We start from the raw sequence: 70,731 nt of genomic DNA, 5'->3' as shown, positions 1-70,731 counted from the left end.
CTTTGTTCTTTCTCTAATGGGCAAGGCTGAGTGAGGTGGTCGTCCTGTCTGCTGATGGTTGGGTTTGTATTTTTGTTTTGTTTGTTGTTTAGATGAGGTGTCCTGCACAGGGTGCTGCTGGTGGTTGGGTGATGCTGGGTCTTGTATTCCAGTGCTTTCCTTTGTGTGAGTTCTCACTATTTGATAGCCCCTACGGTTAGTTCTCTGGTAGTCTAGGGTCTTGGAGTCAGTGCTCCCACTCCAAAGGCTCAGGGCTTGACTTCTGGTCAGGAACAAGGATTCCACAAGTGGTTTGTTATGGCATTAAGTGAGATTAAAACAAATATCCAAAAATGAGAAACCAAAGATGAATCCCAGACATTGGGAGTTACAAAATCAGGTAAATAATAATTAAAATAATGGAATATGCACATATACAGATACACCCATGAGCAATGTCAAAACAGTCCGACAAAACTAAAGTACAATAGACTGGCCCGGTGAACAAAGGAAATAAAAAATTATATTTACCAGTTAATCCAAAACTAACTAAAGCACAGACTGAAAAACAAAGCTAAAGCAAGGTGCCAAGTAGGGAATAAAGCAATGAAAACAAAACTAAGAAATATGTTGAGAGAAAAGGAAAGAAAGAAGTGAAAGAAAGAATAGATATGCAAAGTTAAATAGAGGTAGGTGAAGAAGATTTATATACATTAAAAATTAACTGCAAGGGGAAAAGAGCAGAAGGAAAGGCACACAAAGGAATGAGTGTAGAAATAATATAATACGTTTAAAAAATTAAAAGTTAAAATTATAAAAAAGAGAAAAGAGAAAAAAACAGAAAAATAAAGAAAACAGGAGAAGAAAACAAAAGGATAACTCTGCAGAACTGCAAAAAGCCTAGCGTAGATGCAGAGGCCTCTACCAATAAAAAGTGTGACTGAATATACACGCGTATGTATACATCCATAAGCAAAATCAGAACAGTCCACCAAAAACAAAGTACTATAGACTGACCCAGCACACAAAGGGAACCAAAAAGTGTATCTACCAGAACAACACTAAGAAAGCTACTGAATTATACTTCAACTTTATAAAAAAGTATTCCGAGTGAGTTTTAATGTCATGTGTTTACTTATATGAATAGGAATGTATCAAATTACATGTGCAAATAGAACTTACATAAATACTTTATAATAATACCAAGGTATAGACACTCTTAAAAGTCATTCACAGCTGCTCAAATCATTGAATACCTTAAAATAGTTCTTTAATATTTATTTTAGGTACTTAACATTGAATTTTTTTTCGTATCAGAACGTAATTTTTCGTTTTACTTCATGATAGATATTCATCTGGATATTATCAACTTTTTTTTTTCTGTTCAACACTTGGATATATTAACAGCTATAGTAGAATTACATAAGAATATATATTTTTGTATTTTATTTACAAATATAAAATTTTCCATTTTTTAATTTCTGGAGCCCAAATCACACTGAGGTTCAAACATAAGCAACATGCCCAAGACATCCAATGGTTGCTCATAAGTATGGAAAGGCCACCTCTCACAAGATGACTTTGAGATCAAGCAAAGGATGGAGAGAAAGTCCTCTAGTGAACCATCAAGTCGCCTTAGGTTGCACCACTGACCTTGTATACAATTTGTTTATATTCCATAAACTTAATCTCAATGCTCCTCTTATGTATGCTACACAAGAAATGCCAAAGAGAGAAATAAATACTAAGGAGTCCGATTTTGTTGTATCAGATTGGGTTTTGAAGTGTAATAATAAATCATTGTAATGACAAGCTTTGTTCATGTTTCAGAAAACTAATGTCTGCATGTGTGGAAGCATATCATCCCCAGTGAGAAAGCATGATTTAGGAATCACCATCCATGTGAATCTCTGTCTCTGTACATTTGCATTAAATTTCATATTTTCCAAATGACTTTCAAGTTACAATCCAAGTCTATTTTTTTAAATAAAAGGAAACCATCTTTGTAATTAATTCAGAATGCGGAAAAAATTGATTATTTCATGGGAAGATTTAACTTTTGGCTCTGCTCCTGAATTCTTCTGATTTTACAATGGATTTTATGTTGTCTTGTCCCCTTATGTTCCAAACTTCAAATAAGAGATATGTGACCATCTTTGGCAAATCAGCTCTGTAGTGACTGAACTCTGTCTTCTTCTCTGTGGTATCCTCTGTACCAGGCCCAGTGTAATCTCTCAACAGGTTGTTTTGTGGTTATTTACTTATTTATTCACTTCTGGATGCACTGGGTCTTCACTGCTTGCCTGGACTTTCGTCAGCTGTGGCAAGTGGGGATCGCTCTTCCTCTCAGTACCCGCTTTACTTGCTGTGTGGTCCTCCTCAGGCTCTAGCGTGCAGGCTTCAGGAGTTGCAGCGTGTGGACTCTAGAGCAGGGTCTCAGTAACAGGGGAGCACTGTCTTAGTTGTTCCGTGGCAGGTGGACACTTCCTGGACCAGGGATCGAATCTGTCTCTCCTGAAGAAAGATTCTTCTTCACTGCACCATCAGGGAAGTCCTCAACAAGTAATTGTAGCTAAAGCAGTTTCTCAGATTTCCTCCTACTACTGGAAGGCATTTACAAATGACCCAGCTATTTTGCTTCATCTGGGCCCTATTTCCTGGAACTATAATAGACAGCGTCTGGTATTTCCACTCTATTCCTGCTGGTACCAGTCATACTGAGTTTGTTGCTAAAACCAGTAGGAGTCTCCTTCCTTGAAGGCACATGTGGTCTGGGGATTCAAGTAGCAAGTGCAACATGCTTTTCAGCCTTTGCCCAGCACTATGTTAAACTCAGGAGGATGCCTCACCCCTAATTGTCCTCAACTAGGTCATGATTCCAGAAAACATCTACTTCTACTGCATTGACTGGGCTAAAGCCTTTGACTGTGTAGATCACAACAAACTGTGAAAAACTCTTCAAGAGAAAGGAATACCAGGCCACCTTACCTGCCTCCTGAGAAATCTGTATGCAGGTCAAGAAGGAACAGTTAGCACCGGACATGGAACAAAAGACTGGTTCCAAACTGGGAAAAGAGTACATCAAGACTGTATACTGCTAGTCTGCTTATTTAACTTATATCCAGAGTACATCATGTGAAATGCCAGGCTGGATGAAGCACAAGCTGGAATCAAGATTGCTGGGAGAAATATCAATAACCTCAGACATGCAGATGACACCACTCTTACGGCAGAAAGCAAAGAGGAACTAAAGGAACACTTTCTCTAAAGATGAAAGTGAAAGAGGAGAGTAAAAAAGCTGGTTTAACACTTAAAACATTCAGAAAATGAAGATCATGGCATCTGGTCCCATCACTAGGGGAAAGAATGGAAAGAGAGACAGACTTTATTTTCTTGGGCTCCAAAATCACTGCAGATGGTGACTGCAGCCATGAAATTAAAAGACACTTGTTCCTTGGAAGAAAAGTTATGACAAACCTAGACAGCATATTCAAAAGCAGAGACATTACTTTCCCGACAAAGGTCCGTCTAGTTAAAGCCATGTTTTTTCCAGTAGTCATGTATGGATGTGAGTGTTGGACTATAAAGGAAGCTGAGCACCAAAGAATTGATGCTTTCGAACTGTGGTGTTGGAGAAGACTCTTGAGAGTCTCTTGGACAGCAAGGAGATCCAACCAGTCCATCCTAAAGAAAATTAGTCCTGAATATTCATTGAAAGGACTGATGCTGAGGCTAAAACTCCAATACTTTTACCACCTGATGTGAAGAACCGACTTATTAGAAAAGATCCTGATGCTGGGAATGATTGAAGGCAGGAGGAGAAGGGGATGACAGAGGATGATATGATTGGATGGCATCACTGACTCAATGGACATGAGTTTGAACAAGCTCTGGGAGTTGGTGAAGGGCAGGGAAGCCTGGCATGCTGAAGTGCATGGGGTCGCAAAGATTTGGATACGACTGCAGGACTGAATTCAACTGAGGTTATGACAGGAAAGAACATGCCCGGTGTGATATACAGAGCCATGTATCTGAACTCAAACTCTCCCTGAGGCTCATAGCTGAGAGCAACAAGGCAGTTTACCACAATACTCTTGGTGTATCTTTACCAACATGGCAATTAATAATACAGTGATCCAGATACTTCAGATAATCCTCACAAAGAATGATGAATGATCATTTTCATGCTCCATTTTATTCCACTGCATTGGCTGTTGAATTCCATTTCAATATGTTTTCCAGTATTTGACACGTAATAATTAAAGCCTTATGACAGGTTGAAAATCTAGAGTTTGGATATGAATCCCTGATTTCCTTTTTTTTAGTCTGCTAACCTGCTCATTTTTTTTTTTTTCTGGCTCAGGGTGACTATATTCTTACAAGCATGTAGACTTTAAAGCCCTTTATGTTCTGAATGGTTCAGACAGTTCAGTTCAGTTCAGTTGCTCAGTTGTGTTCGACTCTTTGCGACCCCATGAATTGCAGCATGCCAGGACTCCCTGTCCATCACCAACTCCCGGATTTCACCCAGACTCATGTCCATCGTGTTGGTGATGCCATCCAGCCATCTCATCCTCTGTCTCTCCTTCTCCTCCTGCCCCTAATCCCTCCCAGCATCAGAGTCTTTCCCAATAAGTCAGCTCTCCGCATCAGGTCACCAAAGTATTGGAGTTTCAGCTTCAACATCAGTCCCTCCAATGAACACCCAGAACTGATCTCCTTAAGGATGGACTGGTTGGATCTCTTGCAGTCCAAGACACTCTCAAGAGTCTTCGCCAACAGCACAGTTCAAAAGCGTCAATTTTTAGGCACTCAGCTTTCTTCACAGTCCAATTCTCACATCTATACATGATCACTGGAAAAACCATAGCCTTGACTAGACGGACCTTTGTTGGCAAAGTAATGTCTCTGCTTTTTAATATGCTATCTAGGTTGGTCATAACTTTCCTGCTAAGGAGTATGCATCTTTTAATTTCGTGGCTGCAGTCACCATCTGCAGTGATTTTGGAGCCGAAAAAATTAAGTCTGACACTGTTTCCACTGTTTCTCTATCTATTTCCCTTGAAGTGTTGCGACCAGATGCCATGATCTTCGTTTTCTGAATGTTGAGCTTTAAGCCAACTTTTTCACTCTCCTCTTTCACTTTCATCAAGAGGCTTTTTAGTTCCTCTTCACTCTGCCATAAGGGTGGTGTCATCTGCATATCTGAGGTTATTGATGTTTCTCCTGCAATCTTGATTCCAGCTTGTGCTTCCTCCAGCCCAGTGTTTCTCATGATATACTCTGCATATAAGTTAAACAAGCAGGGTGACAATATACAGCCTTGACGTACTCCTTTTCCTATTTGGAACCAGTCTGTTGTTCCATGTCCAGTTCTAACTGTTGCTTCCTGACCTGCATATAGGTTTATCAAGAGGCAGGTCAAGTGTTCCCATCTCTTTCAGAATTTTCCACAGTTCGTTGTGATCCACACAGACAAAGGCTTTGGCATAGTCAATAAAGTAGAAATAGATGTTTTTCTGCAACTCTCTTGCTTTTTCAATGATGCAGTGGATGTTGGCAGTTTGATCTCTGGTTCCTCTGCCTTTTCTGAAACCAGCTTGAATATCTGAAAGTTCACAGTTCACATATTGCTGAAGCCTGGCTTGGAGAATTTTGAGCATTACTTTACTAGCGTGTGAGATGAGTGCAATTGTGCAGTAGTTTGAGCATTCTTTGGCATTGCCTTTCTTTGGGATTGGAATGAAAACTGACCTTTTCCAGTCCTGTGGCAACTGCTGAGTTTTCCAAGTTTGCTGACATATTGAGTACAACACTTTCGCAGCATCATCTTTCAGCACTTGAAATAGCTCAACTGGAATTCCATCGCCTCCACTAGCTTTGTTTGTAGTGATGCTTTCCGAGGCCCACTTGACTTCACATTCCAGGATGTCTGGCTCTAGGTGAGTGATCACACCATCATGATTATCTTGGTTGTGAAGATCTTTTCTGAATGGTTAGCACCCCACAAAATTCATATCTTGAAGTCCTAAACCCCAAACTAATCATATCATGTGACAGACCTTTGGGGATATTCTTAGAGTGTGGGGATGGAGACCTCACAAAAGAAAATAGTGCCCTTATAAAAGAGGTGGATATAAACTACTCCCTCTCCTGCCCTGTGATCATACAAGGAGAACTCTGCAGTGTGAGACCTGAGAGGTGAGACCTGCAGGCTCTCACCACAACTGGACCATACTGACATCCGGTTCTCGGATATCCAGACTCAAGAACTAACTTGCAGCAATACATTTCTGATCTTTGCAAATACCCCGTCTATGCTCTTTTGTTGAAGAAGCTTGAATACTAAGATATAACATGCCATATTTTATCCTAAGAATACCTCCAGGAGTCTGTAAAAATACCTGAAAAGAGAAATCAACTTCCTCAACCCCGTTTCCTAGACATTTCTTCTAGGCTGTAACATTTCTTGAGTTCAATCAATATTCATGTAACATCAATTCACAAGGATGGTAATGTTAGGAGAAACAATAATACCAACATCTGTTAATAGATATGATGTGATAACACAATAGTTTAAATATTCTTCATGGTTCTACCAGGGAGGATATGATGAACTACTGTGTGAGAGAATTTTTAAAGATCATTTGCAGAAATATTTTCTTCAAGTTTGCATTTTCAATATTTGAAAAGTGTAGAGTGGAAGACCCACTGTCCACTTTTAGTTCAGTGATTCTCAAGTACTTGCAAGGAGCTGCCTGATCACTCTTTCCTTGTCTCCCTCAGGTAATAAGGAAACACTTTGTCTACACTTGTAGATGTTTTCCTCATTGGCCTATGCCTTTGGGAGTCAACCTGAATGCTTCTTTCAAATAGTCTATGATGCTGTGAACTCTGAGTGACAGCTCTGTCATCTTCCCCAAGCTGAAACTGTGATATAAGAGTTTGTCAGAGTGTGTGCAACAAGAACATTGGATTTCCCCTTGCACACCCACCCAGAGCTTCATTAGGAAAAATAGTCCAAAAATTAAAAAATGGTCTTGTGCACTGAACTTGTCTTCTCCTCTCTTAATCATCCAATAATTTTCCCAACTTCCTTGCCATGAGACTCCCATGAGATTAAGTTCAGGCCGTGTAATGTGAGAAGTGCTATTACCCCATCTAGTCCTGGTCCTTGGAAGCATCCCATGTGATCCAGCAGACTTTTCTCTTTGCCTTCAAGGAGAATAGACTCAAGTGCTACAGGCAAATTTGGAGTCACAGGTTGATGATGGAAAAAAATCTCAAAACAATGGCACCAATGTTCTCAACTCACTCTTTGGAGGAGAGCAAGCTAGAAGATTCACCTGATCAAGGCCTGCATTGTGTTCTTCGAAGAAGGAAAGAAAAGTGTCCAGTAGATCAAATTCCTTACACTTTGCTGTTTACACGTTAAAGAAGCTAAGCTTTAGGTTAACTGACAAATACCTTTAACAACATATTCTCTTAACTTTTCCATAAAAAAAAATAAATTTCATATGTTGAAAATAACAAATACCCATAAAACACATAAAAAATCTTTTAAATTATGTTATAAAATTATTTATTTAAGAAAAGAGATTGCGATTCTCTGTCTAAATATTTTTGTAAAATTGTGATTTTCATTTCAGACATTTTTCAGCTTGTAAGCAAACAGATGGTCACTTTGGAGGCTTAAGCAAACAACAGTCTGATTGAATGAAAAGTTGTCACAAGTGTAATTTTCATTGTATCTGTCGAATTATTTTGAGGATTCTTACATGAGGGAAAGGCACTTTTCAATTTGCACTCTGACAACCTCCCAGGCACAGGGGCTGTATTCCTTTCCCTTCAGGTAGAGATGGATTCCTTGGAAATACTTCCGGACAGCAATTCCCAAATGGGGACAATCCAGAGCCACTTCTTCCAGCTGTTCCAGGCTCTCATTCAGGCTGGAGTAGTTTGTTGAGGAGGGCGCTGTTCCAAGCAGCACAGCTGCTCTCCGTGGTGAAGAGGCTGAGATCTGCAGGAGCATCCGTTGTTGATAACAGGTGCCTTGAGTCATCTGGATTGGGGTGATATTCTCTCTTCTCCAAGGAAACTTGAAGTGGTGTCTGTGCTCTAGGCATGACTGAGAGGGGATCGTTTTCATCTGTTTCAAATGTATGAAGAATTTGTTGTCAAGAGAACAGACAGAGATGGAGCAGAGCACCACTCCTGCCACTAGCAAATAGATCTTGGCTATAGTTTCCGCGATTCACTGAAAGGCCAACAGGCGGCGCGCGGACACCGCTAATCAATGAGCGAAAGGTTTCTTCCCCTGGTCCTGGCACAGTGCTCCTCTCTGGGCGTTCACAACAGGGCGGATGATGTCTTCTTATCGGTTTTATTAGTGAGCTTTCGAGTTCTGAGACCGTTTCAGCGGGTGTGGCAGCCGTTTCAGCAGGAAAGGCATCGCTGCTCAGAGACTAAGTTGGTGCTCCTTGAGTAGTGCACTAAGAAATCTTCAATCTGAGCCCTAGCCAGAGACATTTTGTGTGGTAGCAAGCCTGGAACCTTGCGTTTTCTGCTTTCCCCTGAGTGTTGTGCTTTCTTTTCGCACAGAAACTTGAGCGAGGCCACTTCTACAAAGAAAAGGCGTTTTGGGAGGCGTTTGAAGCGGAGAATCAGAGCGAGTTGGGGGCCGATTTTACAGATTCGGGCTCCTTTCTGGCCCGATGAAAGGACAGCTCACGGAAAGGGGAACTTGGCGGCGGCCATGGGACGACTGGACGGTGTTGGGGACGCCCTGCGGGTGAGTCGGAGCGCGGCCACCACCCGAGGACAGGGGTGCTGTGCGCCCCTGGAGATGCTCTGGGACTCTCAGGGTGTCGTTCAAGGAACTGGCCTTGAAGTAGGGAAGTATTAAACAGCTGAACAGTTGAACAGTTCAGCTGTTCAATATTGAATACTGTTCAATATTAAACAGTATTGAACAGCTGAAAGTAAGAATATTCAAACTCACAGCGCTGTATTTTTATGCATTTAAATTTATATTTAATTATATATGTCTCATTAAATATTTAAATTTTTATTTTGAAATATTCTTTAGATATTAAATATATGATATTAAATATGTGAGTATTGAAATATTCATTTTATGAAAATATTTAAATGTTAGATAATATATTAAAATATGAGTATTAAAATAATTTAATATTTATTAGTATTTTATTAAATTCTTTTAAAGCTATGTTTTATTTATACTGAAACAAGAATTTAATATGATTTTACTTTACTTCCATTAAAATGGAAGCCAACTCATTAATATATTCAAGCTCACTTCTGTATTTGTTTGACAATTTCTTGTGACTCTGTGACAGTCTTAAGTAATTTTTATTTAAGCTGAGTTTCTGAAACACCACTGCCAGCACCCCACCTTGAGTGTAGTGTAGAAAAAAGGATTAGTGCAGATGTCCCTGGTCCAATGAGTAAGACTGTGCTTTCAGTGCAGGAGGTGTGAATTTGATGCCTGGTCTGGGAATTAAGATCCCACAAGCAGTGCTGTGCAGTCAAAAAGAAAGGAAGAAGATGGAAGAGAGAGAGGGAGAGAGGAACCAGAGGAAGAAGAGGCAGTGTCCTGTACAGAGCGTTGAGGGCATTTACCACGTCTGATCTTTTCATTTTCTTTGGGAAGAATTTTATAGGTGAAATGAAAATTGCCCAGATTTCATTGGCAATGTGAAGCCTTTCTTTGTAAAACACATATGGTCTTGAAAATAAAAGGGCATTTCCTGTCTTTCTTGAGAATTTTGATGTTTTGTTCAGCGCATGTATTTTGGTATTTTCATTTTTTAATATTGAGTTACAGTGTTATTTATCTTGATGGCTTAGACTTGGTGCCTTTTAACATTTCATACTCAAGAGAAGTCCTTTCTTACTTCACGCCAAATACTAACCCAAGAAATAGCTTTAGAAGTACTGTTGCCATCTTCTCTGGTGGCAGGGAAAGTGTAGGGATGTCCCATTTCTTGTCATCCTCTCCTCTGTCACATTTTATAACTGATTTCCTGGTCTCATAACCATTAAAAAAATCTCTGTCTTAAAATAATATCACCAGAGGTGGTCTGAGACTAACTGAGGATGATGTTAGGGACTGTTTACCTCATTTATACTCTTCACAGAGCAGCTATTATTTTATAAGACAATTTTTCAAGATGCTGGTCCCAAGCAAAAGGATTCAAGTGCTGTAAGATATCTTTTCATAATGTTCTAGGACTGCTGTAAGCACGGAATCTTGGGATCTGTTCCTTCACAATCCTTTGGGCAACCCCCTCTCACAGACTTTGGTTTTGGTGGGCCTCAAAACACAGCATTTTAGCCATTTTCCTTCTCTCCACATCTTTTTTTTAAAAAACTGTCATTTTGTTCTTTTAGAACAAAAATTTCCTTTACAAAAAATATCCTTTAAAAAATTTCCTAACCAGAAATCTGATTTCTTTTTCTCTCAGTGTGATTTTGAAGTATAACATAATCTGTAGCTTAAAAAGTAGCATCAGAGGTGGTCTAAAACTTACTGAGGTTGAGGAAAGGGACTGCTTATTATCTCATTTATTAGCAGAGCAAGTGTGTTTTATTAGACAACTTTCCTAGAATCTGTTTCTCTGCAAAGAACTTAAACTACTGGGTATTTCTCTCCATAATGTACCAGGCACTGATCAAAAGGGAGGAAACGTGGGTTCCTGGGCTCCTTCAGAGTCGTGCAGGCAGTCCCTCTCCTAGAATCTAGTCCCTCTCCTAGGGCCTCAACATGCAGACCCTTGACAGTGTTAACAGACTTGCAGGCAAAACTTCTCTTGGTTGGACTGAGGGTGGAGTAAAGAGGTTGCTATTGGTTATATGCAAAGTACATCATGAGAAACGCTGGGCTGGAAGAAGCACAAGCTGGAATCAAGATTGTGGGGAGAAAAATCAATAACCTCAGATATGCAGTTGACACCACCCTTATGGTAGAAAGTGAAGAAGAACTAAAGAGCCTCTTGATGAAAGTGAAAGAGGAGAGTGAAAAAGTTGGCTTAAAGCTCAACATTCAGAAAACGAAGATCATGGCATCCGTTCCCATCCCTTCATGGCAAATAGATGGGGAAACAGTGGAAACAGTGGCTGACTTTATTTTTCTGGGCTCCAAAATCACTGCAGATGGTGATTGCAGCCATGAAATTAAAAGACACTTGCTCCTTGAAGGAAAGTTATGACCAACCTAGACAGCATATTAAAAAGCAGAGACATTACTTTACCAACAAAGGTCTGTCTAGTCAAGGCTATGGTTTTTCCTGTGGTCATGTATGGATGTGAGAGTTGGACTATAAAGAAAGCTGAGTGCGGAAGAATTGATGCTTTTGAACTCTGGTGTTGGAGAAGACTCTTGAGAGTCCCTTGGAGTACCAGGAGCTCCAACCAGTCCATCCTAAAGGAGATCAGTCCTGGGTGTTCATTGAAGGGACTGACGTTGAAGCTGAAACTCTAACACTTTGGCCACCTGATGCGGAGAGCTGACTCATTGGAAAAGACCCTGATGCTGGGAAAGATTGAGGGCAGGAGGAGAAGGGGACAACAGAGGATGAGATGGTTGGATGGCATCACTGACACAATGGACATGGGTTTGTGTGGACTCTGGGAGTTGGTGATGGACAGGGAGGCCTGCCGTGCTGGAGTTCATGGCGTCACAAAGGGTCGGACATGACAGAGCGACTGAACTGAACTGAACTGAATTGGTTATATTGATATGAAAGACTGTTATCATTCACTAAGTTTCACATTCTCAGCCTAATTTGCAAACTTGTATTATTTGAAGTAAAGAATGTCCTCTATGGCTGCTACTAAAGTTGTCTTCATCTTTTAGAGGAGGAAGTAAAAGTCTGGAACGGCTATACTCAGGAGCCCCAGATTGTGTGAGAGTAGAACTTCCTGCTGCTCCCAGTCCCTCCTCTTCATCAACTGTGAGTACTGGCCCTCAGCTGCTCTGAGCACTTGTTGCCTCCTTCCTCCTCATCCTGACTCGGTGTCCTCTGCCCTGCTCCCAGGAGGGCAGTCACCATTCGTGCCTGACTGTTCTGGAATGCACATCATCAAGCATATTGTCACATGTGTGTGTGGTCAGCACACTTTGGTGACAGAATAAAGAAACTGTGAATTAACCCATGTTCAGTATTATGCCACTGTTATCTGTAGACCATCAGAAAATGAGAACTATGGGCCTGTAAATCATTGTGGAAGTATTCAAACCTTATGTATTAGACCTTAAAAAGGAAATGCAGAGTTGTGGCTAGATTTATTTTGCTGCAATTTAAACTGTCAGAATAGACTATGTAGTCACACCTCTGAGTTCTCTTTTAGACTAAAGAAGAGAGTTAGATTGAGCTTCGGGTTTTATTTTAAGCTGAGTTGACTCATATAGATGAATATCTGCTTTTGGATTGAGACTTTTCCATGAGTATATTTCATTTCCAGTGTAATAACACAAAAGAAGCTTCGAAGCTGTGACATTCTCTGATGCCCAGGATAGAAGGGAAAAGTTTCTCCATGAAAACAAAACTGATAAAAGTGTAGAAAGTAACAATTCTGACCTATTTAAAGACCTTATTTGGGGGAAGGTGTTGGGAACAGCTGGATACAGGCTGGCACAGCCCAATAACTGCAGCATCACCAAGCTCACCAGATGCCAGCCCCTTCCCTGATGACACGGAGGGTGATGTTCTCCAGCCCGGGAGAATCATGATCATCACCATTGCCATCCTCCTAGAGACCAGGAATCGCCAAACTCAGCACTTCAGCAAAACTGAGTCCCAGGGCTACAGCTCTACAAGGAGCTCAAGGCCGCCTTCCTGACACCTCTGTGGCTGGGATGGGCACCGCAGATCTCCCTGTAACAGACCAATGGCCCTGCCCGCCCAGTGGGCACCAACTCCAGGTAAAGCGCCTTGAGCTCTAGTGTGGGATCCACCAAGGAAAACCGAGGAGTCCCAGTCGGCAGGAGCCCCGGGCTCGGGCAAGGCGCTGCTGGGGCCCAGGGATCTCGTGGAACCTTGGGAGCAGTGAGGAAACTTCCTTTTCCTGCCCAACGGCCCAGGGGAGCTTGGCAGCCACTTTGCCTGGAGCCTATGGTTTCTGCCCCTGCCTCTGCTTCCATCCTCCCCTTCCTGGGAGATTTTAGCCAGAGCGCTTTACACCAGTGCCCCTTTATGCAACGATTGATGGTTGGAAATCAGAGTATGTTGTGGTGTGTTTTCAGATTCAGGGCTGTTTTGGGGAAAGGACTGATTCAGGGAAAGGGGAAAGGCACGTACAGTCTGGACTGGCATCTTCTAGATGTTGGGGCCCTTCTGTGGGAAGACGTGAGGACAAGAATGAGACAGGAGCCCCTGGGAAAGGGAAAATGATTTCATTTAATATAAATGGTTACTTTCTCCTTCAGTGTTCAACTAGTTGAAAAATATTTTTAAATGTATAAATAAGTCTGAAATTCACAGCACATTTAAATATTTTCCTTATGCCAAACAAGATCATCTGCAAATGTTTTCAAAATGACTTCTTTGTTCATCTCAGTTCAATTGAGCGAAAGCTGTAGTTGACAAACTTATGACCCAGTAACTACCATAAATAATTCATCTCAATTTTCAAAATCTTTCTTTCTTCTCGTCTCTTTTAGCCTAGGATCTTATGTTAAACTTTCAAATTTATACATAGCTTTGCATTGGAGAGTTTTATTCACTTTTTAAAACTGTCATTTCATACACATAAGCTGCTTTAAAATTCATAATCAAGATGGTTTTGTATTAAGCATAATGTAGGTTTCCACTTAATATACCATTAGCTACTTAATAGGCACCTTATATGCCAAATGTTCTGATTGCATGTTGACTTGATGCCCAGTAAATATCTCGGTGTGCTTGCTACAGCTATGAGATTCTTTCATTTGCTAGTAAAATTTAAAAATGTATAGATATTCTTTGTACAATACTAGAAAAGATTAACCTATTCTAACTTACAGAGGTAGAAGTTTTGCATTAAAAATTAGAGTTGAACAAACACAGATATGGCATAATCCTATTTAAGGTAGATATGAAATAATGGTGAAAACTTTGTATACACCTGTCACTGTAAGAACTCTCACAGCTATGTTTAATGTGTCCCGGATGCTTTATATAATCTACTCATATATGATAATTTTGTAAGTTGTTATATCATCATCATATAGAGTAAATAACATGAGATGCTATATTGAATGGAGTACAGTATTCTCATTATCCCTATTTTGTTTTTAATTGGAGAATAATTGCTTTACAATGTTGTGTTGGTTTCTGCTGTACAACAATGTAAACCAACTATAAGTACATATGTGCTGCTGCCAAGTCGCGTCAGTCGTGTCCGACGCTGTGCGACCCCACAGACGGTGGCCCACCAGGCTCCCCCGTCCCTGGGATTCTCCAGGCAGGAACACTGGAGTGGGTTGCATTTCCTTCTCCAATGCATGAAAGTGAAGTCGCTCAGTCGTGTCCAACTCTTAGCGAACCCATGGACTGCAGCCCACCAGGCTCCTCCATCCATGGGATTTTCCTCACTGGAGTGAGGTGCCATTGCCTTCTCCAAGTACATATGTATCCACTCCCATTTCCCTATTTTAAAGCTGAGAAAACTGTAGCATAGGACAGAAAAATCGACTGGACGAAATGATTCAGGAACTTGAGGGAAAACTAAAGAGATGCCCAGATAACAAATATACTGGTTACCTGAGAAGACAAGAGTAACCCACAAAAAATAAAGACAAAAAATGTAGCAAGATTGTCATTTTCAAACAGTTTAATTGGTAAAACTCTTTTAAGCTTATCATCATTATTATTATCATTATTACACTTACACTTTTATTGACAACCCTGAGGACCAGTAGTATGCTACCATTGTGCAGGATGCTGGGTGGGCATAAGAAATGGAGACTTGCTCCTGATCTGTGGAATCAATTCCTCCCCATTTAAGGAACTCTCAGTTAGAAGGTCCTGATGGAGGATGTGTGTAGGGGACAGGTGTTTAAAATGAAAAGAAAGACTTTGATCTTGGAAACTACAGACTATAAGAAATTCTTAAAATAATAAAAGTTGAAATATGGTGAATGAAATGTATAAATTGCTGGGATCTTTGTTTATCAATTTTATAAATGAACCCTAGCTTGTTACTGCAGGAACTTGGGTATACCTCAATAATAATATTTTCTGTACAGCATGTTGACATATTGATTATTAAACTCCTTCTTAGAAAATCTTACTGTTTGAAGATAAAGAACATACCTATTTCCAGTAATTAACCTCCTGTTCAAATCTCAGCCAAACATAGGTCCATGTTGCTGAATAAAAGATATGGTGGGTGTGCATGAGATGCTTCAACATATTTCAGATGGTCAAATATCAAAGTGTTGGCTTAGCTTCTGGTTCAAGATGGCAGAGTATGAGGACATGCACTCATCTCCTGCAAGAGCACTGAATTCTCAAGGAGCTGTTAAAAACCATCTACAGGAGGACTCTGGAGCCCACCCAGAAAAGATACCCCATGTCCAAAGACAAAAAAGGAATTATAATGAGATGATAGGAGGCCCTCAAGCACAATAAAAATAAATCCCATACCTGCCAGATGGGAAACCAACAAACTGGAAAACAATACAACCAAAAACGTTCTCTCACTGTTGTGAAGGATCTAAGACTCACGTCAGGCTTCCAGGTCTGCGAATCCAGCAAAGGGCCTAGGAATCCCCAGGAAATCTGACTCTAAAGCCAGCAATATATGATTACAAGTCTTCCACAGGACTGTGTGGAAGAGAGACTCCATTCTCAAAGGGGACAAACAAAATCTTGCGAGCACCAAGACCCAGGGGAACTGAGCGGCAGTGACCCCGCAGGAGACTGAACCAGACCTACCTGCTAAAGGTGGAGTCTCCTGTGGAGGTGAGTCAGCAGGGGCTTGCCATGGGGGCAAGGGCACTAGCTGCAGCAATCCTGGAAGGTGCCTCTTGGCATGAGTCCCCTGGGGGTTTCAGAAAATCACACTTCATTCATTAATAATGTTTCCCACTTCTTTAGTATGAGAAGGGTAACAATTGGTTTCTGAACTCTTTGTTGGGTTTTGCCTTTCAGTAGCAATGCAGAGAATGCAATGGCACCCCACACCAGTACTCTTGCCTGGAAAATCCCATGGACGGAAAAGTCTGTGGGCTACGTTCCATGGGGTCGACCCAGTGACTTCACTTTCACTTTTTACTTTCATGCATTGGAGAAGGAAATGGCAACTCACTCCAGTGTTCTTGCCTGGAGAGTCCCAGGGACAGAGGAGCCTAATGGGCTGCCATCTATGGGTTTGCACAGAGTTGGACACGACTGAAGAGACTTAGCAGCAGCAGCAATGCAGAGGCTTCTGGAGGTGACATTGCCAGCAAGTATGGACAAGGGACTTTATAGAAAAGAGACCTAGGATCCAACCCTTACAGCGGAGGACTGGAGGGCAGAAATACATTTCAGAGCGTCTGCTCTTTCCTTCCTGCCTCTGCATGTGTTTGATTTTCTGGATTGATATGAGATCTCTGTTCTTTCCCTATTATTCGTCTTTGTAGTACATCAAAGCATTTTCTGCTAATTCATCTTTCTCAAAGAGCTTTTTATGAACTCATAGGAGTGCTTTTGGAGATATGAAACCCAGAAATTGGAATTCTCTTCAGCATACAGCAAGGAAAGTTCTCACACTGAAAACACTATGAAACCACCAAAGTTGAAAGAAAATACCTTTGCCAAAGGGCCAGCACCTTTCCATGCTGCCCTCCAGTCTCTGTCTCAGGGCGGCTGTCCTGTCTCCCCCTTGAGGGCAGCCACTCCGTGATTCTCACTGTCCTGATGATTTCTGCCAGGAGTGCTTGATGCCTCTTGTGTGATATGGACTCATTGAATCCAAACCGTAAGCCTGTGAAAACTACTCTTATTGTCCTCAAATGAAAGATGAGGAAACTGACCTGTTGTGTTTGTGAGATTTTTCAGGGTCACACTGTTGGTAAATAGCAGAGCTGGGATTCAGAGGTTTTGGAATTTCTAGGACTCTCCTTTCACTTGGGCTTCCACTCTGACTATACCATGCAGCTAGAAGAAACCAGCACAGAACAGAGCTCCTGTGTGGAGGCAGTGAAGGTATTGTAGAAGGGAGTGAATTGCTCAGTTAGGCAGTGCTGAGGAGAAGGTGGGAGGCAGAGGAATAGGAGTCAGGAGCAGCCAGTCTACACCGTATGGCATCAGCTTTCCTGCAGGAGGTGACTGCTTCCCACAGATATGTCTATCAGCCATTCTTTAATGAGTGGGTATAAATTAGTTACGCCTATGACATCAAGACTAACCATTTTCTACAATTTCATAATCTCCTTTCTACCTGTTTTCTCTTTGGCACCCTCGACAGCTTGTAGGAACTTAATTCCCCACCAAGGCTCCCTGGAGGGAAAACTCAGAGTCCTAAAAACTGTACCACCAGAAAACTTGAAGAACTCCACCTTTTACGGACATTTGTTGGAAAGTGATAGAACTGTTCCACAGTATAAAGGGAACAAACACCATTTTGTGATAGGTATATATAGACAAAATAAGGATTTAGATTTTCAAAATAAAAAAAAACTCAAGAAGTTTACCTTGATAAGTATTTAATAAACAAAACAAATTACAATTTTAATGAAATAGGGGAATATATTTTCCAAATTTTAATACAATGTAAGCATATATATATTTTATATGAAAATATAAAATATTGAGATAAAGGAATACATTAAATAAATAAAATATAAATAAATAACATCAAAAAGTCATTGCTTATGGACTGATACCCCTTTTATATCTACTTGCTTACTAATACAGTATTACTATGTATTGGCTGAACTAATTCAATAAATCTGGTGGCTAAAGAAGAAACCAGAGTCTTCTGAAATGACAACACCAGAGTGTGCAAGGGTGATGTGGATTAGTCAGTGAGAATCAGTCAAGGTGAGTTCAGGTCTCCATCCATCATTCTTAACCTTTCTTGCAAGCTGGTTGATGAAGACAAGAATCTCATGATTTCTAGTCTGACGATTTCCCAGGCGCAGTCGCTGTATTCCTTCTCTTGCAGGTAGACATGGATGCCCTGGAAGTACCTCTTCATGGCCAGTGTGGGGCCCATCCTTCCCAGGACAGAGTCTTCCTCTCCCATCACCTGCCCCAGGCAGGCATCCAGTTCGTTCAGCTGCTGATGGAGTCCAGTGCGGAGCTGCTCCAGGAGGGTGGTGTCCCAGGCAGCAGAGGAGCGCTCTGTGTTGAAAAGGTTGAAGGTCTGCTGCAGCATCTCGTGGAGCACAGAGAAGGCCTGGGCCTCCTGGAGCTGGCTGCCCTCCACCATCTCCTGGGGGAAAGCGAAGTCTTTTCTGTCCTGCAGACAGAAGCGAGGGGAGAGTCTCCTCATTTGGCCCAGGAACCTGAGGTTCTCCCTGCCAACCAGCACGTGGTTCTGAGACAGGTCACAGCCCAGGGATCCTCCCGGGCCGTAGCTGACCAGCACCAGGGCCATCAGTAGAGAGAGCACGAAGGCCATGGGGAAGATGAGGCTGCTGCTGGGCTGGCTGAGACGGGGTCTGGTGGAACCTTGAGGTAGGTTCTCTGATGCCACTCTTTCTAAGCAAGGCCATTAAATAGGGAACACAGTAATTTTCATTTTCTAATCATTTCTATACACTTTTACTTCCTATTTTGGTTTTCAGTTATGTATTCTGAATATGGTCAAAGAAATTGTCATCAATTTAAACTATTAATTTTACCTTTTCCCAGTAACTTCAGACATGCTTATCCAAATGAATATTTATCATCAAATGAGAAGGTCTTCATCTTATGTTAGAATTGAAGTACATTTGTAATTACACACATATTGCTCCCTGTCTCTCATGCATAAATGTTCCTCTCCTCTTGTCCAGGAACACATTTGTAGCCCTCATCTTAGGCTCCATTTTCCCCTCTCAGTTTACCTAGGAAGCCAGGCTCCCTCAGCCCTATGGTTTCTGTATTTATTTAGGGGTTTACCAGATCACTGTGGCTTTTGATCTCTTTGAAACAAATGATGGGTTTTCCTTAGTGTTTGATTTAGAGAAGAGGCTGATTATTATCAGTCCATGAGTTTTTCTTCCTTCTAGAACACGTTCCTGCAGGTCCATGTGGCTCTGTTTTAGGGAACCACAAATCAGGGCCATTACAGACATCACCCTTTCTTTCCACCATTTTCTTGCTGGAGACCTGTCATCCTCCACAGACTGGGCCAATACCCCCACCAGAATCCTGGTTCTACTCAGGGAACATGGGTGAGGAGTCTCTAAATCCAGGATAATTGTATTTCCCCAGCAGCACCTCACTCAGAAGGGAGAGATCACATGGAGCCACCCCCTGTCCTCTGAGTGACAGAGTCCCTTTCTCACCTGCTGGACTCCCTCCCTGCGCACAGGCTCACCACATCCTGTGGCCTCAAAATCTCCTTCTGTGGAGGGCTTGTTTATTTGTTGGGAAAATAAATCTCTTCCTGAACCCATCTCTCCCCTGGAGTGTTTCTCTGAAGGAGCCAAGTTCTCGGTGTTGACTTCCTCTACTGACCCGTTTCCCCCGATGTCCAAAATATCATCAGTGCTCAGATGCTGAGGGCAAAAGTGTGTTTGTGTAAGCTGGTGAAGGAATTTCCAACCACAGTCATTTTGCTTTTCCCAGATAAATAATATCTACTATGCCAAGTATAGTTTCTATTATTCAACTCTTTTAATTAAAATGTTCAACACTTGTTCTGCTCAGAGTTTCTGAGCTGGAGGAAGGAGGTTCAGTGCTGGTGTTGTCTCTTGTGGAAGCTTATGTAACAGAATCTAGTGAGTTACAGTTGTTTGTTCAGGCAGTTGATTCCACCCGGCATCTCTGTTCCTCTCTCTCTGTCTCCTCTGAGAATTCAGGCATTGAGACCCAATATATTAGATCAGGAGAAATAGCCTTCTTTCCTTGAGTGTAATTTTTAATTTAAACTTTTTATATTCACTTAGTGACTTATTGGACAAGATTCATCTCACTGCTCCTTCTCTGGTTGTAATTCAGGATGAGGTGAGAACAAGAAAGGGAACTAAAGAAAGCCCGAGGAGCTGCATCACTTTCAAGAGGTTAGGTTTTTTTGTTTCTCTTTGCAATTTTACTAGAAAGTAAAATTCCACAGTTGTTTTGTGGGCAACTAGGAAACAAGCGTAAGTCTCAATGTCATGAATATGAAAGAAAGGAAGTGGCTTCCCTGACACAGTGATGTATTCTGGATTAGCAAACTTCAGTCCCGCATAGCTGGGGCCTAGGCTGTGGCAGAGGGGAAGGATCAGGTCAATATGAACAACAGAAAGGCTGAGACATGGCTGCCTCTAAGAGAAGCTCAACGAAGGCCAAGTCCTGAGTCCCTGGACTGCCCTCAGCTTTGTAAGACCAGCCACCTGATTTTTCTTTCCTTTAATCCATATGTGGTGTGTATAAGGGGAGAAGGAAGAAGTCACACACACTAGCTTATGGGAGACAGCAATCAGAACTCCCATTGCTAGAACACTAACCCTCTCTCACAGGGTCAAGGAGACCAGCCTTGCTGTGCATCTATGACAAATCCACCTGGGCAATGAGAAGTTGCTTTGAAAAAACTAGAATGAAAGGGAATGAAATGATTCCAAAAGATCCTGATCTTAATCTAGGTAACAATAATTATGATATTAAAAATGATAACAATTTTATTGATTGTAACCCTAATCTCCCTAATATCTCACCTTGTGTTATGATCACATTGATGGGTTGGGTTTCTTTGGGTTTTTTAAGAATTTTAAATGCATTTATTTTATGTATTTATTAGGCTGTGCCAGGTCTTAGTTGCGGCATGCTGGATCTACCGTATTCCTTGCGTCAGATAGGATCTTTACTTGTGGCATGGGAAGTCTTGGTTGTAGACTGTAGGCTCTAGTTCCCTGACCAGGAACAAGACATCAGAATTCTAGGAGAGTGAAAAACTTTTCTAGAATCTCTTCCTCAGCAAAGTACTTCAAGTGCTGTAGGATTTCTCTCCACTATGTACAAGGCCCTGCTCAAAAGGGAGGAAAGTTGGGCTCCTGGGCTCTTCACAGTCCTGCGGGCTTTCCCTCTCCTAGAATGAACACTTAGGGATTCAACATGCAGACCCTTGACTGTGTTAAGGAACTTGCAGTCAAAGCTGCTCTTGCTTGGACTGAGGGTGGAGTAAAGAGGTTACTATTGCTTATATTGATATGAAAGATTGCTATCGTTGCCTAAGTTCCACATTCTCAGGCTAATTTGCAAACTTTGTGTTATAAATAAAGGACTGTCCTCTGTGACTGCTACTAAAGTTGTCTGGATGTTTTAGAAGACGAAATGAACCTCCGGTGTGGGCTACACTCAGGAGCCCCAGATTGTGTGAGAGTAGAGCTTCCTGCTGCTCCCAGTCCCTCCTCTTCATCAGCTCTGAGTACCGGCCCTCAGCTGCTCTGCACACGTGCTGCCTCCTTCCTCCTCGTCCTGCCTCCAAAGTCTTGTCCCCTGCTCCCAGGAGAGCAGTCATCATCCCCTCCTGGAATCCACATCGACAAGCACATTGTCATATGTGTGTGTGTGGTCAGCACACTTTGGTGAGAGAATGAAGAGAACTCTATGAATTAACTCATGTTCGTTATTATGCCACTATTATCTCTAGACCACCAGAAAACAGGAGCTATAGCCCTGTAAATAACTGAAGAATTCAAACCTTATGTATTAGACACTTCAAAAGGAAATGCAGAGAGATATGGCAATTTAAAAATTGGTGCAATTTAAAAAATTTCACAATAGAGTATGGAATCACACCTCTAAATTTTCTTTTAGACTAAAAAAGAGAGATTGAGGCTCAGGTTTTTCTTTCAAACTGAGTTGACTCATATAGATGAATATTTCCTTTTGGATTGAGACATTTCCATGAGTGTATTTCATTTCCAGTGTAATAACACAAAGGAAGCATCGAAGCTGTGACATTCTCTGATGCCCAGAATAGAAGGGAAAAGTTTTTCAGTGGAGACAAAATTGAGAAAAGTGCAGAAAGTGACAATTCTGACCTATTTAAAGATCTTATTTGTGGGAAGGGGCTGGGAACAGCTTGATAAAGGCTGGCACAGCCCAACACCTGCAGCATCACCAAGCTCACCAGATGCCAACCCCTTCCCTGATGGCACGGAGGGTGATGTTCTCCAGCCCTGGAGAATGGTGATCATCACCACTGCTTCCTTCTGAGAGACCAGGAATCCCCCAAAATCAGCACTTCAGTGAAATTCAGTCCCACGGCTCCAGCTCAACAAGATGCTCAAATCTGCCTTTCCTGTGCCCCAGTGACCGGAGGCAATGGCAACCCACTCCAGTGTTCTTGCCTGGAGAATCTCAGGGACAGGGGAGCCTTGTGGGCTGCCGTCTATGGAGGCGCACAGAGTCCGACACGACTGAAGCGACTTAGCAGCAGCGACCGAGAGGGCACCACAGAACTCCCTGTAACAGAGCAACTGGACTTTCTCGCTCAGTAGACCTGTCTCCAGGTCCAGTGCCTCAAACTCCAGCTCCACATCCACTGGGAGAACCGGGGAGTCCGTTTAGGTAGGAGCCTGCATCTGAGCTAGGTGCTTCTGGGCCCCAGGGAGAGCCTGGGGCCTCGGAAGCAGTGAGGAAACTTCCTTTTTGGGCCAGATGGCCCAGGGGAGCTTTGCAGGGGTTTGGCTTAGAACTTGATTTCTGCACCTGCCCCTGAGTCCATCGTCCCCTTCCTGGGGGGGGATTTTAGCCAGAGCAGTTTACACGGGTGCCCATTTATGCCTTGACTGATGGCTGGAAATCTCAGCATGTTGTGGCACATTTTCAGATTCCAGGTTGTTTCTCGGGAAAAAAAAAAAAACTAATTCGGGGAAAGGGGAAAGGCATCTACATTCTGGACAGTAATCTAGATATTGGGACCATCCAGTGGGAAGACTTGAGGACAAGACTGAGACTTACAGGAGGCCCTGGGGAAAGGGAAATGATTTTACTTAATATAAATGGTTAATTTCTCCTGCAACGTTCAAGAGTTGAAAATATTTAAAATGTATAAAGAGGTCTAAAACTCACACCAAGTCTAAATATTCCTTATGCTAAAACAAAACTTTAAGTTCCTGGATTCAGTGGAAGCAAAATCATCTATAATGTTTTAAAAATTACTTCTTTGTTCATCTCAGTTCAATTGAGGGAAAGCCGTATTTGAGAAACTTATGACCCAGTAGCTACCGTAAATAATTCATCTCAATTTGCAATATCTTTTTTCTTCTCATTTCCTTTAACTAAGGATCTTATGTTAAGCTTCAAATCTATACATAATTTTGCATTGGAGAGTTTTATTAACTTTTTAAAAATGTCATTTCATACAGATAAGTGCTTTAAAATTCATAATCAAGATGTTTTTTATGTCAGCATAATGTAGGTTTACACTTAATATACCATTTCCTACCTAATAAGCATCTTATATGCCAAATGCACTGATTGCATATTGATTTGATGCCCACTAAATATCATGGTGTGCTTGGTACAGTCATGTGATTATTTTATTTGCTAGTAAAATTTCAATATGTGTAGATATGTTTTGTACAATACTAAGAGTCAGGCAAAACTGAGCAACTTCACTTTCACTTTTCACCTTCGTGCATTGGAGAAGGAAATGGCAACCCACTCCAGTGTTCTTGCCTGGAGAATCCCAGGGACAGAGGAGCCTAGTGGGCTGCCGTCTATGGGATTGCACAGAATTGGACACGACTGAAGCAACTTAGCAGCAGCAGCAGAAAAGATTAACTTATTCTAATTTGCAGAGGTAGAGCTTTTGCTTTAAAAATTAGAGTTGAGCAAGGCACAGATAAGGCATAATCATCTTTAGGGTAGACATGAAATAATGGCGAAAACTTTGTATACACCTTTATATACACTGTTGTCACAGTAACAACTCTCACATGTTTAATGTGGCCCTGATGCTTTATATAATCTACTCATTTAAGATAATTCTGTAAGTTGTTATATTAACATCATATAGAGTACATAACATGAGATGGTATATTGAATGGAGTATAATATTCTCATTATCCTTATTTTGTTTTTAATTGGAGAATAATTGCTTTACAATGTTGTGCTGGTTTCTGCTGTACAACAATGTAAACCAGCTATAAGACACATATATCCACTCCCATATCCTTATTTTAAAGCTGAGAAAACAGTAGCATAGAACAGAAAAATTGACTGGACTAAACTTGAGGGAAAACTAAAGAGATGCCCAGATAACAAAGATACTGGTCACCTGAGAAGACAAGAGTAACCCACAAAAAATAAAAACAAAAAAATGCAGCAAGATTGTCATTTTCAAACAGTTTAACTGGTAAAATTCTTTTAAGCTTATCATTATTATTATTATCATTATTACACTTACACTTTTATTGACAGCCCTGAGGACCAGTAGTATCCTACCATTGTGCACGATGCTGGGTGGGAATAGGAAATGGAGACTTGCTCCTGCTCTGGGGAGTCAATTCCTCCCCATTTAAGGGACTCTCAGTTAGAAGGTCCTGATGGAGGATGTGTGTGGGGAACGGGAGTTTAAAATGAAAAGAAAGACTTTGATCTTGAAAAGTACAGATTATAGGAAATTCTTAAAATAATAAAGGTTGAAATATGGTGAATGAAATGTGTAAATTGGTGGGATCTTTGTTGATCAATTTTTATAAATGAACCCTGGCTTGTTACTGCAGGAACTTGGATATACCTCAATAACAATATTTTCTGTGCAGCAGATTGACATACTGATTTTTAAAATCTTTCTTAGAAAATCATACTATTTGAAGACAGACAACATACCTATTTCCAGTAATTAACACCCTGTTCAAATCTCAGCCACACGTACATCCATGGTGGTGAATAAATATATGGTGGGTGTGAATGAGATAGTTTAGCGTATTTCAACTGGTCAAATATCAAAGTTTTGGCTTAGCTTCTGGTTCAAGATGGCAGAGTAGAAGGACATACACTTCTCTCCTCACGCAAGAGCAATGAAATCGCAACTAGCTGTTGAACAACCATCCAGAGGAGGATTCTGGACCTGCCGAAAAAGGATGCCCCACGTCCAAACACAAAGAAGAAACTACAACGAGATCCAGGATGCACTCAAGCACAATAAAAATAAATCCCATACCTGCCAGATGGGAAACCAACAAACCGGAAAACAATAATACCAGAAAAGTTCTCCCACTGGTGTGAAGGTTCTGAGCCTCATGCCATGCTTGCAAGCCTGCAAAGGCACTGGGAATCCCCAGGCAATCTGACTCTGAAGGCCAATGGGATTTGATTATAGGACTTCCACAGGACTGTGGGAGAGACTCTTCTTGCAGGGGACAAACATAATCTTGCATGCAACAAGACCCAGGGGAAGGGAGCAGTGACCCCACAGGAGACTGAACCAGACCCACCTCCTAAGGTTGGAGTCTCCTATGGAAGTGTGGGTCAGCAATGGCTTGCCCTGGGGACAAGGGTACTAGCAGCAGCAATCCTGGAAGGTGGCCCTTGGTGTGAGTCTCCTTGGAGGTTGCCAAAAATCAAGCACTTCATTCATTAATCATGTTTCTCACTTCTTTAGTATGAGAAGAGGTAAAACTGGCTTCTGAACCATTTGTTGGGTTTTGTTCTTTCAGTAGCAAAACAGAGGCTCCAGGAGGTGACATTGCCAGCAAGTATGGACAAAGGATTTTATGGAAAGGAGAACTAGGATCCAACCTGGGACAGCCCAGAACTGGAGATCAGAACCACACACTTCACAGCCCCTGCTCTTTCCTTCCTTCCTCTGCCTATGTTTGATTATCTGCACTGATATGCGATCTCTATTCTTTGCCCAGTATCGTATTTATGTTAGATCAAGTATTTTCTACTAATTCATCATTCTCAAAGAGTTTTTTATGAACTCATAGGAATGCTTTTAAAAGTATGAAACCCAGAAATTGGAATGCTCTTCAGCATACAGCAAAGGAACATTCTCACACTGAGAGCACTGTGAAACTAGCACCCAAGTGGAAAAGAAAATACCTTTGTCAGGGGCCAGCACCTTTCCATGCTGCCCTCCAGTCACTGTCTCAGGGTGGCTGTCCTGTCTCCTCCCTGAGGGCAGCCACTCCGTGATTCTCACTGTCCTGATGATTTCTGCCAGGAGCACTTGATGCCTCTTGTGTGATATGGACTCATTGAATCCAAACTGTAAGCCTGTGAAAACTACTCTTATTGTCCTCAAATGAAAGATGAGGAAACTGACCTGTTGTGTTTGTGAGATTTTTCAGGGTCACACTCTTGGTGAATAGCAGAGCTGGGATTCAGAGGTTTTGGAATTTCTAGAACTCTCCTTTCACTTGGGCTCTCTTCCTGTGGCTCCCATCCTTAATACACCATACAGCTAGAAGAAACCAGCACAGAACAGAGCTCCTGTGTGGAGGCAGTGAAGGTATTGTGGAAGGGAGTGAATTGCTCAGCAAGGCAGTACTGAGGAGAAGGTGGGAGGTAGAGTAATAGGAGTCAGGAGCAGCCAGACAACACCATATGGCATCAGCTTTCCAGCAGGAGGTGACTGCTTCCCTCAGATATGTCTACCAACCATTCTTTAATCAGTGGGTATAAATTGGTTATGCCTATGACAGCAAGACTAACCTTTTTCTACAATTTCATAATTTCCTTTCTAACTTTTTTTTTGGCACCCTCCACAGCTTAGAGGATCTTAATTCCTTACCCGAGGCTCCCTGAGGAAAAACTCAGGGTCCTAACAATGGCACCCACAGAAAATTCTCAGAATTTCACCTTTTGACAAACATTTCCCAGAAAATAATAGAAATGTTCCACAGTATAAAGTGAACAAATACTATTTTGTGATAGGTATATGTAGACAAAATAAGGATTTAGGTTTTCAAAATAAAAACTCAAGAAATTTATCTTCATAACTATTTAATAAGTAAAACAACAATTTTAATGAAATAGGGAAATATATTTTCTAAATGTTACTACAATGTAAACATACACATCTTTTATATGAAAATATAAATATGATGAGATAAAATATTACATTAACTAAAGAATAAATAAATAACATCAGGGCCGTCATCGCTTATGGATTGATATCCCTGTACTTGATTACTTTTATGGATATAAAAGTAATATATCTTGCTTATTACTACTGACATGTATTGGCTGAGTTAATTCAATAAATTTGGAGGCTAAAGCAGAATTCAGAGTCCTCTGAAATGACCCCAGGTGAGTATACAAGGGTGATGTGGCAACTTAGTCAGTGAGAGTCATGTCAAGGTGAGTTCAGGTCTCCATCCATCACTCTTAACCTTTCTTGCAAGTTGGTTGATGAAGACAAGGATCTCATGATTTCCACTCTGACAATTTCCCAGGCACAGTCGCTGTATTCCTTCTCTTTCAGGTAGACATGGATGCCCTGGAAGTACCTCTTCACGGCCAGTGTGGGGCCCGTCCTTCCCAGGGCAGAGTCTTCCTCTCCTGTCACTGTGCCCAGGCAGGCGTCCAGGTCGTCCAGCTGCTGATGGAGTCCAGTGCGGAGCTGCTCCAGGAGGGTGGTGTCCCAGGCAGCAGAGGAGCGCTCTGTGTTGAAAAGGTTGAAGGTCTGCTGCAGCATCTCGTGGAGCACAGAGATGGCCTGGGCCTCCTGGAGCTGGCCACCTTCCACCATCTCCTGGGGGAAAGCGAAGTCTTTTCTGTCCTGCAGACAGAAGCGAGGGGAGAGTCTCCTCATTTGGCCCAGGAACCTGAGGTTCTCCCTGCCAACCAGCACGTGGTTCTGAGACAGGTCACAGCCCAGGGATCCTCCCGGGCCGTAGCTGACCAGCACCAGGGCCATCAGTAGAGAGAGCACAAAGGCCATGGAGAAGATGAGGTTGCTGCTGGGCTGGCTGAGACGGGGTCTGGTGGAACCTTGAGGTAGGTTCTCTGATGCCACTCTTTCTAAGCAAGGCCATTAAATAGGGAACATGGTAGTTTTCATTTTCTAATCATTTCTATATACTTTTACTTCCTTTTTTTGATTTACATGTATATATTCACAGGCAATGGCACCCCACTCCAGTACTCTTGTCTGGAAAATCCCATGGACGGAGGAGCCTGGAAGGCTGCAGTCCACGGGGTCGTTGAGGGTTGGACACAACTGAGCAACTTCACTTTCACTTTTCACTTTTCACTTTCATGCACTGGAGAAGGAAATGGCAACCCACTCCAGTGTTCTTGCCTGGAGAATCCCAGGGACGGGGGAGCCTGGTGGGCTGCCGTCTCTGGGGTCGCACAGAGTCAGACAGGACTGAAGTGACTTAGTAGTAGTAGTATTCACAATATGATCAAATAAAAGAATCTAAACTATTAATTTTATCTATTTCCCAGTAACTTCAAATGTTCTCAGCCAAATGAATATGTATCAATGAAATAAGAAGAGTCTTTGTCTTAAGTCAGATGTACTTTTGTAATTACACACATTATTGCTCACTGTCTCTAATGCATAAATGTTGCTCTCCTCTTATCCAGGAACACATTTGTAGCCCTTATCTTAGGCTCCATTTTCCCCTTTTACTTTACATGGGAATCTAGTGTCTCTCAGCTCTGTGGTTTCTGTATTTATTAGGAATTTGCCAGATCAGTCTGGCATTTAAGCTCTTTAAAACAAATGATGGGTTTTCTTCAGTGTTTGATTTACAGAAGAGGCTGATTATTACGAGTCCAAGATCTTTTTCCATCTTTCTGTTCTTTCTAGAACAATTTCCTGCAGGTCCCTGTGGTTGTGCTTCAGGGGACCATGAGGTCAGGACTGTTACAGACATCACGTTTTCTTTCCACCATTTTCTTGCTGGAGACCTGTCATCCTCCAATACTGAGCCAATAATTCCACCAGAATCCTGGTTCTTCTCAGGGAACATGGATGAGGAGACTCTAAATCCAGGACAATGGTATTTTCCCAGCAGCACCTTGTAAGGGAGAGATGACATGGAGCCTCATCCTGTCCTCTAGAATGACAGAGTCTGCTTGCAAACCTGCTGGATACCCTCCCTGAGAGCAGGCTCAATCCTCAGAATCCTGAGGGCTTGAAAATCTCCTTTCTGTGGAGGGCCTGTTTACTTGTTGGGAAAAAACTCATCTTCCAGAACCCTTCCCTCTCCCCTGCAGTGAAGGACCTCCCCTTTGTGTGAAGGACCCTGTTACTCTGTGGTGACTTCCTCTTCTCCTGGTCCATGTCCTCAGGTGTCCATAGTGTCAGCAGCCCTCAGACGCTAAGAGCAAATGTGTATTCGTGCAAGTAAGCGGAGGAATTAATCCAACTGCACTCCCTTAACCTTAATAAAAATAAAAAGGACCCAGGTATCGAACCCGGGTGTCCTGCCTCACAGAACAAGTCTTGGCCATCTGAGCTACCAGGGAAGTCCTAGCCTTAGTAGACAAATAATTTTTATTTGACCAAGTATAGATTTAATTATTCAACCCTTTTACTATTGAGCACTTGTTCTACTGAAATTTTCTGAGCTTGAGGTAGGAGATTCAATGATGATGTTGTTTCTGATTAGAAGCTATTTCACAGAACCAAGGGTTGAGCTTCATTTGTTCATTCAGTTCAGTTCAGTCACTTAGTTGTGTCTGAATCTTTGCAACCCCATGGACTGCAGCACACCAGGCTTCCCTGTCCATCACCAACTCCCGGAGCTTATTCAAACTCATGTCCATTGAGTCAGTGATGCCATCCAACCATCTCATCCTCTGTCATCCCCCTCTCTTCCTGCCTTCAATCTTTCCCAGCATCAGGGTCTTTTCCAATAAGTCAGTTCTTCATATCAGGTGGCCAAAGTATTGGAGTTTCAGCTTCAGCATCAGTCCTTCTGATGAATATTCAGAACTGATTTCCTTTAGGATGAACTGGTTCGATCTCCTTGCTGTCCAAGAGACTCTCAAGAGTCTTCTCCAACACCACAGTTCAAGAGCATCAATTCTTTGGTGCTCAGCTTTCTTTATAGTCCAACTCTCACATCCATACATGACTACTGGAAAAACCATAGCTTTGTTTGACTAGATGGACCTTTGTTGGTAAAGTAATGTCTCTGCTTTTTAATATGCTGTCTAGGTTGGTCATAACTTTTCTTCCAAGGAGCAAGTGTCTTTTTATTTCATGGCTGCACTCACCATCTGCAGCAATTTTGGAACCCCCCAAAATAAAGTCTGCCACTGTTTCCATTGTTTCCCCATCTATGTGCCATTAAGTTGTGGGACCAGATGCCATGATCTTCGTTTTCTGAATGTTGAGCTTTAAGCCAACTTTTTCACTCTCCTCTTCCACTTTCATCAAGAGACTCTTTAGTTCTTCTTCTTCACTTTCTGCCATAAAGGTGGTGTCACCTGTATATCGAGGTTATTGATAGTTCTCCTGGCAATCTTGATTCCAGCTTATGCTTCATCCTCCCAGAATTTCTCATGATGTACTCTGTATATAAGTTAAATAAGCAGAGTGACAGTATACAGCTTTGACGTACTCCTGTCCCGATTTGAAACCAGTCTGTTGATCCATGTCCAGTTCTAACTGAATTAAGCCAGCTGAATTCCATGGGCATTTCTGTTCCTCTGAGAATTCAGGGCAGTGAGGACCAGGCTAGTAGGTCAGGAGAAATACCCTTTTCCCCTTTACTTGAGTGTAATATTTCATTTAGTTTTTAATACCCTATATTCCCTTAGTGACTTACTGGACAAGATTTGTCTCAGTGCTCCTGATCTAGTTCTAATTCATGATGAGATAAAGGAAAGTAAAGAAAGGCATAGGGGCTGCATCTCTATCACTTTCAAGACTTTAGATTTTGTTTCTCTTTGCAAGTTGCCTAGAAAGTGCAGTTGGAGATGTGTTTTGTGGACAAAAAGCAAATGTAAGTCTTCAATGTCATGAATGTGGAAGAAGGGAAGTGGTTTTCCCTTGACACAGTGACGTATTCTGAGCTAGCAAACTTCAGTGCAGCACAGCTGGGGACAGGGCTGTGGCAGAGGGGAGGATGAGGCCAGTGTGAACAAGGAAAGGCTGGGACACAGCTGCTTCTGACAGAAGTTCAATAAAGGCCAAGCCCTGGCTCCATTGACTGCTTTCAGCTTTGTATAATAGTCATTTGATGTTTCCTTCATATAATCCACATGTGATCAGTAATAAGGAAAGAAGGAATAAGACACACCCACCAGCTCACAAGAGACTGACAAGCAGAACCCAGTTGTTAGAACAATAACCCTCTCTGGCAAGATCATGGAATCTAGCTTTGCTGAGCATTTGTGTAGGTGATAAATACACCTGGGCACTGAGAAGATGTTTGGGAAAGCTGGAATTAAAAGGAAGGAATTAGATGATTTTAAAGATTCTGATCTTATTCTAGATAATAGTAATTGTGATATTAAAAAATAATAACTGAATTTTATTGCTTGCTACTAATGGACTAGCCACTTTTCTAAGTTCTTTCAAATTTTAACTCAGTCCTCTCATTAACACTATTAGGTTATAGTCAGTCATGCAACTAGAGAGAAACATAAATCTTGACAACTGAACTATTCCTAATGTACCAAAGATACAAGGGAACACCTTGGTGGCTCTACAATGATTTTTCTTAAAGAACCCATCAAAAAAGTCAAGAGTTCAATTGAAGATGATATTTAGGAATGAACGAAATAAGTAGATCCAGGAGAGTGAGACAACAGAGGACCCTTCTGCTGCTGCTGCTACTAAGTTGCTTCAGTCGTGTCCGACTCTGTGTGACCCCAGAGATGGCAGCCCACCAGGCTCTGCCGTCCCTGGGATTCTCCAGGCAAGAACGCTGGGGTGGGTTGCCATTTCCTTCTCCAAGGCATGAAAGTGAAAAGTGAAAGTGAAGTCACTCAGTCATGTCCGACCCTCAAGGACCCCATGGACCGCAGCCTTCCAGGCTCCTCCGTCCACGGGATTTTCCAGGCAAGAGTACTGGAGTGGGGTGCCATTGCCTTCTCCGACAGAGGGCCCTAATCCACTACAAATGCCAAAGGGTACTGTCTGTGGTTTTGTGGGGTGATTCGGGTGTGGTCTGAGTGAACAGAACTAAGTTCTAATCAAAAGCACAAAATCACTATTGTGTAGTTAGAGTAGACTAGATATTTCTGCCAAATGAAGAAGAAAAAGAAAGCATTTCCTAGAGTTTCCTAGAGGTCTAGTCATCAGGATCCTATACTTTCACTGCTACAGGCTGGGTTCAATCCCTGACTGGGGAACTGAGATCCCACAAGCCACACAGCAAGAACTCTGAAGATTTTATGAGTTATTTCATCAATGAAATTTAGTGAAATAATGTTATTAAACCTACAGGAGCTGACTGACTCCTGAAATCTTTGTCGTTTTAACTCTTGACTTTTCCAGTGAGTTTTAAGAACAAAGAAAAAGCACCTACCCATTTTAGCTCTGATGTTTCTCCTTCAGGATGACAACTAAAATGTCATTTGCCATCTTGTTCTACACGAATGAAGTCACTATACCCACTGCAGTCCCTGACCTCCAGCACTCCCTGATAGGAGTTAAGAGGGGAGATCAGGAACGAGGCTGGGAAAACTGACACAGCAGGCCAGCAGAGAGTTAGATAACTCCCAGAGAAAATTTTTGAACCCAGTTTTTGCAACTTCTCATACTTAGAAAAGCACGGACATCGTTTATAGAGACATCTGTTCCTCCTGACCCTCAGCCTCCTTCTACCAAGATGTGAGCTTGATGCCATGTAACCCTTTACTACAAACACATGTACACTGACCTCCCGCTAAGGCCTTGAGCAGGTCCTCAGAGCTGAGGAGAGCCTGTCTTCCAGCCTGTAGTCCTCAGGAAGTCTTCCCCCAAAACTGAACTCCTGGCTCTCACACTGCTGGATATTTTTCAGTCGACAAGGACCTCTCCCAGGAGACCTCCTCAGGTCAGCCTGTTGCTCTAGCTCTCATTCTCTTTCATTTCCCACCTCCAGTCCAGATGGCTCATCCTGTGGTCCACTGAGTCCAGTGAAGACCCTCTGCTCTTTATTTTTCCAGCCACTAGTCATGATGTGGGCTTTGAAGAGACCTCATGTGTGACCAAGAGGGAAGAGCACACAGGCTTCCTGGACAGAAGCAGCGCAGGTTTAGTGTATGTGCTGCCGAAGTGAGCACAGCAGCACCGGTTTTGATGGGCTCCTTATCAGGGAGGGTCTGGAATGAACTCCAGAGTCAGCCTTATGATCTTACATGGTTGTGTTTGTTTAAATTTCTAGCCTCGATCTTTTAAACATCAAAAATAATACTATAGGGTTGAAATAAAAATATTACTTAGGAAATCATTTGTTAACAAAATGATATTTTTAGCAGTAATATAGGAATGGTTTTTGCTTGTGTTAGGGCCCTAATCCTCTGGAAGGGTTCCAAACCTAAAATGTACTTTAAATGTCCTCTATCTTTAAAAGTATCTACTCAGTGCTATATGTACCAACTGGAGAGAAGAGAGAGGATCAATCCATCAATGTCCTCTTTCCCAACTGCCCACATTAAATACATGAATTTCCACAAAAATCGTTGTTACTTTTAGAAAACGTGATCTTCCAGTGTGCACGTTACTGTCATATGTCCTGCAGGGAAGGCTCTGTCCCACTGTTGCTAAATGTATTAAAGCCCTGCCTGTGTCCCTTCTATGCAAGCTTGTTTGATCTTGTTTGTCCCTCAAAAAGGCAAAGACACCACGATGGAATTTAAGAGCTTCCTTGGATTGCATTGTCCCCAGGCACCTCTTGTCCTGCTGTGTGATAACTTGCTGGGTCCTAAGGAAGAAACAAGTCTGCAGCTGTGACGGGAGTGACCGTCGCCCCTTCCAGGACTCTGCAGGCTGCTGTGGTATGAACGTCACCCATGCTGGGGACACAGCTGGTGGCCAGGCATTCATGCTCTGTCTCTGTGCTCTCAGCATCCGCTCAGTCTTCTCAGTCTCTGAAAAGGAATGTTGTGGAGAAGCACTTGCTTCAGTGCAGCTCATCTGTGTTGTTCCATATCCTGAGGCCCTGCCGCTGCTCCACAAACACTTTAAACTTCTCTGTTGTCCTTCCAAGTTCTCAAGCTGCTGCTGACTTTCAGCTCCATGTTTCCTGCGCTTTGGGCTTTTTGAGCAAATGAGACTCCTAACCCAGGCAAGCTCCTCCTAGTATAATCAGCACATGAAAGTGCCCAGATAGAGGCACAGAGGAGCCCCTGGTGTCTCCACCATTGTTCACTGTGGTGCAGTTCCCTCTATTTACTGTGTTTCTTTGGGAGGCTGGACAGTCTGGACCTGCAGTGCTTTTCAGGCAGAGTGAGTGAAGTCATAAGAGAGTGTCTGACAGACCTAGAACATTAACTCAGGTTCTGCTTTTTGGTTGGTGGCTTTGCTGTCTTAAGGGTAAATTGACAACCAGAAAGTGTAATGGAGTGGAGAAGGCAATGGCACCCCACTCCAGTACTCTTGCCTGGAAAATCCCATGGATGGAGGAATCTGGTAGGCTGCAGTCCATGGGGTCGCTAGGAGTCGGACACAACAGAGCGACTTCACTTTCACTTTTCACTTTCATGCATTGGAGAAGGAAATGGCACCCCACTCCAGTGTTCTTGCCTGGAGAATCCCAGGGACGGGGGAGCCTGGTAGGCTGGCTACTGTCTATGGGGTCGCACAGAGTTGGACACGACTGAAGTGACTTAGCAGCAGCAGCAGCAAGTGTAATAGAGAAGGACACAGCTGTATGAATAGAGAGGACACCTTCATGCAGAGTGAATGAGGAGAGCACACTGGGGATTTCTACACTGGGAGCGGTGAATGATTGTGATATTTGAGTGTACGAATGAGACCCAGAGGAGCAGAGTGGTGCCATATATCAGAATCAGCAGATAGGTGCATGGTATGTTATATATGTAGTGTGCTTTATTACTTCGTTTTCACACATGTATATATTATTATTTTATCATGTATATAATTACATACAATCAATGAAACACTTTCCCTCAATATTTTTATTTAGGTTATTATTGTTTTGCAGTCAGTGAAAGAGGGAGGGTAGGAGAATTCACTATTTCCATTTAGATTTATATGAAAGAAAAGAAAACATGCTCTACCTGTTTAGCCCTCACTCAGTGGGTGATACTTGGCTAAGTGCTCTTAAATGTTCTGCTTTTTCTGACACTCCAAACACTAGGAACATTTTCACTCACTTTATATTTGAGGAGACTGAGGCTCAGGGAAGTTTAGTGATTTCCTTGATTACCCGTATGTCCTGACAGAGTCTAGACTCGATGCAGGATCTCATATCACATAGAAATCATTTTTTAACTTTCAGCCCATTTGATTCTCAGCCCTTTGTTTTCTTCTCTGGTGCTTTGCGGAGATCATTTCTCCAGGTTGGCTCCCAAGTGCACTGGATGCTCCACCTCTGGGCCCTTTGCAGACCCTCCTTCACTTTCTCAACCTTCAGAGCGGCAGGTCCTCGTGAGCTTTAGGTCATCTTCTCATTCTACACGCTAATCCTAAAGCACGACATCCACACAAGCTTCTACCAATGGGAAATGGAAAATCTGTCTTTAGGTGTTTCTTGGGCACTCTATAGACTAATCAGCTTTCTCCCCTTCCCGAGAGGCCTCAACCAGATTCTGGTGGGAGAATCCCCTTTTGTCTAGCTCTCATTGTAACAGGAAACTTAAATAATTAAGCATGATTATTGCTTTTATACCTTTCTCTTCCAAACGAAACCCTCCAAAAGAAGAGGTTTTGCATTTGGTTTTTCCACCTCTGTGTTTTCAGAACTGAAAGTATACCTGATATAGAAATAAACAATTTTAAATCAGATATCTGATATAGAAATATGCTGTTTTAAGTTATAACCTGCTGAAAGAAGTGAGTAATGAGTAGAATTCTTCATCCATGTTTCAGTATGCATTGTGAATTTAAGCTATTTCTTTTTATAAGAGTAACAATTCCAAGCTGTCTTCTGGGGAAGAGTTTCGTAAATTAAAGGAGAAAATAATTTGAAAAACAATAAAGGTAAGTATCTTTTCTTCTATTTGAATACATTATAAATTTGAACATGATATTATATAAACAAAACTATTCTAAATACCATACATGGTATGACTGAGGTAATGTACAGGGATTAGAGCCCTTTGCACTCTAATCGCTGTTATTTTGACTCCTGATCTGATCATTCCTAAACCTCTAGTGTATCTGAGACTAGTTGGGATACTTGCTGTGTCCTCAAACTGCGTTCTTCAGCTTTTAGTACGGTAAATGTCTTAAAAGTTGATGATGATGGACTGGAGAAAAGGAACGGAGGAAAATTGGCCTTGACAGTGATCATTAGCATTCATTTTGGGAGGAGTTGGGTTGTGTCTACTTCTAGTTCTGCCTTTGTTTCTGCCCTCTTGATTTTGTACATCAACTACACTGGCTTATGGTACTGGATTGGTCTTCTTGAAAACAGATTTATTAGACGTGTTTGACAAGTAACCACCACAGGAGGAAGGCGTATGTCTTGTTCACCATTCTGTCATGAGCACAGAGTTCATAATAATTACACTGAATTCACAAAGAGTATTCTTAGAGTTTCCATCAGACCTCCCATCAGAATCTTCTATTGACTTCACTTATTGGCCTTCTTAAGAGAAGTAGCTAATAGGCATCATTAGCTGACTGAGTACATTTCTACTGAGCCTCTTGGATCATCATTTTCATCTCACAGTGGAGCTGTAGGGTCTGTGATGCTAGGTAATCAGCCCTCATGCTTTCCTGATTTCAGAGTCTTTGTAATTTTATATGTTCTATTTCATTTAGTATTTTTTTGGGCAGGGGTTGTCTTGCTACTTCTGAATTACTTTCTGTATCATTTTGAGGTTGTAGCTTAATAAGAAAGTAAAAATGGAAACATAAAAGGGCCTGTACCATGATTTTCCATAATGTTCAATTCATCATTGATTTTCTTCCCCATTCAGCTTTCTTGGAAAGCTGTCACTGTGTTGGAAGCATTGAGGTAAAAGGAAAACAAATGCTATTCTAACTCTGGTGAGAGTGAAAGAACTAAAGAGAATCCCCAGAGGAAACAGTGACATTGGGACTTTGTTTCTTATTAAATGCCACGTAACCCAGTATAGTTCCTGGTGGTTAATTCCACCCCATCAGCTCTTACTAAGGTCAGTTCCATCTGTTTCCTGTGCAGTGAATGCTTTCAACCACAGAGCAGCTTCCTGACATTCAACACTCTATAACGCAATCAAAAGAATGATACTTTATCACTGTGTCACTAAATCTCATGATTTAAAGTAAATCAGATCTTTAACAGTGATATGTGTTTTCAATGCATCAAATGCATGAAATCTCTTCATAAGCAAAATATTCCAAAAAGGGAAAACACTGCAGAGCAGGAAAAAAACAAAAAAACCCACCTTCGACTCTAAGTCCCACCCTATTCTCTCCTCAAATGAGACAGCAAATATCTCAAAACCATTTTCTATACATATTACTATTACCTTCTCTTCTCCATCCTTCCACTTTGTCCACTATGGTGTCTGTTGATTAATTCTACCAAGCAAGCTCTCATTAAGGTGGCCCATGGCATCTCTTTTCCAAGTAGGAAGCACTTTCCATCTACATGTTCAGGAATGCATTGAGTCTTAAGTGGTTGCCGCCTTTGCATCTCTGTCTTCTCACCATTCTCTCTTGTGCAGTTAACACATGGCCATTCCATCTCTGCTTCCTTTGTGGCATTCCCTCCCTTTTAAGACTGAGGTCATGGGACTCAGTTTTAACTCCTTTTCTCATTCTACACTCTCCTCCTATTTGGTCAGTACTTCTGTTACACCTTATGCTTTATGAAATTGCTTGTAAATTGCCATCTCCAATATCCATTGAACATTTGCACTGAAACGAAATTTGCACTGAAATGAAAAGTAGTTAACTTTTATTTTCACATCCTCTCACAGCTTGATCCACCTTCTACTGGGGGAATCCCACTTTTCTCGCTCTCATTGTAGCATTCAAGCTAATTGATAGTCATTTCTACTATTAATTATACTATTTTTAAAATAGTTAAAATTTTATTATAAATTAACTCATTATTGTTTTTAGGTTACTTTCCATTAAAAAAAATCAATGTTACAAAAATGATTGGATTAATGATGTTCATGTCTAGGTCCTGAGAGCAACACACTACCTGGCTAGAGAAAGTATATTTTTACTTGTTGTTGGGAAGCCCAGGACAAAATAGCCGGTTGGAGGATGTCCTTGGGAAAATGGCGAAGGGCCAGAAATACCCCGGCTTGATGTGCCCGGGCAGAAAAACATCTCCTGCCTTTGGTTATGCCTGGCGCCAAGATTTAATAATGAATATTAAGGATGTTGCTTGAGAAAACGGGTTATGGGATAAGCTCATGGGTCACTTACAGCGCGCTGTCCTTGAAATATTTTTACTGATTAGGTGTTAACCCCGTACGCGCTCTGCTGGCTGTATACTCTACGCTCTTTGTTCCTACTTCTATAAAAAGGCTTGACTGCAGAAATAAACTTGTCAGTCCTTGCAAGAGACTGTCTGTCCTTCTTTCAGGTTCGTCGCTTCCAAGTCCCGAGGAGAAAATCCCCAACACTTGTAATGTGCAAATCACAAACATGGGTGAAGGAATTGTAAAATGCATTCTTTAATCAAGTTGCGTATTCAGTCTTCATGTTTCTTTTTTAAAGAAAAACAAAGGAAGATTTTTATAGTAAGGTTTAATGAATGAAGAAAACTCATAAATTGACTAAATACAAAATATATTTTTCCCTTAAGTATACATACATAATTATATGAACAAAATAATTTAATTCTTTATATATAGATAAATAAATATTAAATTAGATAAATAAATATCCAAATAGATAAATAAGTAGATGGGTTAGCTTGAGTATCTGGGACAGAGTAGTGCCTGTAGAGTAGATCATGATGTCGCTTAATATACCTGAAATCATTTAACAAATTGATTCAGTTCAGTGCCTGATGACAGCAGAAATGAATCTTCCACATGGCAGCGCAGGAGGAAGTGTGGTCTGTTGGTCCATGAGAATCATTTCCATGTTGACCCAGGTGTGTGTCAGTCCTTTCTCCTGAAACTCTCCTGCAAGTTTGTTGAGGAAGAGAAGGCTCTCATGACTTGTGCTCTGACAACCTCCCAGGCACAAGGGCTGTGTCTCTTCTCTTGCAGATAGAGAGTGAGTCTGTGGAAGTATTTCCTCACAGCCAGGCTGGAGTCCTCCTTGAGCAGGGGAGCTCCTTGCAGCTCCTCCTCCTGCCTCAGACAGGCTTGCAGGTCAGTGAGCTGCTGATCCAGTGCAGTGCGGAGCTTGTCCAGGAGGCTCTCATCCCACATGGTGGCCGAGCCCTCTGTGCTGAAAAGCTGGAAGGTGTGCTGGGTCACCTCGTGGAGCACAGAGATGGCTTGAGCCTTCTGCAACTGGCTGCCACCCAGCACCTCCTGGGGGAATGCAAAGTCATTTCTGTCCTGCAGGCAGGAGGAAGGGGAGACCCTCCTCAGTTGTCGCAGGAGCATCAGGCCCCTCCTGTTGGCCAGGCTGTGGGTGTGAGGCAGGTGGCAACCCAGAGAGCAGACGGCGTTGCAGCTGAGCAGCAGCAGGGCCAGAAGTAAGGACCAGGCTGGGGCCATTGGGGACCTTGCAGATGCTTGTGGCCTGGGGAGGTGGGTGACTCTGTGAACCTGCTTTCTAGGTTCTCTGAAGACCTTCCTTCAGGCCTGTGTCTTAAATAGGAGCCCATGGTTTCCATTTTCTCAAAGTTCCCTCTTGCTTTCTACTTTTGTTTTTGTTTTTCATTTTGCACTCTCCAAATGGGTTTAGGACAGCATTTTGCAAATGTTGTTTTCATTATTGACCCCCCTTCCCCTATTGACAGAGTCTTCTGAAATTTTTTTTTTTTTACTAATTACCCCCACCGTGAAATTGTGACAACACATTTATGCTGTCGATCCATCTTTGTACTCCATGCATATCTTTATACATAGAAAAGGAAAGTGCAAAGCTTCCTTGTTGTATTCACCCTAGGGTTAACAGTGCCATAAAATGAAAGGTGTACATTAAATGTAAAAGCTGTTGAGTTTTATTTAACTTTATGAATGAGTTTGAAGAATGACTTTTGATGGAAGATACTTACTTATATAAATAGTAATGTACCAAATTGAATATTCATATGAAATTCATATAAAAACATATAATAATACCACAGTATAGATAGACTTAAAAATTTTTCAAAACTAAAAATCATTGAAAATCTTACATTATTTTCCTCATATTTATTTTGAGGCACTTTTAGCTTTGTTTCATATCAGAAACCAATTTTTAATTCTCTGTCTGCTGAATATTCATCTCAATTTTATCAACATTTCTTTCTGTTTAGCTCTTCACATACTTTTGGATGTTCTTAACAACTTTGATAGGAATAAATAATAAAATACCATGATACCAATCCAACGGAGGAAAGCAAAGAGGAACTAAAGAGTCTCTTGATGAGGGTGAAAGAGGAGACTGAAAAATCTGGCATAACACTCAACATTTAAAAACCTAAGCTTCTGACATCTATGGCAAATAGATGGGGAAAGAGTGGAAACTGACAAATTTTCTTTTCTTGGTCTCCAAAATCACTATGGACGTTGACTGCAGCTACAAAATTAAAAGACACTTGCTCCTTGGAAGCAAAGCTATGACAGAGCTAGATAGCATGTTAAGAAGTATAAACATCACTTTGACATCAAACGTCTGTATAGTCAAAGCTATGGTGTTTCCTTGGAAACGAACAGAGATCATTCTGTCATTTTTGAGATTGCATCCAAGTACTGCATTTTGTACTCTTTTGTTGACCATGATGGCCACTCCATTTCTTCTGAGGGATTCCTGCCCACACTAGTAGATATAATGGTCATCTGAGTTAAATTCACCCATTCCAGTCCATTTGAGTTCGCTGATTCCTAGAATGTCGACATTCACTCTTGCCCTCTCTTGTTTGACCACTTCCAATTTGCCTTGATTCATGGACCTGACATTCCAGGTTCCTATGCAATATTGCTCTTTACAGCATCGGACCTTGTATCACCAGTCACATCCACAGCTGGGTATTGTTTTTGCTTTGGCTCCATCCCTTCATTCTTTCTGGAGTTATTTCTCCACTGATCTCCAGTAGCATATTGGGTACCTACTGACCTGGGGAGTTTCTCTTTCAGTATCCTATCATTTTGCCTTTTCATACTCTTCATGGGGTTCTCAAGGCAAGAATCCTGAAGCGGTTTGCCATTCCCTTCTCCAGTGGACCACATTCTGTTCGTTTCCAAGGCAAACCATTCAATATCACAGTAATCCAAGTCTATGCCCCAATCAGTAATGCTGAAGAAGCTGAAGTTGAATGGTTCTATGAAGACCTACAAGATCTTTTACAACTAACACCCAAAAAATATGTCCTTTTCATTATAGAGGACTGGAATGCAAAAGTAGGAAGTCAAGAAACACCTGGAGTAACAAGCAAATTTGGCCTTGGAATACGGAATGAAGCAGGGCAAAGACTAATAGAGTTTTGCCAAGAAAATGCACTGGTCATAGCAAACACCCTCTTCCAACAACACAAGAGAAGACTATATACATGGACATCACCAGATGGTCAACACTGAAATGAGATTGATTATATTCTTTGCAGCCAAAGATGGAGAAGCTCTATACAGTCAACAAAAACAAGACCAGGAGCTGACGGTGGCTCAGACCATGAGCTCCTTATTGCCAAATTCAGACTTAAATTGAAGAAAGTAGGGAAAACCACTAGACCATTCAGGTATGACCTAAATAAAATCCCTTATGATTATACAGTGGAAGTGAGAAATAGATTTAAGGGCCTAGATCTGATAGATAGAGTGCCTGATGAACTATGGAATGAGGTTCGTGACATTGTACAGGAGACAGGGATCAAGACCATCCCCATGGAAAAGAAATGCAAAAAAGGAAAATGGCTGTCTGGAGAGGCCTTACAAATAGCTGTGAAAAGAAGAGAAGCAAAAAGCAAGGGAGAAAAGGAAAGATTTAAGCATCTGAATGCAGAGTTCCAAAGAATAGCAAGAAGAGATAAGAAAGCCTTCTTCAGCGATCAATGCAAAGAAATAGAGGAAAACAACAGAATGGGAAAGACTAGGGATCTCTTTAAGAAAATCAGAGATACCAAAGGAACATTTCATGCAAAGATGGGCTCGATAAAGGACAGAAATGGTATGGACTTAACAGAAGCAGAAGATATTAAGAAGAGGTGGCAAGAATACACAGAAGAACTGTACAAAAAAGATCTTCACGACCCAGATAATCATGATGGTGTGATCACTGACCTAGAGCCAGAAATCCTGGAATGTGAAGTCAAGTGGGCCTTAGAAAGCATCATTAAGAACAAAGCTAGTGGAGGTGATGGAATTCCAGTTGAGCTATTTCAAATCCTGAAAGTTGATGCTGTGAAAGTGCTGCACTCAATATGCCAGCAAATTTGGAAAACTCAGCAGTGGCCACAGGACTGGAAAAGGTCAGTTTTCATTCCAATCCCAAAGAAAGGCAATGCCAAAGAATGCTCAAACTACCACACAATTGCACTCATCTCACACACTAGTAAAGTAATGCTCAAAATTCTCCAAGCCAGGCTTCAGCAATATGTGAACCATGAACTTCCAGATGTTCAAGCTGGTTTTAGAAAAGGCAGAGGAACCAGAGACCAAATTGCCAACATCCGTTGGATCATGGAAAAAGCAAGAGAGTTCCAGAAAAACATCTATTTCTGCTTTATTGACTATGCCAAAGCCTTTGACTGTGTGGATAACAATAAACTGTGGAAAATTCTGAAAGAGATGGGAATACCAGACCACCTGACCTGCCTCTTGAGAAATTTGTATGCAAGTCAGGAAGCAACAGTTAGAGCTGGACATGGAACAACAGACTGGTTCCAAATAGGTAAAGGAGTACATCAGGGCTGTATATTGTCACCATGCTTATTAAACTTCTATGCAGAGTACATCATGAGAAACGCTGGACTGGAAGAAGCACAAGCTGGAATCAAGATTGCCGGGAGAAATATCAATAGCCTCAGGTATGCAGATGACACCACCCTTATGGCAGAGTGAAGAGGAACTAAAAAGCATCTTGATGAAAGTGAAAGAGGAGAGTGAAAAAGTTGGCTTAAAGCTCAACATTCAGAAAACGAAGATCATGGCATCTGGTCCCATCACTTCATGGGAAATAGATGGGGAAACAGTGGAAACAGTGTCAGACTTTATTTTTCTGGGCTCCAAAATCACGACAGATAGTGATTGCAGCCATGAAATTAAAAGACCCTTACTCCTTGGAAGGAAAGTTATGACCAACCTAGATACCATATTCAAAAGCAGAGACATTACTTTGCCAACAAAGGTCCGTCTAGTCAAGCCTATGGTTTTTCCTGTGGTCATGTATGGACGTGAGAGTTGGACTGTGAAGGAGGCTGAGCACCGAAGAATTGATGCTTTTGAACTGTGCTGTTGGAGAAGACTCTTGAGAGTCCCTTGGACTGCAAGGAGATCCAACCAGTCCATTCTAAAGGAGATCCTCCCTGGGATTTCTTTGGAAGGAATGATGCTAAAGCTGAGGCTCCAGTACTTTGGCCACCTCATGGAAGAGTTGACTCATTGGAAAAGACTCTGATGCTGGGAGAGATTGAGGGCAAGAGGAGAAGGGGACGACAGAGGATGAGATGGCTGGATGGCATTGATGACTCGATGGACATGAGTCTCAGTGAACTCCGGGATTTGGTGGACAAGGATGCCTGGCGTGCTGCGATTCATGGGGTTGCAAAGAGTTGGACACGACTGAGAGACTGATCTGATATGATGGTGTTTCCAATAGTCTTGTATGGATGTGAGAGTTGGACCATAAGGAAGGTTGAGTGCAGTAGAATCGATCCTTTTGAATTATGGTGCTGGAGAAGACTTGAGAGTCCCTTGGACAGCAAGGAGATCAAACCAGTCAAGAAATCCACCCTGAACATCACTGGAAGGATTGCTAATGAAGCTGAAGCTCCAAGAAGTAAGTAAAAGTTAGTTGCTTCGTCGTGTCTGCCCTTTGTGACCCCAGGGACTGTAGCCAGCCAGTTGCTGTTTTGTCCATGGAATTCTCTAGGCAAGAATACTGGAGTAGGTTGCCATTCCCTTCTCCAGGGATCTTCCCAACCCAGGGTCAATCTTGGCTCTCCCGCACTGCAGGTACAGTCTTTACCATCTGAGCTACCAGGGAAGCCCTGTAGTTTGGCCATCTGATGTGCAGAGCCACCTCATTGGAAAAGATCCTGATGCTGGGAAAGATTGAGGGCAAGAGGAGGAAATGCTTGCATGGCATTACCAACTCAGTGGATATGAATTTGAGCAAACTCCAGGAGATAGAGAAGGACAGGGAACCCTGGTGTGCTGCAATCCAGAAGATCGAAGAGTCAGACAGGATTGAGCACAGGATTTAGCAACTCAAAAATAGCAATAAAATATCTTTCCCTTGAGCCCTGGACAGTGTGCTTCTACAGGCAGCTGTAGGAGGGCCAAAGAGCTCTTTTTCTCGGGTTCCTTTGGGATGCCCACTTTGGAAAGTTTGCAGCTCTGGGCTTGTAGACCGTCAGGGCACAGCATCCTCAGTGAGTCTTTTGATACTGATTTATTACTGGGGGGAAAACCTTTTGTTTTCACAGTGCTGAGAGCTGAAGAGGGAGCCTTGTAGCCCTGCCAGCGACAGTGTTCTCTGGTTGGGAGCTCGGAACCTTGCATTTTCTGAGCCTTCCCTAGAGTTTGGGGAGGCCTGGCATGCTGCAATTCATGGGGTCGCAAAGAGTCGGACACAACTGAGTGACTGAACTGAACTGAAGAATATTTGTCCTTGTACAGATTAAATTAAAAACAATATTCCCTGGCCTATATTCATGGGTAATAAGGAAATAAAAATAATTTAGAACATCAAACCAACAGATTTCTTCTTGAACAAGTTGGCAGGAAAACTCAGGAATTAAGGGGAAATATTTTAATTCTCAAGATACTGAAATTTATTGACTTTCACCAAAACATGAAGTTAAGCTAATTGGTTAATTTCACTGCCCCCTCTCTGACTGGTTACTGATTAAAGAAATGGTTGATGCAAATATTTGGGTCAAGTGATGGATGGGGAACAGTATTGGCTAAACAGTTAAATGATGTTTAAAATATCCAAGTGTTTTTCAAAATATATTAAAATAAAAATTATTTTAGGTATATTTTTCCCATTATCCCTCAGCAAGAACCAGAAGGCAGAGCATTCTTCCCTGTTGCCTCATTTTTCTTGCTGTTTCCTTTCTTTCATCAGTACTCTTAATGTCCTTTAGATGGGCCATCATTCCTCTCTCTGATTCAGACTCTATGGTTTTTACTTGTGAGTGCGGATTATCAGTTTTCTTTCTGAAGAAGGGGACTGAGAACAATTACACATGACAATGTCTTCTCTGTCATGTATGCTTTGAACATGAATATTTACATACAACCTCAACTAGTGGACTGCAGGCGCTAAATGTGCCATGCCCTGGGTCTTGGTTCAGGCTGCTCTAACAAGGTCCCAGAGTCTGGTGGCTCATCAGTAGCAGAAGTTTATTTGTCACCATCCTGGGGGCTGCAAGTGTGAGCTCAGGGTGCCAGCAGGGTGGAGTTCTGGTGAGAACCCTCTTCGGGGTTGCAGACCACCAGCGTCTCTCTATGTCCTCACATGGAGAGCAGAGACGAAGCAAAGTGTCTTGTGAGCCTCATGAAGACAGTAATGCTGTGCATGAGGAATCCCCTCCTAACCTCCTCTAACCCTAATGATTTCTCTAATATCCCAACTCCTGATATGATCACATGGTGGGGGAACACACACACATTCAACCTGTAACATGGTAACAAGAAGACACTGAGGCATTGTGTTTATTGCAGATTCATTAGAATATATTTCATTCTTGATATTTATTTGAGGAAGCAAAGTTATGACCGATAGATAGCATATTAAAAAGCAGAGACATTACTTTGCCAACAAAGGTCTGTCTAGTCAAGGCTATGGTTTTTCCAGTGGTCATGTATGGATGTGAGAGTTGGACTGTGAAGAAAGCTAAGCACGGAAGAATTGATGCTTTTGAACTGTGCTGCTGGAGAATACTCTTGGGAGTCTCTTGGACTTCAAGAAGATCCAACCAGTCCATCCTAAAGGAGACCAGTCCTGGGTGTTCATTGGAAGGACTGATGCTGAGGCTGAAACTCCAATACTTTGGCCACCTCATGTGAAGAGTTTACTCTTTGGAAAAGACCCTAATGCTGGGAGGGATTAGGGGCAGGAGAAGAAGGGGATGACAGAGGATGAGATGGCTGAATGGCATCACTAACTCGATGCACATGAGTTTGGGTGAACTCTGGGAGTTGGTGATGGACAGGGAGGCCTGGCATGCTGCGATTCATGGGGTCACAAAAAGTCGACACGACTGAGTGATTGAACTGAACTGAAAACATTCCTTGATTCTGTCATCCTTTATTATGGCTCATTCATCCTGAATATATTACTTACTAAATGTTACAATGCTACTGTGAACATGATTACCAAGAACTTGCCAAACAAATTCCACAGACTTTCAATCTTAAAAAATGATGTTAACAGCAACTATAAATTCCTTAACTCTTAAAAGGGACACTTAATCCTTCCAACACAGTTGAACCTGAGTTGTAAATATTCTCATTTCCAGGAGCCACCTGCTAAGACTTTATTTGAAAAAACAATCTAATAAGAAAATGGCAAGTCCAGGTTTCAAAACCTATTATGTCACATTCCAAACTCCACCTCCCTATCCATACCATAAACACTGTGCAAATTGTACGTATTGAACCATCGCTTATTTTCCTATTTCACTAACACACATTGTGCCTTTGTTTTCCATACCTTGCTGTTACACTACTCTATATTTTGATTAGTTTATCATCTACCACAAATTTCTAGATGAATTGAGCAATTGACAAAGTATTCTGATTATTTTATGTAATAAGCAAAATGAAATTATCAACTGTTAATTCTTTCTGAGAGTCTAAATGTGATTGACAAAATTAATGATTCTAATAATTGTAAAATATCATATTTAACTGTCCAAGATGATTCATATAGATTGCTCAATTAACCGTCACCATAAACTTGAGATGTATGATAGATAAGGCCCTTGAGAATTATAGCCATTGCAAGAGATTGGATTACAAACATTTCAGTGAATCTCTGTAGGAAACAGGCTTCCCTGGTGGGAGAGAATCTTTCAGTGGATTAAAGAATCCACGTGTCCATGCAGGAGAAGGGTGTTAGATCCTGGATTGGGAAAGTCCTCTGGAGGAGGAAATGGCAACATACTCCAGTATTGTCTGGGAAATCCCATACAGAGAACCCTGGGAGGCTACAGTTTATGGGGTCACAAAGAATCGAATAAGACTTAGCGACTAAACAATGAGAACAACTGTAGAAAACACCAAGCTGACAGGGTTCTTGTGGATTTAGGTTAAAAATACTTAATGCTACCAAATTACATGAATATGGGAAAGGACTGGAAGAATAGAAGACGAGATATGCTAACAGGTGAAATGTTAGGGATGGAGCAGAGCATCCCCGTTGCCATCAGCAGGGAGACCAGAGTTTCAGAAATTCGGCACTTCACCTGGGTCTCAGTGAAACAGCTCAGGTCCTGCACTAAGCTAAGTCCTCCAAGCTCCCTTCGCTGCGCCCCAGCGGCTGGGTTGTACACCTGAACTCTCAGTAATGGACAGGACACGCCTCCAGGTCCAGCACCACGAACTCCCACCCAGGATCCAGGGGAGAACCGAGGACTCCCCGTGGAGAAGAGCCTTAATCCCTGTGAGGCGCCGCCACAGCCCAGGGAGCCTGAGGGGCCCAGGGAGCAGTGAGGAAACTTCCTTTTGGGTCCCACTGCCCAGGGGAGCTTTAATGCTACTTTGCTCAGATCCTTAGATTTCTGCACCTGCCCCCATGTCCTCCCTGCCCTTCCTAGGAGGAGATTTCGGCCAGATCTATTTACACTGGGCCATTTATGCTGCGATTGATCGCTGGAAATCAGAGCAAGTTGTGAAGTATTTTCAAATTCAGGATTGTTTCTGGGGAGAAAGACTAATTCTTTCAGGGTTTCAGGGCAAAGGGAAAGGCACCTGAAGTCTGGACAGGTATCTACGAGATACTCGGACCCTCCAGTGGGAAGACTTGGGGACAAGACTGAGACTGAAAATTATTTCATTTAATATTAATATAAAAGGTTAATTTCTCTTGCAATGTTAACTGGTTAAAAAATATTTCAAAATTTATAGTGAAATTCATTCAGTCATGTCTCTTTGTCACCCCATGGATTATACAGTCCATGGAATTCTCCAGGCCACAATACTAGAGTGGGTAGACATTCCCTTCTCCAGGGGAACTTCTCAACCCAGGGATCAAACCCAGGTCTCCCACACTGCAGGCAGATTCTTTACCAGATGAGCCATTTGGGAAGCCCAAGAATATTGGAGTGGGTAGTCTATTCCTTCTCCAAGGGAATCTTCCTGACCCAGTCATTGACGCATGGACCCCTGCATTGCAGGTGGATTCTTATAATTTATCAGATCAGATCAGATCAGTCCCTCAGTCGTGTCCAACTCTTTGCGACCCCATGAATCACAGCAGGCCAGGCCTCCCTGTCCATCACCAACTCCCGGAGTTCACTCAGACTCAGGTCCATCGAGTCAGCAATGCCATCCAGCCATCTCATCCTCTGTCGTCCCTTCTCCTCCTGCCCCCAATCCCTCCCAGCATCAGAGGCTTTTCCAATGAGTCAACTCTTCGCATGAGGTGGCCAAAGTACTGGAGTTTCAGCTTTAGCATCATTCCTTCCAAAGAAATCCCAGGGCTGATCTCCTTTAGGATGGACTGGTTGGATCTCCTTGCAGTCCAAGGGACTCTCAAGAGTCTTCTCCAACACCACAGTTCAAAAGCATCAATTCTTCGGTGCTCAGCCTTCTTCACAGTCCAACTCTCACATCCATACATGACCACAGGAAAAACCATAGCCTTGACTAGACAGACCTTTGTTGGCAAAGTAATGTCTCTGCTTTTGAATATGCTATCTAGGTTGGTCATAACTTTCCTTCCAAGGAGTCTTTTAACTTCATGGCTGCAATCACCATCTGTCGTGATTTTGGAGCCCAAAAAATAAAGTCTGACACTGTATCCACTGTTTCCCCATCTATTTCCCATGAAGTGGTGGGACCGGATGCCATGATCTTCGTTTTCTGAATGTTGAGCTTTAAGCCAACTTTTTCACTCTCCACTTTCACTTTCATCAAGAGGCTTTTGAGTTCCTCTTCACTTTCTGCCATAAGGGTGGTGTCATCTGCATATCTGAGGTTATTGATATTTCTCCCGGCAAACTTGATTCCAGTTTGTGTTTCATCCAGTCCAGTGTTTCTCATGATGTACTCTGCATATAAGTTAAATATACAGGGTGACAATATACAGCCTTGACATCCTCCTTTTCCTCTTTGGAACCAGTCTGTTTTTCCATGTCCAGTTCTAACTGTTGCTTCCTGACCTGCATACAAATTTCTCAAGAGGCAAATCAGGTGGTCTGGTATTCCCATCTCTTTCAGAATTTTCCACAGTTTATTGTGATCCACACAGTCAAAAGCTTTGGCATAGTAAATATAAATAACTTAAACCTTATAAGTCTTAAATATCAAGTTAAGATATTTTCTCTAAGACCAAACAAAATTTTAAGTTCTTGGCTTCAGTGGAAACAAAATCATCAGTAATGTTTGCAAAATTGCTTCCCAGTTTATCTCACTTCATTGCATGAATGCTGTATTTGACTAACAATGCCAAAGAATGCTAAAACTACCTCACAATTGCACTCACCTCACAGGCTAGTGAAGTGATGCTCAAAATTCTCCAAGCCAGGCTTCAGCAATATGTGAACTGTGAACTTCCTGATGTTCAAGATGGTTTTAGAAAAGGTAGAGGAACCAGAGATCAAATTGCCAACATCTGCTAGATCATCGAAAAAGAAGAGAGTTCCAGAAAAACATCTATTTCTGCTTTATTGACTATGCCAAAGCCTTTTTCTGTGTGGATCACAATAAACTGTGGAAAATTCTTCAAGAGATGGGCATACCAGACCACCTACCTGCCTTTGAGACATCTGTATGCAGGTCAGGAAGCAACAGTTACAACTGGACATGGAACAACAGAATGGTTCCAAAGAGGAAAAGGAGTCTGTCAAGGCTGTATATTGTCACCCTGTTTATTTAACTTATATGCAGAGTACATCATGAGAAACGCTGGGCTGGAGGAAGCACAAGCTGGAATCAAGATTGTGGGGAGAAATATCAATGCCCTCAGATATGCAGATGACACCACCCTTATGGCAGAAAGTGAAGAAGAACTAAAGAGTCTCTTGATGAAAGTGAAAGAGGAGAGTGAAAAAGGTGGCTTAAAGATCAACATTCAGAAAACTCAGATCATGGCATCTGTTCCCATCACTTGATGGCAAATAGATGGGGAAACAGTGGCTGACTTTATTTTTCTGGGCTCCAAAATCACGACAGATGGTGATTGCAGCCATGAAATTGAAAGAAGCATACTCCTTTGAAGGAAAGTTATGACGAACCTAGACAGCATATTAAAAAGTAGAGACGTTACTTTGTCAACAGAGGTCCATCTAGACAAGACTATGGTTTTTCCAGTGGTCATGTATAGATGTGAGACTTTAAAGAAAGCTGAGTGCCGAAGAATTGATGCTTTTGAATTGTGGTGTTGGAGAAAACTCTTGAGAGTCCCTTGGACTACAGGGAGATCCAACCAGTCCATCCTAAAGGAGATCAGTCCTGGGTGTTCATTGAAGGGACTGATGCTAAAGCTGAAATTCCAATATTTCGGCTACCTGACGGGAAAAGCTGACTCATTTTAAAAGACCCTGATGCTGGGAAAGATTGAGGGCAGTAGGAGAAGGAGACGACAGAGGATGAGATGGCTGAATGGCATCACCAACTCAATGGACATTAGTTTGGGTGGACTCTGGGAGTTGGTGATGGACAGGGAGGCCTGGCGTTCTGCAGTTCGTGGGGTCGCAAAGAGTTGGAAACGTCTGAGGGACTGAACTGAACTGAACTGATGACCGAGTACCTATCGTAAATTATTAATTTCAGTTTACAAAATCCCTTTTTCTCTCATTTCTTTCAACCAAGGGTCTTCCCTTGTGGCTCAGATGGTAAGGAATCTGCCTAAAATGCAGATTCCAGATTCCATCCTTGGTTGGGAAGATCCCCTGTAAATGGCAACATACTCCAGTAGTCTTGCCTGGATCATCCCATGGACAGAGGAGCCTGGTGGGCTACAGTCTATGGGGTCACAAAAGAGTTGGACTTTACCTGGCAACTAAACATAAAATGGTAAAAAATTCAAGAAGTTCACCTTGATAGTATTTAATAAATAAAACAAATTACAAATATAATGAAATAAAAATGTGAATGTATTTGTTAAATTTTAATACAATGTAAACAAAAATATTTTATATGGAAAAATAAATATGAGGAGATAAAAGAATAAATATAACAAAATAAATAAGCAAACAAACAATAAAATAAGGGCAGTCTTCACTTCGGGACTGATGCACCTGCAGTCAAAAAAATTTATATATATTCATTTACTACTGACAAAGTACTGGATGAAATAATTCAATAAATTTTGTGGCTAAAGCAGAAATCAGAGTCTTCTGAAATGGCCGAAGATGAGTGTGCAAAGATGATGGGGCATCTTAGTCAGTGAGAGTCATGTCAAGGTGAGTTCAGGTCTCCATCCATCATTCTTAACCTTTCTTGCAAGCTGGTTGATGAAGACAAGGATCTCATGATTTCCACTCTGATGATTTCCCAGGCACAGTCGCTGTATTCCTTCTCTTTCAGGTAGACATGGATGCCCTGGAAGTACCTCTTCACGGCCAGTGTGGGGCCCGTCCTTCCCAGGGCAGAGTCTTCCTCTCCCGTCACTGTGCCCAGGCAGGCGTCCAGGTCATCCAGCTGCTGATGGAGTCCAGTGAGGAGCTGCTCCAGGAGGGTGGTGTCCCAGGCAGCAGAGGAGCGCTCTGTGTGGAAGAGGTTGAAGCTCTGCTGGAGCATCTCATGGAGCACAGAGAAGGCCTGGGCCTCGTGGAGCTGGCCACCCTCCACCATCTCCTGGGGGAAAGCGAAGTCTTTTCTGTCCTGCAGACAGAAGCGAGGGGAGAGTCTCCTCATTTGGCCCAGGAGCCTGAGGTTCTGCCTGCCAACCAGCACGTGGTTCTGAGACAGGTCACAGCCCAGGGATCCTCCCGGGCCGTAGCTGACCAGCACCAGGGTCATCAGTAGAGAGAGCACGAAGGCCATGGTGAAGATGAGGCTGCCGCTGGGCTGGCTGAGGTGGCGTCTGATGGAACCTTGAGGTAGGTTCTCTGATGCCACTCTTTATAAGCAAGGCCATTAAATAGGGAACATGGTAATTTTCATTTTCTAGTCATTTCTATACACTTTTACTTCCTTTTTTGATTTTCATTTATTTATTCTGAATATGGTCAAAGAAATTGTCATCAGTCTAAACTCTTAATTTTATCTATTTCCCAATAACTTCAAATGTACCCATCCAAATGGATATTTATCAATCAAATGAGAAAGGCCTTTCTTTGTCTTACATCAGAAATGATGTAGGTTTCTAAGTACAAACATTATCACTCTTTCTCTTTCATGTGTAAATGTGGCTCTTTTCTGTTCCATAAACACATTTTTGGCCCTGATCCTAGGCTCAATTTCTATTTCTTACTTTACTTAGGAAGGCAGGCTCTGTGTTTATCAGGCATTTACCAGGTCACTCTAGCAAAGAAACTGTTTGAAACAAAGGATGGGTTTTCTTGAGTGTTTGATTTAGAGAAGAGGCTGATTATTGTGAGTCCATGAGCTCCTCCCATGTTTCTTTTCCTTCTAGAACACGTTCCTGCAGGTCCACGTGGTTGTGCTTCAGGGAACCACGAAGTCAGGACTATTACAGACATCACGCTTTCTTTCCACCATTTTCATACTGGAGACCTATTGTCCTTTGGTGGCCCGGCCCTTCCCCTACCAAGAATTCTGGTTCTTCTCAGATGATATGGGTGGGGAGACTCTAATTCCAGGATAATTGTATTTCCCCAGCAGCACCTCACTCACACGGGAGAGATCACATGGAGCCACCCCCTGTCCTCTGGAGTGACAGAGTCCCTTGCTCACCTGCTGGGCTCCCTCCCTTAGGGCAGGCTCACCACATCCTGAGGACTCAAAGATCTCCTTTCTGTGGAGGGCTCATTTACTTGTGAAAATAAATCGTCTTCCTGAACCATCACCTCTCACCTGCAGTGTTTGTGTGAAGGACCCTAGTTCTCAGTGGTGACCTCCTCTTCTCTGACCTGTTTCCCCAGGTGTCCAAAGTGTCAGCAAAGCTCAGTCCTTGAGAGCAAAAGTGCGTTTGTGCAAGTTGGTAAAGGAATTTCCAACTGCAGTTATTTTGCTTTTAGTAGATAAATAATATCTACCCTGCTAAGTATAGTTTTTATTATTCAACTCTTTTACTTAAACTGTTTGACACTTGTTCTGCTCAAACTTTCTGAGCTGGAGGATGGAGATTCAGTATTGGTGTTGTCTCTTACTGGAAGCTTATGTCACAGAATCTAGTGAGTTACAGTTGTTCATTCAGGCAGTTGATTCCACCAGGCATCTCTGTTCCTCTGAGAATGCAGGGCAGTGAGACCCAGCCTACTAGATCAGGAGAAATAGTCTTCTTTTCTTGAGTGTAATCTTTCATTTAAACTTTTTATATTCACTTAGTGACTTCTTTTGGGTAGGCTCTGGGAGTTGGCAGGAGAAGGCAATGGCACCCACTCCAGTACTCTTGTCTGGAAAATCCCATGGATGGCAGAGCCTGGAAGGCTGCAGGCCATGGGGTTGCTGAGGGCCAGATACAACTGAGTGACTTCACTTTCACATTTCACTTTCATGCATTGGAGAAGGAAATGGCAACGCACTCCAGTGTTCTTGCCTGGAGAATCCCACGGACAGGCGAGCCTGGTGGGCTGGCTGCCATCTATGGGGTCGCACAGAGTTGGACATGACTGAAGTGACTTAGCAGCACCTGGGAGTTGGCGATGGACAGGGAGGCCTGGTGTGCTGCAGTTCATGGGGCTGCAAAGAGTCGGACATGACTAAGTGACTGAACTGAACTGAAGTGACTGACTTATTGGACAAGATTTGTCTCATTGTTCCTGTTGTGGCTGCAATTCATGATGATGTGAGAACAACAAAGTGAAGTAAAGAAAGCCAGAGGGGCTGCATCTCTATCACTTTCAAGACGTTAGATTTTTTTGTTTCTCTTTGCAACTTTTCTAGAAAGTAAAATTGCACAGTTTTTTTGTGGGCAACAAGAAAACAAGAGTAAGTCTCAATGTCATCAATATGAAAGAAGGGAAGTGGTTTTCCCCTGACCCAGTGACGTATTCTGAGTTAGCAAACTGCAGTGCAGCACAGCTGGGGACAAGTCTGAGGCAGAGGAAACGATGACAATATGAACAACAGAAAAGCTGGGACAGGGCTGCTTCTTACAGTCGCTACAAGAAGGACAAGTCCTTGATCTGTTGACTGTCGTCAGCTTTGTAAGACCAGCCTCCTAATTTTTCTTTTCTTTAATCAGCATGTGGTCAGCATAAGCGAGAAGGAAGAAGTCACACTCACCAGGTCACAAGAGACAGGCAATCAGAGCCCCAGTTGCTCAAACACTAATCCTCTCTGGCAGGGTTATGAGACCAGCCTCGCTGAGCATCTGCGTAGGTGATAAATCCACTTGGGCAAAGAGAATATGCTTTGAAACAACTAGAATGAAAGGGAATTAAATGATTCCAAAAGATCCCGATCTTAGTCTAACTAACAGTAGTTATGACATTAAAAATAATAACTGAATTTTATTGATTACTAACCCTAATGATCTCCCTAATATTCCAGCTCTTGATACTATCACATTGATGGGTTGGGTTTCTGTGGGCTTTTAAAGAATTTTTAAAATATTTATTTCATGTGTTTATTTGGCTGAGGCATGTCTTAGTCGATGTATGCTGGATCTTGGATCTTGGTTGCTTCGTGCAGGATCTTTACTTAAGCCACGGGAAGTCTTGCTTGCCATGCAGAACCTAGTTTCCTGACCAGAGATCCAGCTCAGGCTCCCTGCTTTGGGAGCATGGAGTCCTGGCCCCTGGAGCATCAAGGAAGTCCAGGGGTAGGGTTTCAATGTATGAATTTGGGGAACACACACACATTCAGTCCGTAACACAGTAGTAAGAAGATACCAAGGTATTGTGTTTATGGCAAGGATTCATTAGAATCTATTTCATTCTTGATATTATTGAGGAGTAAGAACACATTCCCTGATGCTGCCCTCACTTTTTATGGCACATCCATCCTGAGTTGATTACTAATTAAATGTTACAAGACTACCGTGGACATGATTACCAAGGACCTGCCAGACAAATTCCACAGACTATGTGTTTATCAAAAATGACAGTGACAACAACTACAAACTCCTTAGCCTTTGTGAGGGACTCACGCAATCCTTCCAACGTAGTTGAAACCGAGTTAATATTTTTGTTTCGAAGAGCCTCCTGCTAAGACTTTATTTGAATAAAACAATCTAATAATGAAATGGCAAGTTTTCAAAACCTAGTATGTCAGATTCCAAACTGCTTATGTAGACCGTCACACCTGCGCACACTGCGTGTGCTGAGCCCTCACTTAGTTTCCTGTTTTATTTCTAACACGAGATGCACCCTTGTTGTTTCATACCTCGATGCTACACACCTCTTGTTTCCATCAGTTCACATCTACCTCCAATTCTAGATAAGCTGATCGATTTACAACATGTCTGATTATTTTGTATAATAAGCAAAATGAAATTATCAACTGGTAGTTATTACTGAAAGTCTAAATGTGATTGACAAAATTAATAATTCTAATAATTACAAAATAATCATATTTAACTGTCCAAGATGATTCATATAGATTGTTCAATGAATCCTCAGCATAAATTGGGGATACATGATGGACAAAATCCTTATGAGTTGTGACCCCAGCAGGAGATTGGATTACAAACATTTCAGTGAATCCTCTGTAGAAAACACCAAGCTGATGGCTTTGTGAATGTAAGTAAAAAAACTACTTAATGCTTTTGAGAGGGTAACAGACAGGAAGGCCAGGGGTTTCCAAACAGAGGAAACAGGTTGCAAGTGTCAGACACTTTCTTTCTCTCTCTTCAGCAGCAGGAGGAAACAAACTAGTCTTAGATTTGTTCCCCTTCTCCATACACATTTAGAAAGAGGTTTCTCTTAAACTTCTGTGTTGCCATAATGACACCTGGTTCCACCTGAACTGAACTTTTCCCAAACCTTGAGCTAACCAATGCATTTTTCTAATGGAAATGTTTGTCTTAAGCTGATAATGTACTGTGTATTTACCCTAGACTCTGTGTTCAAGTCAGTTCCACCTAAAGGCTCAGAACCGACTTGACAAACCAGTATGTTACACTCATACAGTGTTCTCCTAATCTGTGTTAATGATACTGTATATTTGTTTGGAAATCTGCCTTTCTTCAAGATTCATGTCAATCGTGTTATGGCCAGGGATGACTCACCTGATGCCAATGTTATCTCATGCATGTTGTGGTTGAGGGGCCTGGTGCCATTCTCTGAGTTTTGAGATATTTCCTTTGTCTAATTAGCAGACTGCGATGGCACCCCACTCCAGTGTTCTTGCCTGGAGAAACCCAGGGATGGGGAACCAGGTGGGCTGCCGTCTATGGGGTCGCACAGAGTCAGACACGACTGAAGCGACTTAGCAGCAGCAGCAGCAGTAGCTATATAACATCTGGCTGAAGACTAGCACAGGGCACTCTTTCTGCCCCCTTCTGATGTCAATGTCAAAAGCTTTCTCTATCTCTTTTATACTTTAATAAAACTTTATTACACAAAAGTTCTCAGCGATCAAGCCTCGTCACGGGCCCTGGATTGAATTCTTCTTCTCTGGAGACCAAGAATCCTGGTGTCTTTCGTGGTTCAGCAACAAACTTTTGCTTCCAAATTATATGAATTTGGGAAATGATAAAAAGAATAGAAGACGACCTAAGCTAACCGGTGAAATGTGAGGGATGGAGCAGAGCCTCCCCATTGCCATCAGCAGGGAGACCAGAGTCCAGAAATTCAGAACTTCACCTGGGCCTCTGTGAAACAGTTCAGGTCCTGCACTGAGCTCGGGAGCCCTCCAAACTCCTTTTGCTGCGCCCCAGCGGCCGGGAGGGGGCGGCCGATCTCTCAGTAACTGACTGACCGGCACCGCCCACCCAGCGGGACCCGCCTCCAGGTACAGCGCTGCCAGCTGGGGCTTCAGATCCACGGGGAGAACTCGCGGGTCGCCGTGGGCAGGAGCCGCGACAGGAGCGAGGCGTCGCCGGGGCCCAGGGAGAGATAGGGGCCGCGGGAACAGAGAGGAAACTTCCTTTTCGGGCCCCACTGCCCATGCGATCTTTGCCGCGTCGCTCAGAGCCTTTGATTTCTGCACCTCCAAATTCTAGATAAGCTACCATTGTGTCCATCCTCCCCTTCCTGGGAGAAGATTTTAGCCAGAGCGGTTCCACCGATGCCCTTTTATGCCGCGATTGACGGCTGGAAATCACAGCATGTTGTGGTATGTTTTCAGATTCAGAATTGTTGTGGAGTGAGTGAAAGTCGTTCAGTCGTGTCTGACTCTTTGCGACCCCATGGACTATACAGTCCATGGAATTCTCCAGGCCAGAACTGAAGTGGGTAGCCTTTCCCTTCTCCAGGAGACCTTCCCAACTCAGGGATTGAACCCAGGTCTCCCTCATTGCGGGCAGATCTTTACCAGCTGAGCCACAAGGGAAGCCCTTGTTTATGGGGAAAAGGAGTAATTCAGGGAAAGGGAAAAGGTATCTACAAGCTGGACGGGAATCTACTAGATATTGGGACCCTCCAGTGGGAAGCCTTGGGGACAAAACTGAGACTTAAAAAGAAGCTCCTAGGTAAAGGGAAAATTATTTCATTTAATATTAATATAAATGGTTATTTTCTCCTGTAATATTAATTGGTTGGAAAATGTTTTAAAATGTTTAAGTCCTCAACTCACATCAAATTCAAATATTTTCCTTATGCCACAACAGTACTTTAAGTTCCTGGCTTTAATGGAAGCAAAATCATCAGTAATGTTTTCAATATTACTTCTCTCTATATCTCTCTTCATCTGAGCAAAAGCCATATTTGACAAACTTATGACCTAGTAACTACTTTGAATAACTCATCTCAGTTTACAAAATCCTTTTTTGTTTTCATTTCTTTTAACCAAAGGTCATCTATTAAGCATTTTTTTTTTTTAGTCAGTTTTTCATTGGAGAGTTTCATTACCTTTTTCAAACTGTCTTCTCATATGGATAAGTTGTTTAAAAAATTGCAATTAAAATGCTTTTGATTTCAGCATAATGTGTGCTCAGTAGACACCAACTGTGAAATAGGCAGTTGGGCATATGATTCCAGCATGCATCTTTGGAAGACATCACCATCAAGATAGATTTTTAAAGGCCTGAAAACTAGAGCAAGTCATGACCTAGTTCATTGGTTTGAACAGAAGACAGTTCTGGGCCCTGAACACAGGAAAACCACAAGTGTCTTTGTCACAAATGAAACTCAGACTGGATACCGGCCAGATGGCAGGAGTGCAGTGTGAGTGTGGAGCCTGGGATCTGGTTGAGGGCCTTGCAATCTGTGTGTCTTCTAGCTGGAGATCACGGAGTTTGACTGAAAATGAATGATGACCTTCTTTACGTGAGTAAAGTGACAGTGCAGGAGCAGTGGGTGCGTCTGTGTGGATCAGAAATTCACAGGGAAGCCACGCTTGCAGTGGATGTGATGGGGAAAGGCCGTCCTCTATCCTAGTGCAGCGGTCTTAGAACCAACGTCTCAGCTCCACAGCTCTTCTCCTCAACTCTACTCTGTGATGCTGGGGCTATAGTTCCTTCCAGTACATTTCTCCTTTGCCTGCGGATTGTTTTTCTTTCCCATATTAGTTCCAACAGTGGACTAGAAGGCTGGAAGGAATTTTCTGTTTTCCTGACTGGAGTATGACTGATAACAACCGCCATCAATTAGGAAAAGGAGAACTAATGGTTGCTGCTAGATGCTGTGTGTCACCAGTCAGATTGGCAAAAAGTAAAAAGGATGATAAGATCCTGTTTTGGTCAATGTGTGAGAACATATAGAGCTTATATGGTCTTGAATATGGATTAATGTAGCCACTGTTGTCATGGACAGTTGGCGGTATGCATGTGGAAGGCTTATTTATTTTGACCAATAAAATTGACTTCATGGCCTCTTATTCAGAGAAAGACTCTCACTTGGGTATGACACCTGCATACACTTGTAGCAGCCTCTCCTCTAAAGGCAGTAATTTCTGAGAAGCACTGACTCTAGGAGGTGACACTGCCGGCACTTAGGGACTGAAGTCTTCACGGAAAACAACTGGGATCAAACCTAGGACAGCCCAAGGTTGGAGAGCAGAACCTCACACTGCATGGCCCTTGCTCTTTTCTTCCTGCCTCTGCTTTGCTGCTGAAAGACTGAAACCCAACAGCGAGTTGAGAAGGTAATTTTAGAAATGTCTTCAAGAAGTAGTAGAGTAGTACTCATACTAAAGAACAAGAAACATTATTAATGGGTCATGTGTGTGATTTTGTGCAGTCCTATGAGATTTCTATGATTTCCCTATTATTCATTTTTATAGTAGATCAAAGCATTTTCTACTAATCCTTCTTTCTCAAAGAATTTCTATGAACTCCTCAGAATACTTCTAGAAGTCTGAGATACCAAAATTATAATTGTTTTCAGCATTGAGCACAGAAGAGTTCACAAACTAAGCCCTGAAACTAGCACCCAAGTTAAATAATTTTACCAAGTACCCAGCATCTTTCCAGGGTAGCCTTCCAGTCACTGCCTCAGGCCAGCTGTCCTGTCTGCTCCCTGTGGGCAGCTACTCTGGGACACATTGTCCTGAACATTTCTGCCAGGCGCACTTTTATGCTTCTTGTAATATGGGCTCATTGATCCTAACAGTAATCCTGTCAAAAACTACTCTTATTTTCCCCATGTTAAAGAAGAGGATCAAGACAGCATGCGTGCCTGCGTGCCTGCTAAGTTGTTTCAGTCGTGTCCGACTCTTGTGACACATTGGACTGTTGCCCACCAGGCTCTTCTGTCCATGGGATTTTCAAGAAAGAATACTGGAGTGGGTTTCCATTTCCTTCTCTTTAGTGTTTGTGATATATTGCAGGGTCACACTGCTGTTAAATAGCAGAGCTGCATTCAAAGGTTTTGAAATTTCTAGAACTCTCCTTTCACTTGCACTCTCTTCCAGTGATTTCCACTCAGAGAAACTTTGAACCAGAAACCATCACAGAACAGAGCTCCTGTGTTGGGGGCAGTGAGAAGATTGTGTAAGGGAGTAGATTGTTCAGTAAAGCAGGACTGAGAAGGTGGGAGGAAGAGTAACAGGTGTCGGGATCAGCCACTCAGCACCACATGTTGGCAACTTTTCTGGAGGAGATGTGTCTTCCCCCCAGATACTGACACCAACAGTTCTTTGCTGACTGGGTATAAATTAGTTTATCTGTGACTTCAGGACTAGTCATTTTCCACAGTTTCAGAACTCCTTTCTACCTTTTTTTTTTTTTTCTTTGGAGGGGTGGAATGGAGGGCTGCCCTCCGTAGCCTGCAGAATCGTAGTTCCCTGAGCAGATATCCATGGCACCTGGGCTTCCTACACTGGAAGCGTGGAGTCCAAACCACTGGACTGCCAGGGAATTCCAGGAATTCCACCTTTTGACAATCAAGTCCTGAGAAGTAATAGAGCCATTCCATAGTATACATGGACAAATGCAATTCCACAATAGGTTTATGTAGACAAAATAAAGATTTAGGTCTTCAGAATGAAGAAACAAGTTTACCTTCATAAGAATTTAATAAAAACAAATTAGAAGATTAAGAAAATGAACATGTTTTCTAAATTTTATTACAATGTAAAATATTTTATATGAAAATATAAATATGATGAGATAAAATAATAAATGAAAATATGTACATAAAGAAACTTATAAATAACATCAGGGCAGTCATCGCTATGCACTGATTTCTGTGCAGCTGAATACTTTTTATAACTACTTTCTTATTACTACTGAGAAAGTATTTATTGATTTAATTCAATAAATATTGTGGCTAAAGCAGAATTCAGAGTCTCTTAAATGGCTGCAGGTACGTGTACAAGGGTGATGTGGCATCTTAGTCAGCGAGAGTCATGTCAAGGTGAGTTCAGGTCTCCATCCATCATCTTAACCTTTCTTGCAAGTTGGTTGATGAAGACAAGGATCTCATGATTTCCATTATGACGATTTCCCAGGCGCAGTCGCTGTATTCCTTCTCTTTCAGGTAGACATGGATGCCCTGGAAATACCTCTTCACGGCCAGTGTGGGGCCCGTCCTTCCCAGGGCAGAGTCTTCCTCTCCCGTCACTGTGCCCAGGCAGGCGTCCAGGTCATCCAGCTGCTGATGGAGTCCAGTGCGGAGCTGCTCCAGGAGGGTGGTGTCCCAGGCAGCAGAGGAGCGCTCTGTGTGGAAGAGGTTGAAGGTCTGCTGGAGCATCTCGTGGAGCACAGAGATGGCCTGGGCCTCGTGGAGCTGGCCGCCCTCCACCATCTCCTGGGGGAAAGCGAAGTCTTTTCTGTCCTTCAGACAGAAGCGAGGGGAGAGTCTCCTCATTTGGCCCAGGAGCCTGAGGTTCTGCCTGCCAACCAGCACGTGGTTCTGAGACAGGTCACAGCCCAGGGATCCTCCCGGGCCGTAGCTGACCAGCACCAGGGCCATCAGTAGAGAGAGCACACAGGCCATGGGGAAGATGAGGCTGCTGCTGGGCTGGCTGGGAAGGCGTCTGGTGGAACCTTGAGGTAGGTTCTCTGATGCCATGCTTTCTAGCAAGGCCATTAAATAGGGAACATGATAGTTTTCATTTTCTAGTCATTTCTGTGCACTTTTACTTCCTTTTTTGATTTTCATTTATGTATTCACAGTATGATCGAAGAGAATGTCCCATCAATCTAAACTATTAATTTCTCCTACTTCCTAATAACTTCAAATGTACCCATCCAAATGGATATTTATCAATCAAATGAGAAAGGTCTTTTTCTTAAGTCAGAATTAATGGACATTTGTAATTATATACATTATTGCTCTTTGTCTCTCATGCATAAATGTTGCTCTCCTCTTATCCATGAACACATGGATATTAGGCTCCTTTTTTCCCTCTTACTTTACATGGGAATAGAGGCTCCCTCAGCTCTGTGGTTTCCGTATTTATTCAGGGATTTACCAGATCACTCTGTCAATTAAATTCTTCAAAACAAATGATGAGTTTTCTTTAGTGTTTGATTTAGAGAAGAGGCTGATTATTATCAGTCCTTGAACTCCTCCCACATTTCTCTTCCTTCTAGAACACATTCCTGCAAATCCCTGCCCTTCAGGGAACCGTGAGGGCAGGACCATTACAGACATCACCCTTTCTTTCCATCATTTTCTTACTGGAGACCTGTTGTCCTCCACAGACTGGGCCAATACCCCCACCACAATCCTGGTTCTTCTCAGAGAACATTGGAGAGGAAACTGCAAATCCAGGATAATTGTATTTTCCCAGCAGCACCTCACTCACAAGGGAGAGATCACATGGAGCCACCCCTTGTCCTCTAGAGTGACAGAGTCCCTTCCTCCCCTTCTGGACTCCCTCCCTGAGGACAGGCTCACCACATCCTGTGGACTCAAAAATCTCCTTTCTGTGGAGGGCTTATTTGTTGGGAGAATAAATCATCTTCCTAAACCCCCGTCTTCTCCCCTGCAGTGTTTGTGTGAAGAACCCTAGTTCTCAGTGGTGACCTCCTCTTCTCCTGACCCATGTCCCCAGATGTCCAAAGTATCAGCAGTGCTCAGATACTGAGAGCAAATATGTATTTGTGCAAGTTGGTAGAGGAATTTTCAACTGCAATTATTTTGCTTTTAGTAGATAAATATTATCAGCGTTGCCGAGTATAGTTTTATTATTCAATCCTTTTACTTAAACTGTTCAAGACTTGTTCTGCTCAGAGTTTCTGAGTTGGAAGAAGGAGATTGAGTGATGGTGTAGTCTCTCACTGGAAGCTTATGTCACAGAATCTAGTGAGTTACAGTCGTTCATTCAGGCAGTTGATTCCACTGGGCATCTCTGTTCCTCTGTTTCTTTCTCCCTCTGAGATTCAGGATAGTGAGAGGCAGGCTACTCGTTCAGGGAGAAACAGCCTTCTTTCCTTTCAGTTCAGTTCAGTTCAGTCGCTCAGTTGTGTGCAACTCTTTGTGACCCCCTGAATCACAGCATGCCAGGCCTCCCTGTCCATCACCAACTCCCAGAGTTCACTCAGACTCACGTCCATCGAGGCAGTGATGCCATCCAGCCATGTCATCTTCTGTTGTCCCCTTCTCCTCCTTCCCCCAATCCCTCCCAGCATCAGAGTCTTTTCCAATGAGTCAACTCTTCACATGAGGTGGCCAAAGTACTGGAGTTTGTATTTTGTCAGCTTTAGCATCATTCCTTCCAAAGAACACCCAGGGCTGATCTTCAGAATGGACTGGTTGGATCTCCTTGCAGTCCATGGGACTCTCAAGAGTCTTCTCCAACACCACAGCTCAAAACCATCAATTCTTTGGTGCTCAGCCTTCTTCACAGTCCAACTCTCACATCCATACATGACCACTGGAAAAACCATAGCCTTGACTAAACGGACTTTTGTTGGCAAAGTAATGTCTCTGCTTTTAATATGCTATCTAAGTTGGTCATAACTTTCCTTCCAAAGAGTAAGCGTCTTTTAATCTCATGGCTGCAGTCACCATCTGCAGTGATTTTGGAGCCCAGAAAAATAAAGTCTGACACTTTTTCCACTGTTTCCCCATCTATTTCCCATGAAGTGATGGGACCAGATCCCATGATCTTCGTTTTCTGAATGTTGAGCTTTAAGCCAACTTTTTCACTCTCCTCTTTCACTTTCATCATGAGGCTTTTTAGTTCCTCTTCACTTTCTGCCATAAGGGTGGTGTCATCTGCATATCTGAGGTTATTGATATTTTTCCCGGCAATCTTGAATCCAGCTTGTGCTTCTTCCAGCCCAGCGTTTCTCATAATGTACTCTGCATAGAAGTTAAATAAGCAGGGTGAAAATATACAGCCTTGATGTACTCCTTTTCCTATTTGGAACCAGTCTGTTGTTCCATGTCCAGATCTAACTGCTGCTTCCTGACCTGCATACAGGTTTCTCAAGAGGCAGGTCAGGTGGTCTGGTATTCCCATCTCTTTCAGAATTTTCCACAGTGTAATTTTTTACTTAAAGTTTCTACATTCTTTTAGTGACTTGTTGGTCAGGATTTGTCTTGCTGCTTCTGCTCTGGTTCCAATTCACGTTGAGGTAAGAACAATAAAGCAAAGAAAGGCAAAGGGGCTGTAGCTCTATCATTTCAAAACTTTAGTTTTTTTTGTTCTTGTTGTTTTCCTTTGACACTTCCCTGGAAAGTAAAAGTCCACAGTTGTGTTGTGGGCAGAGAAAACTAATGTATTCTGAATGTCTGAAAGAAGGGAGGTGGTTTCCCTTGATGGAATGACTCATTCTGAGTTAGCAAATTCAATACAGCACAGCTGGGGACGAGGCTGTGGCAGAGGGGAGCATGAGGCCAGGACGAACAACACGGAGCTTGGGGCATGGCTGCTTCTGACAGAAGCTCAAGGAAGGCCCAATCCTGGGTCAGTTGACTGCCCTTTGCTTTGGAAGATCAGCTATCTCAGTTTTCTTTTAATTAATCCATGTAGGATTAGTTTCATGAGAGAAGGAAGAAGTCAAACCCACCACCTAACAAGAGGTGAACGACTAGATTGCCAGTTGCTAGAACACTAATCCTCTTTGGCAGTGTCTTGGAGCCCAACCTTCCTGAGCATCTGCCTAGGTAACAAATCCGCCCAGGCAATGAGAAGATGCTTTGAGAAAAACTAAAAGGAAATGGAATTAAATGATTCTAAAAGACCCTGATCTTAATCAGGGAAATGGTAATTATGATATTAAAATAATCACTGAATTTTATTGCTTGCTACTAATGGACTAGCCACTTTCCAAGTTCTTTACAATTTTAACTGAATCCTTTCATTAACTCTTAGGTCACACTTACTTATAATCCTGGCAAACAATATAAATATGGACAAATGAACTATTCCAATAGCAGCAAAGATTCAAGGGCGAACCTTGGGGGCTTTGATTTGTCTGAAGGATCCCATTTAAAAAATAAAAGGAAAGGTGAAAATCAGCATGACGTTAAGGAACCAATGAAGTAAGTGAGGAGGAGAATGAGATGACAAACACCCCTTAATCCATTTCAAATGCCAAAAGGCCACTATCTATTGTTTTGTAGGGCCACAGGGTGTGGTCTGAAGTCAGCAGAACTAAGATTTAATTTAAATAGCGAAATCACTATTCAGTAGTTAGAAGGGAATAGATTGTTCTGCCAGCTTTAAAAAAAAAAAAAAAGCAGGTGTTTGCTCATTGGCTAGTGGTTAGGATCCAGCACTTTCACTGCTGTGACCTGATTTCAGTCCCTGGATCCCTGGTTGGGGAAGTCTAATCACACAAGCCACGCAGAAGGAAGTCTAAGCTTTTATGAGTGGTTTCTTCAATGAAATATAGTGAAATAACTTTATTATCCCTATGAGAAGTGATCCCTCTTTTCTATATATTTTAAACTCTTGACCTTTCTTGTGAGTTTAAGTACAAAGAAAAAGCATCCAACAGTTTCTCGCCACATGAGCTCTGACGTTGCTCCTTCAGGATGACGATGAAAACATCTTTCCTCAGCAGGTTCTGCAGAATGAAGTCACTACTCACTGCAGTCCTGACCTCCAACACACCCTGATAGGAGTTCAGGATGGAGATCAGGAACAAGGCACTCTGTGCTCTGGGAAAACTGACACAGCAGGTCAGCAGAGAGTTAGATAATTTCCAGAGGAAATTTATGAACCCAATTTTGCACCTTCTCATGGGTAGAAAAGCTCTAAAATCCTTCAGAGAGACATCTGTTCCTCCTGATTCTCAGCCACATTCTCCCAAGATGTGAGCTTATCTGCACGTCACCCCTTCACCACAATCACATGCATCCTGACCTCCCCGACATCCGTGGAGCAGTCCCTTAGAGCAGAAGAGAGGCTGACCTCCAGCCTGTAGTCCTCAGCAAGTCCTCCTGAGAAAATGAACTCCCACAGCCTGGTGTTCTCATTCTAAAGGAGGACACCTGCATTGCTCACCTCCAGTCCAGACGGGTCATCCTGGTGTCGAGTCCAGTGAAGAACCTCTGCTCCTTGTTTTCCAGCTTCTGCTCAGGATGTGGATGTTGAGGAGGCCTGTTTGTGACAAAAGGGAAAGACATATGTGCTTCCTAGACAGAAGCAGGGAAGATTTTTCTCCTTAGCAGGGAGAGACTGGCTTGACTTGTGAAGTAAGCTTCAATGCCTTATGTAGTTATCTTTTTTTTAAAATTTCTAGATCAACTTATTAAACATCATTAAGTAATAGTATAGAATTGACATTGAAAAGTTATTTAGAAAATCATTTGTTAATAAAATGATACTTTTACCAGTAATAAAGGAATGTTTTTTACTTGTTTTAGGACCCTAATCCTCAAGAAGCTTTCTACAGCTCTCAATGTACTTTAAATGTCCTCCGAGGAGCTCCCCTGGTGGCTCAGTGGTAAGGAATCTGCCTGCCAAGGCAGGTGACACATAGGACTACATGTGGTCTAGAAGCTGTGAAGCCCGTGCACCACAGCCATTGAGCCTGTGCTCTAGACCCTGGGACCGCCATGACTGAAGCCCGAGTGCCCTAGAGCCCAAGTGGTCCTGTTTGACCACTTCCAATTTGCCTTGATTCATGGTCCTGACATTCCAGGTTCCTATGAAATATTGCTCCTAATAGCATCGGACCTTGCTTCTATCACCAGTCACATCCACAACTGGGTATTGTGTTTGCTTTGGCTCCATCCCTTCATTCTTTCTGGAGTTATTTCTCCACTGATCTCCAGTAGCATATTGGGCACCTACTGACCCAGGGAGTTCTTCTTTCAGTACCCTATCATTTTGCCTTATCATACTGTTCATGGGGTTCTCAAGGCAAGAATACTGAAGTGGTTTGCCATTTCCTTCTCCAGTGGACCACATTCTGTCAGACCTCTCCACCATGACCCACCCATCTTGGGTGGCCCCACAGGGCATGGCTTAGGTTCACTGAGTTAGACAAGGCTGTGCGGTCCTAGTGTGATTAGATTGATTAGTTTTCTGTGATTATAGTTTCAGTGTGTCTGCCCTCTGATGCCCCCTTGCAACACCTACTGTCTTACTTGGGTTTCTCTTACCTTGGACATGGGGTATCTCTTCACGGCTACTCCAGCAAAGCGCAGCCGCTGCTCCTTACCTTGGATGAAGGATGTCTGGGGAGGCCTTACAAATAGCTGTGAAAAGAAGAGAAGCGAAAGCAAAGGAGAAAAGGAAAGATATAAGCATCTGAATGGAGAAGGCAATGGCACCCCAGTCCAGTACTCTTGCCTGGAAAATCCCATGGATGGAGGAGCCTGGTAGGCTGCAGTCCATGGGGTCGCTAAGAGTTGGACACGACTTCACTTTCACTTTCACTTTTCACTTTCATTCATTGGAGGAGGAAATGGCAACCCACTCCAGTGTTCTTGCCTGGAGAATCCCAGGGATGGGGAAGCCTGGTGGGCTTCCATCTATGGGGTCGCACAGAGTCGGACACGACTGAAGTGACTTAGCAGTAGCAGCAAGCATCTGAATGCAGAGTTCCAAATAACAGCAAGAAGAGATAAAAAACCTTCCTCAGCGATCAATGCAAAGAAATAGAGGAAAACAACAGAAGGGGAAAGACTAGAGATCTCTTCAAGAAAATTAGAGATACCTAGGAAACATTTCATGCAAAGATGGGCTCGATAAAGGACAGAAATGGTATGGGCCTAACAGAAGCAGAAGATATTAATAAGAGGTGGCAAGAATACCCAGAAGAATTGTACAAAAAAGAGCTTCATGACCAAGATAATCATGATGGGGTGATCACTCACCTAGAGCCAGACATCCTGGAATGTGAAGTCAAGTGGGCCTTAGAAAGCATCACTATGAACAAAGCTAGTGGAGGTGATGGAATTCCAGTTGAGCTATTCCAAATCCTGAAAGATGACACTGTGAAAGTGCTGCACTCAATATGTCAGCAAATTTGGAAAACTCAGCAGTGGCCACAGGACTGGAAAAGGTCAGTTTTCATTCCAATCCCAAAGAAAGGCAATGCCAAAGAATGCTCAAACTACCACACAATTGCACACATCTCACACTCTAGTAAAGTAATGCTCAAAATTCTCCAAGCCAGACTTCAGCAATATGTGAACTGTGAACTTACAGATGTTCAAGCTGGCTTTAGAAAAGGCAGAGGAACCAGAGATCAAATTGCTAACATCTGCTAGATCATCGAAAAAGCAAGAGAGTTCCAGAAAAACATCTATTTCTGCTTTATTGACTATGCCAAAGCCTTTGTCTGTGTGGATCACAATAAACTGTGGAAAATTCTGACAGAGATGGGGATATCAGACCACCTGACCTGCCTCTTGAGAAACCTATATGCAGGTCAGGAAGCAACAGTTACAACTGGACATGGAACAACAGACTGGTTCCAAATAGGAAAAGGAGTACATCAAGCCTGTATACTGTCCCCCTGTTTATTTAACTTCTATGCAGAGTACATCATGAGAAACGCTGGGCTGGAAGAAGCACAAGCTGGAATCAAGATTGCCAGGAGAAATATCAATAACCTCAGATATGCAGATGACACCACCCTTATGGCAGAAAGTGAAGAGGAACTAAAAAGCCTCTTGATGAAAGTGAAAGAGGAGAGTGAAAAAGGTGGCTTAAAGCTCAACATTCAGAAAAAGAAGATCATGGCATCTGGTCCCACCACTTCATGGGAAATAGATGGGGAAACAGTGGAAACAGTGTCAGACTTTATTTTTCTGGGCTCTAAAATCACTGCAAATGGTGATTGCAGCCATGAGATTAAAAAATGCTTACTCCTTGGAAGGAAAGTTATGACCAACCTAGATAGCATATTAAAAGCAGAGACATTACTTTGCTAACAAAGGTCTGTCTAGTCAAGGCTATGGTTTTTCCAGAGGTTATGTATGGATGTGAGAGTTGGACTGTGAAGAAGGCTGAGCACCGAAGAATTGATGCTTTTGAACTGTAGTGTTGGAGAAGACTCTTGAGAGTCCCTTGGACTGCGAGGAGATCCGACCAGTTCATTCTAAAGGAGATCAGCCCTGAGTGTTCTTTGGAAGGAATGATGCTAAAGCTGAAACTCCCGTACTTTGGCCACCTCAATCAAAGGGTTGACTCTGATGCTGGGAGGGATTGGGGGCAGGAGGAGAAGGGGAGGACAGAGGATGAGATGGCTGGATGGCAGCACCGACTCAATGCACATAAGTTTGGGTGAACTCCTGGAGTTGCTGATGGACAGGGAGGCCTGGTGTGCTATTTATGGGGTCTTAAAGAGTCGGACATGACTTAGCGACTGAAGTGAACTGAACTGAACACATTCCTTGATGCTGTCATCCCTTATTATGGCTCATTCATCCTGAATTGATTACTAATTAAATGTTACAATGCTACTGGGAACATGATTACCAAGAACTTGGCAAACAAATTCCACAGACTTTCAATCTTAAGCAAGTGACGTTAACAGCAACTACAAATTCCTTAGCCCTTAAAAGGGACACTTAATCCTTCCAACACAGTTGAACCTGAGTTGTAAATATTCTCATTTCCAGGAGCCACCTGCTAAGACTTTATTTGAAAAAACAATCTAATAAGAAAATGGCAAGTCCAGGTTTCAAAACCTATTATGTCAAATTCCAAACTCCACCTCCCTATCCATACCATAAACACTGTGCAAATTGTACGTATTGAACCATTGCTTATTTTCCTATTTCACTAACACACGTTGTGCCTTTGTTTTCCATACCTTGCTGTTACAGTACTTTATATTTTCATTAGTTTATCATCTACCTCCAAAATTCTAGATGAATTGAGCAATTGATAAAGTATCCTGATTATTTTATGTAATAAGCAAAATGAAATTATCAATTGGTAATTCTGAGAATCTAAATGTGATTGACAAAATTAATGATTCTAATAATTATAAAATAATCATATTTAACTGTCCAAGATGATTTATATACATTGCTCAATTAACCATCACCATAAACTTGAG

General features: G+C 42.4%; 6 protein-coding genes and 1 pseudogene across 9 annotated transcripts; 1 reads left to right on the top strand and 6 right to left on the bottom strand.

Moving 5' to 3' along the window:
- Positions 1-7,703: 7,703 nt before the first annotated feature.
- LOC147366780 (interferon omega-1-like) lies at positions 7,704-8,221 on the bottom strand (annotated as a pseudogene).
- LOC147366778 (uncharacterized) lies at positions 8,170-21,408 on the top strand. 4 transcript variants are annotated; one of them, XR_015169076.1, is made up of 5 exons: positions 8,170-8,448; positions 8,581-8,770; positions 11,858-11,954; positions 18,136-18,650; positions 20,069-21,408. XR_015169076.1 is itself a non-coding variant. In XM_086414294.1 (3 exons), the coding sequence occupies exons 1-3, from the start codon at positions 8,276-8,278 to the stop codon at positions 11,867-11,869; spliced, it is 375 nt and encodes a 124-aa protein (XP_086270420.1). In that variant the 5' UTR covers positions 8,170-8,275; the 3' UTR covers positions 11,870-12,156. The 4 variants fall into 4 exon arrangements, 1 of the variants encoding a protein (XP_086270420.1); XM_086414294.1 differs by lacking the exons at positions 18,136-18,650; positions 20,069-21,408 and having other exon boundaries at positions 11,858-12,156; XR_015169078.1 differs by lacking the exons at positions 11,858-11,954; positions 18,136-18,650; positions 20,069-21,408 and adding an exon at positions 9,470-9,754 and having other exon boundaries at positions 8,262-8,448.
- LOC147366779 (interferon omega-1-like) lies at positions 18,007-19,569 on the bottom strand. The gene has a single exon (XM_086414292.1). It carries the CDS (start codon positions 18,592-18,594, stop codon positions 18,007-18,009), a length of 588 nt encoding a protein of 195 aa, XP_086270418.1. The 5' UTR covers positions 18,595-19,569.
- A 5,871-nt stretch (positions 21,409-27,279) lies between the features above and the next one.
- On the bottom strand, positions 27,280-28,116 carry LOC147366777 (interferon omega-1-like). The gene has a single exon (XM_086414293.1). The coding sequence runs from the start codon at positions 28,003-28,005 to the stop codon at positions 27,418-27,420; it is 588 nt and encodes a 195-aa protein (XP_086270419.1). The 5' UTR covers positions 28,006-28,116; the 3' UTR covers positions 27,280-27,417.
- An 11,135-nt stretch (positions 28,117-39,251) lies between these two features.
- On the bottom strand, positions 39,252-39,836 carry LOC147366776 (interferon alpha-C). Its single transcript, XM_086414143.1, has one exon. It carries the CDS (start codon positions 39,819-39,821, stop codon positions 39,252-39,254), a length of 570 nt encoding a protein of 189 aa, XP_086270269.1. The 5' UTR covers positions 39,822-39,836.
- An 11,346-nt stretch (positions 39,837-51,182) lies between these two features.
- On the bottom strand, positions 51,183-56,376 carry LOC147366775 (interferon omega-1-like). The gene has a single exon (XM_086414291.1). The coding sequence runs from the start codon at positions 52,623-52,625 to the stop codon at positions 52,038-52,040; it is 588 nt and encodes a 195-aa protein (XP_086270417.1). The 5' UTR covers positions 52,626-56,376; the 3' UTR covers positions 51,183-52,037.
- A 4,680-nt stretch (positions 56,377-61,056) lies between these two features.
- Positions 61,057-64,110, bottom strand: LOC147366774 (interferon omega-1-like). Its single transcript, XM_086414290.1, has one exon. The coding sequence runs from the start codon at positions 62,339-62,341 to the stop codon at positions 61,688-61,690; it is 654 nt and encodes a 217-aa protein (XP_086270416.1). The 5' UTR covers positions 62,342-64,110; the 3' UTR covers positions 61,057-61,687.
- Between the last annotated feature and the right edge of the window lie 6,621 nt (positions 64,111-70,731).

The sequence above is a fragment of the Bos grunniens genome, chromosome 8 (assembly GCF_055505025.1).
Source record: "Bos grunniens cultivar Pamir isolate PY7600 chromosome 8, Bosgru_T2T1.0, whole genome shotgun sequence".
NCBI classification, from domain to species: domain Eukaryota; kingdom Metazoa; phylum Chordata; class Mammalia; order Artiodactyla; family Bovidae; genus Bos; species Bos grunniens.
The sequence above is the reverse complement of the archived record's forward strand: the minus strand, read 5'-3'. Positions and strand labels throughout refer to the sequence as shown.

Excerpts from the sequence above, each read along its gene's own strand:
- LOC147366778 (XM_086414294.1), top strand. The coding sequence starts at position 8,276 with ATGAGCGAAAGGTTTCTTCCCCTGGTCCTGGCACAGTGCTCCTCTCTG. Across the intron at positions 8,449-8,580 it reads CATCGCTGCTCAGAGACTAA|AAACTTGAGCGAGGCCACTT; the intron begins GTTGGTGCTCCT and ends CTTTTCGCACAG.
- LOC147366779 (XM_086414292.1), bottom strand. The coding sequence starts at position 18,594 with ATGGCCTTCGTGCTCTCTCTACTGATGGCCCTGGTGCTGGTCAGCTAC.
- LOC147366777 (XM_086414293.1), bottom strand. The coding sequence starts at position 28,005 with ATGGCCTTTGTGCTCTCTCTACTGATGGCCCTGGTGCTGGTCAGCTAC.
- LOC147366776 (XM_086414143.1), bottom strand. The coding sequence starts at position 39,821 with ATGGCCCCAGCCTGGTCCTTACTTCTGGCCCTGCTGCTGCTCAGCTGC.
- LOC147366775 (XM_086414291.1), bottom strand. The coding sequence starts at position 52,625 with ATGGCCTTCGTGCTCTCTCTACTGATGACCCTGGTGCTGGTCAGCTAC.
- LOC147366774 (XM_086414290.1), bottom strand. The coding sequence starts at position 62,341 with ATGGCCTTGCTAGAAAGCATGGCATCAGAGAACCTACCTCAAGGTTCC.